We start from the raw sequence: 60948 nt of genomic DNA on the forward strand, positions 1-60948 counted from the left end.
CTGTGATGCCATAAAATTTGGATATGAAAGGACGCATCCTTCAGGTCTATCGACGCAAACCAATCTTGTAGGCGTATGTGCGATACAATCCGTTTCTGAGTAATCATTTTGAATGGCCGCTTTATGAGTGCGTGATTTAAATGTCTCAGATCCAGGATTGGCTGAAGTCCACTGTCTTTCTTTGGAACAAGAAAATAACGGCTGTAAAACCCTTTTTGTGCTTGACAGTTTGGCACAATCTCTATTGCGTTTTTCACGATGAGATTGTGTATTTCGGCTCGTAACACTGTGAAGCCGTGGAAGACAGAATGCCGTATAACGATCGTATAACCATGTTCGATCATTTTGTGCACCCATTCTGAAATAGCCGTTAGGGCTCGCCACGCATCCGCGTAATGGGACAGAGGGCAATTTTGTTTGCTCACTGTATGATGTGATGCGACGTTTACTATAGGGAAGCAGTTGCGCATAATGTGTGTGCTTTGAAAAGGAAAAGGGCTCTTTTTTGAGAATGTGTGAGCATCTTGTGCATTTGAAACGAATGCTGTATTCTTTTTTGCACTTATTGCATTTATTTGAGTGCAAGACACATTTTAAGCAATATTGTGAACAACAACATTCCTTTCCCAGCCGACAGTAGTGGGGAGATGGGGAACAGAGTTTTGTGTCTCCAATCGAGCCTTTTTTCCACTTTAAAGGGTTGTGCCCATCAAGAGCACTTTTGCTGCATGTTCTGATACGCAGGTGCCGGTGAGGCAGCAGGTATGGGGCTTTTAGTCAGGCTCTGACTCGAAACAGAGTGAAGCGAACCGGCTGTGATGTACTCTGTTTGGGCATAAAGTGTCTCATAGCCTCTGACTTCTGCTGAGTCGCGACGTAACGCTCAGCAAACTTATTCACAGAGCCACCAAAGAGGCCGGCTGGAGACACTGGAGCATCCAACAGAGTGTTTTTTTTCTTACAACCCATTTCTGTGAGGGTCAGCCATATATGTCGATCCAGAACTGCCAGGTTGCCCATAGACTTGCCGATGGGCTGCGCAGTGACTTTCGTGGCATGCGGCACTAAATCTGTAGTGGTGTGGAGCTCTTTGAAAGTCTCTGGATCGAAGCCATGCTCGTCCATTTGCCTGAGGAGCTTGGCTTGAAATACCATTGCGTGGTGTACTGATCCAGCTTGTCCTGCCACTGAGTAAGCTTTTCCCGCCAATGCGGACATTTGTCGACACGATTTGGAAGGATGTATAGGGCATGATTTCCATGGCCTGTTACTTACTGGGCAGAGGTGTGCCACTACTGCCTCCTCCACAGGGGGTAATTGGGTATGACTGTTTTCTTCCCTATGATCCACATTAAAGAGGATGGCATCACTGCGCAAGCATGCTGAGAAGGGCGTGCGCCAGGACTTAGATAGTTCGTTATGAACTTCGGGGAAGAATGGGTCAGATTTGCGGGACGCTGCCGTTTGACTGCGTCTGGACTGCAGGAACCATTCATCGAGGCGAGACTGTTCAGGTTCCTCTGGGGGAGACCACTCAAGGTGAAGCTCTTCGACCGCCCTTGTAAGGACATGGAGCATCTCCCTGTCAGTGGCACGTGCACATTCTTCTCCCTCCCCAGCATCAGAACCGCTGCACATGACGAGGCCGCCCACTCTTTCAGAAGGTCAGAGCTCGTCTCGCCGTCTGATAAGCGGCAGCTATCTGTGCCCATTATCCGCACCCACTCCCACGTTTCATGACCGCATGGTGCGCTTCCGGGCATCTCAGAGAAAAATCAACCCACACTCCATACAAAATGCTCCCGTCATATAAACGGCAGCTCCCCTCAACACGCATTACGCTGTCGTGTGGACTGTGTTACCGAGCATTTCTCAGTGTGTAAAAAAAAATGGTAGTGTGCGTTATACATTCCGGTTTGTGACGCGCCCGTCTCGCTCCAACAGCATTCTGTCCTCCATGTTACAGTGCAGGACACGCCCGTTCTGCACTCCGATGTAGTAAATCTCCTTGTGAGAGACGCAATAGGTGTTGTTCCCCATACGGTGCACAGAGAGAATGTCACAGCCATTATTTTCTCATCAAAATGCAAAAAGACAGTGGCCTCCGGCCTATCTGCATCTGTGACATTTTAATTGAGCCCTCTTTGGGTTCTGTTCATAATGATCACATACAAACAATTTTCTCTCTATGTTTGCATGCTCAAAAACCATACCTTAGTATATTTATTAACTTTGGCTCAGGCCATTCTTGAAAATTTGCCTTGCTTCTCCATTTCACACACTGTGCACAATCGCTTCCCAATGGGAATCGTTTCCAGAAATGATGGAGATATTAGGCGGCCCTCCATGGGAAATAAAGCAGAGGAGGGATCTGCTCTATCAAGCACAGGGCACAATTTGGCATCCCCAGCCAGAGCTGTGGAAGCTACACGTATGGCCCCTGAACGGAGCACAGCGAACAAGCCCGAACTGGCTCAGTCTGTAATGAAGATTATTTTGTAGGCTAGAGCACCTTCTACGAGATGCCTCTATGCACTAAAATGGCATGTTTGCAGATTGGTGCTCTTCACATAGCAAAGACCTAGTGAATTGCTCCATAACAGAGATCTTTACATTCCTTCAAAAGCGATTGGATGCAGGTCTTACTCCGTCAACACTTAAGGTCTATGTAGTGACCATATCAGCATTTCACGCCCCAGAGGCTAGTTCCTCTATAGGCAGACATGATCTGACCATAAAGTTCCTTAGGGGAGCAAGGCGCTTGAACTCCCCTCGCCTTGATACGGTTCCAAAATGGGACTTGAGTCTGGTGCTGAGGGTGCTCTCGAGCCCCCCGTTCAAACCATTGGAATCCGCTCAAACCACTGGAATCCGCTGAGTTACGTGTGCTCTCTTTGAAGACTGCTCTGCTGTTGGTTCTGGCTTCAGTCAAACGGGTTGGTGATATACAGGCGCTGTCGATTGAAAATTCATGTCTGGAATTCAGACCGGGGCTTTTATAAGCCACCATCAAACCCAAATTATGCCCCGTGTGGGCATTGCACATGTATGTGGAGTGCACTCGCTAGTTTAGACTGTCAGATCAGTTCTTTGTTTGTTATAGAGGATGCACAAAAGGCATGTCCGTCTCCAAACACAGGCTCTCTCACTGGATATTTGATGCGATTGCCCTCGCTTATGAGTCACAGGGCGTTAGATGACTTATTGGCGTAAAGGCGCATTCAGCTAGAGGTATGGCTTACTCATGGGCATGGACAAACTGTATCCCTACAGGATATATGCTTTGCAGCAGGATGGTCTTCGCAGAACTCGTTCACAAGGTTTTATATCCTAGATGTGGTGTCCATTGCTTCATGAGTCCTCTGTGTCTAGAGAGCTTACTATTCCATCACCCACTGGGTGAGCCCAAGCTCCTTATAACAGGTGGGCTGCCTGTTATAATTTTAATACAGCCGCCTGTGTAGGCCGCTAGCCAATTTACTCCCACTAGAAGTCACAAGCACTTCCAATAGAATAAAACCTCCCTCCCTATTTCTGGTCATGAATGGGTTAATTATTCTGTGTGTATTATATGACTCATATAGATCCTCAGATTAAAATTAACTTTGCATTTGGTTTTCACCATGTGGGGTTATTAATTTTCATACACACTTGAAGACATACAAGTCACCATCCGAAGGGCCCGTGGCCTCATATATATATTCTTCTATGTGTTTCTACCCTGGTACATCTTAGGGTATGACGCTACGTAGTGCAGCGTGATGGGACTCCATTCCCCATAACACTGATTGCAATGTCAAGTGAACTGAATCGACAGGGAACGTCTCCGGTTACTCATGTAACCTCGGTTCCCTGAGATGAAGGGAACATTGCAAAACTTGGCCGCACTACTACTTCAGAGTTTTGAGGAACGAGCGAAGCATTTGTGTAATTTATCTTTGAGCGCCCACTTATATAGCGCAAATGCACAGCTAAAGGGGCGGGGCTCAAACATCATTGCCAATCATAAGATTACCGTTATGGTCTTCATCTAGGTCGTGGACAAGGAATTTCCCATAGCGTTCATTGCAGTGTCTCGTTCCCTTCATCTCAGGGAACCGAGGTTACATGAGTAACCTGAGACGTTCTTAAATATGTAAACAATGCATCCAGTGAGGACGGATTGAGAGTAGCATGGCAAATTTCACAGAACCTTGGTTATGAAGTAATATAGTGATGTTAACATTGACTGTTTGAGACTAATTGCTGAATTATTTTAAAGAAAGGGTCAAATGATCTTGAACAAATATAATTAACTCGAAAAGAGTCCATCTAGGTAGTACAAGAATGCTTTTGAGGATAGATTATGTTATGCCTGTATATGTCTGCCTTCATACCACCTGTTACCTCCGGGTCTGAATAGATTTTCTTTTTTTTTTTATTTCCAGTTATATTAATTTCAGTCCTCAGGGACCAGGCTGCTCAGTGACGTGCCCAACTGAGTCACTGGACTTTTCGAAGCATAATGGGACCTGTCAAGAAAACTTTTATTTGCTTGGTAGCAGTGGCATTAAAATGACCTGAGTCCTGCTGAGCAGTTAAACATTCTCATTTACCCTGGACACTCTTATCAGTATTCTGACTCAGGCTCACAGCCGCTGCATAGTAGATGACAGACTGTCCATCATGTAAGCAATCTTACGTTAATTAATGACGTTGCTTTTGAATCATGGCATTACTGTGACCCTTGTGTTAAATGGCGGTTTATGGTTATTGTGATATGCGGGAATGACCCTAATTGCTTTAATAATGTTATATTTTTTCTGATTTTTTTCTTTCACGTTTTTGCCTTTTTTAATGTTTTCTATTTTTTGTTTTGGGGTGGTATTTTTTGACAAATAGGCTGCTAATTTTACAGCTTTTGCATTTGTCAAAAAAAAAAAAAAATAGGTATTGTAAACGTCTGATATAACCTTTCCAAGTCTAAGCAGTGTTTACTGAGCAGAAGGCATAATAGAACCTTGAGCTGAGAGTGAGAATTTCTGAAAACAGTGATTGTCAGACAACCTTTTCTTTTACAGAATCATTACACATACAACCCACGGTTGGTTGGCCTTTCAGAGCATCTACCACGAAGAAGAAAAATGCCAGCCTTCAAGGAAAAAGACTGATTGAAATCTCATTATCTTGTGAATTCCTGTTGACTTAATGAAAGGATATAAAGCAATCATGGAGTGATGATTTCTTTGACCAGGAAACCGTCAAGGAGTTACTCTGGATCATAGTTGGGTAGTAACATGCTACATTTACTCCGTTACATTTACTTGAGTAACTTTTTGGAAAAAAAAATTTACTTTTAGAGTAGGTTTAAAAGTGGGTACTTTTTTACTCTCACTCAAATACATTTCTAATGAAAACATTTTCTTTTACTTCTTTACAATGGGTGGCGTTGCTGTTGTTACATTACTGGGTTTAGTTTTAGTTAATGTGTAATTTATTGAGAGATTATTTAACTTTTACGACAGGAAGTTCACAGCTGCACGTGCTGTCACAGATTGTCACACAAGCCAAGTCTATCACTGCTGCAGCATCAAGCTCTTAAAACAAAGTGAAACACTTTCTTTGCTCCGCACAGTGAAAAAATAATAGTTTCATCATGCAATGCCTTCATTTAACAAGACAAGATTAAAATTGAAGCTCCAATTTAAGGCAGCACGTCAAGGTAAGTTGTGGCTCTAATGCTAATGCTGGCTTTTCTGTGTAATGTGATGGTTATTTTTAGGGTTATTCTGTAACTGGGCTCTTATGACATCAGTTATTAAGTGTGTATATTTAAATCAATGCAGCAATATATCAGTGCGCTTTGTCCCGAGTCCCGCATGTCATGAGCATATTTGCATTTACCCTGAGCCCTTGCGGGGATACTGGAAACTATGACAGCTACTTTGGGCTGATTAACTGAATAAATCCATGTAAACATCCAAGTTAAGTGTAAATGCCTTTGCTCTGCTGTTCACATGATTGACAACTGGAGCACGAACAGACAGCATTTCTGTGCGTGCACAGCGTAATCATTCACTTGTTGCTGTGTGTTGTATTGAAGAGACGGTAATAAAATCTGCTTCTTACTTTACCGAGATCATGACGACGCAGTGTTTCTTGTCTCCATGTAAACCTTCATTTATATGTACCTGTATAACCTCCAATGATGCCTTTATGTGTTTATTTTCAAAGGCGATGTTTCATAAGCCATGCTGAATGCGGGATCTGCGTGTCTGTTTACTATACACTGCTAAGAGAGTGAGAATGCTCTCTGACAAGAACAGAGAGTAAAATGCGTTTATTAATTTGCCAAGATGAAACAAGATGCAGTTTTGGTGCAAAGAAAGTTAAAGCAGCATTTGCCCAGCGGTTTTCTGCTCTCTGCTGATTGTGTAAAGTTTGTGGAGGCATGTCAGACGGTGCGGAGGAATGTCTGTGTCAGCACCTGATCTCTCATTCATTCTGATTGTGCAACAGTGTGATAAAATGATGGCAAAATGCGATAAACGGTAAAACTATATGCGTTCAAAACCAATGAGTTTATGAAAATCATAATTAATGATAATAATATGATGACATATACTGACAGCCTGTAATATAAAGCAGCATAATGTAGTATTTTTGTATTGTTAAAATAGTTGGAAGTGTCTGATACTGGAAGTGGTCCACATTCAAGGTTTATAATGGCGGTGCCCTAGTTTTGCTGAAAAGTAAGGTGGATATAGTGAATGGCAGGGAGTGCACTATATTTCAGCAGTGAGTGAACGAAATGAGTGAGTGAATTTGGACACTGATGTATACACCGAGCGTGAGTGTGAATCAAATGTACACTCGAAATTAGAGTGTATTGTGTGTAAGAGTGGGTAAGAGTGCATTGTGGGTAAGTGAACAAAAGTGGCTCACTCAGAATTCAGACACAAAATGCGGACACCCGAAATAGTGCACTATGTAGTGGATAGGGGGTGGTTTCAGACACAGAAAATGTTCCACGACCAGAGTTGAAATTTCTTTCGACACTGAAAACTGTAACTACACTGAAATAAGAATCCATGCAGGACATTAAAAGACATGAAATAGCAAAAGTAGGCATTAATAAAACATGATCTTGCTTTGGTTTATATTTCAGCATTATATATAATGTCCCTGTGGGACATTTTCATGTTTTCACCATAATAATTTCTAGAAAGGTTTCTGTAGAGCCGAGGAGGGTGGGGCCGGGCTGGAATGAGACACACCCGGTCCCCAATCAGCCTGATGGGGCGCGCGAGGGATAAAGGCGGCCGGGGACGACAGTTCGAGAGAGAGAGAATTACAGATAGCTGTACTGTGTGTTTATAGTTGTGTGTTTTGTTTAAGTTGTTTATTAAATTATTATTTAAGTTGTCAAGCCGGTTCTCGCCTCCTCCTTTCCACTGAACCCCTTTACAGTTTCCAAACCTCTCTTCTTATTGATAAATTAATCCAGATCTGACAAGAGCCCTTAAAGGGATAGTTCACCCAAAAATTTAAATTCTCATTATTTACTCACCCTCATGCCACCACAGATGTATATGACTTTCTTTCATCTGCTGAACTCAAATGAAGATTTTTAGAAGAATATCTCAGCTCTGTAGGTCCATATAATGCAAGTGAATGGGTGGCAACATTTTAAAGCTAAACGAAATCACATAAGTCAGCATAAAAGTAATCCATAAGACTCCAGTGGTTAAATCTATATTTTACGAAGCAATGTGATATGAGAATGTGTGGATGAGAAACACAGAAACAGATCACTTTCACATTCGTCTTCTTGTGTTTTTGGTGATTCACATTCTTCTCTGCAGGGAGAATAATATCTACCAAAAAATGGCAAATATTGATCTGTTTCTCACCTACACCTATCATTTCACTTCTGAAGATATGGATTTAACTACTGTAGCCTTGTGGATTACTTTTATGCTGCCTTTATGTGCTTTCTGGAGCATCAAAATTTTAGCACCCATTCACTTGCATTGTACTAACCTACAGAGCTAAAATATTCTTCTAAAAATGTTAATTTATGTTCTGCTGAAGAAAGAAAGACATACACATCTGGGATCGCATAATAGTGAGTAAATTATGAGGGAATTAAAAATTTTGGGTGAACTATCCCTTTAAAGTGATAACTCAGCCATAATTTAATATTCTGTCATCATATCCTCATGTTGTTCCATATTCTGTGGAACACAAAATATATTAGACAGAATGTTAGAGACTGACTGTCTTGGTCACCATTCACTTTCAAAATATGAAGAAAAAAACACATTCACTGAAAGTAAGTGGTGACTCAGGCAAACATTCTGTCTAATATCTCCTTATTGTGTTGCATGGAAGAAAGAAAGTCATACGGGTTTGGATCAACATGATGGTGAATAATGACAGAATTTCCATTAATAATAATAATAATAATAATAATAATTCTGTAATATATGTTAAATATGTATTATGTAATGGAATATAGGGGAGTTATTATGTCATTTGTGAGTACTCTTTTAATTGTATACTTTCTTACTCTTACTCAAGTAATTATTTATGTTAGTACTTTTACTTCAACTTGAGTATTATTTTTTTTTTAAGTAATTGTACTTTTACTTGAGGACAATTTTTGGCTACTCTACCCATCTGTGCACTGGATGCTATTTCAAGAAACTCCATTCGTGATGAGTGGTATAGACACAGACTATATGAGGATAAAGAATTTGTTATGGGAGTGATGATGGTCAGGGCCATTGCAAGGTATTCTGAGCCCCTGACTTTATATTGCTCTGGGCCCCTTACCTATTAAAAAAAATACAGTTTAGAATTTGATCTTCCTTCCTGTTTCAATCACCATGTGGGAAATGGGCAGCCATCCTCCCAGGGACCCCATCTACCCCCCTCTGTTTCTCTGTACAAGGATTTCTAAAACTTTTTAGTAATGTAATGAAAGAAATGTGTGCTAGTAATTCTTGTTAAATGAGCAGGCATTTTATTTACATAAGTCTGTTGTAAAATCCAAATAAACTGCATAAATCTCAAATCTTTGCAAAAAAATAAAATAATATTAATAATAATAATCAGCCAGTTCTATACAATCAAATTGAATTGTGTAATTTTTAACATAATTAAATTAACAAAACTTGAGAAAAAAAATAGTTTTTATTTTATTTTGTTAAAGATTACTCAATTCAATTTTATGTAATTTTATAATGAAATTGAAATTCGGAAATCTTAAAATGATTGTTTGAGGAGGTCGTTTCTATCTGCCACTAGATGGCGCCAAGTTTTAAAACGTATTTTTTTCTGGGCATCATTAGAGAATTAGACTTAATTTGACATGAATGACATCCAAAACACCTTGAGTCAGGGCACTGATATAAGCAAAGCTTTGGAGAGTTAAGCAGTCTAGGAATCTGGTCTGAAATTTATGTTATGAACCTAAATCACTTTATTATACACAGACTCAAAACAATATACAGTATACATTACATACCTCCATGAGCTGAAAGGCTAGAATTGTATTTTGTTAGATTTCTTTATTTTTTGGAGTTCTGTGAACTTCTCTGTATTAATGATACAAAAATTCTTACTGGAATACTGTAATAATAATGGTAACATCATCTGTCTGAGGAAAATTAGACTAGTCATCTATGGAATGGGGAAATATAAGAATACATTCTGCACCACAAAAAACCAAAGTAGCGTACAAACTTGAATAAAATAGATGAAAACAGATTATAGAGTTCCTTTTCATAAATGTCAAATCAAGTAAATGTTCTAAATCTGGCAGAATCATCTGTGAAAAACATTATCACTAAATGTCATATCATGACAGATAATAATTCAGATATCAGATACTTACCTTGCATTTCAAACATAATTCTGTTAATATAACACAAAAGAATAGGCCCTCTCTGAGAGTGTGGCTCAAAAAAAGTCTGAGCATAGGGCTCTGAAGACGGTGTAGGCTGATATTTTGTTTATTTTGTGTTTTATTTAGTATTTTTGGTTTGTTTTGTGTTGTGTACATATGCTTCCTACTGAAGCCTTCTATGAAGCTCGGCTCTCAGGTAATATAACGACTTAATAATTCATATATTTACTGTATGAAAAGTTTGTTTTACATGATCTCAAGTGAGGTGATCAATTTTTTTTTTAATCCAACGTGTTACGTCTCTAAAACTTTGCTCAGTTGAATCAAATAATTAAAAAATGTTTTGATAAATGGCACCTCAATTCTCTTTTATTTGGAATTAATAACCTGTTCAATATTTGTCAAGAATTCCATCTTTATTTGAACTCTGTCTGAGGAAAGTATGCACCATCAAAGCATTGGCTCAGTTGCAATATGAAGTGGGGAAATTAACAAAATCAGTGTGATTTATGGGTCTGGATCTGCAGTTACTTTTTTTTCTTCTCTGATGCATTCAACCAATTTAAGCTACTTACGATTTTTGCAACAAATTATATAAAGATAAATGATATGAAATGCAAATATTACTGGAGAGCTACTGTGGGTGAAAAAAAACAGTGAAACTCAGATATATTTGTTATTGTTTCAAAATCCCACTGTTGAAATCTTCAGTCATTCCCATTTCTGAAAGAGAAGAAAGATCGGTGAGAATAACTACAATTTTTTCCCCAGAAAATGAAAAGCGTGACTAGAAATAGAAGGAAACAAATCAATTAATCTATCATGTAATTCACCTTTTAATCGCAGGTATGCAAGATGGAATCATCTATGGAGTGGGAAAAGAAAATACATTTAAATTCATAAAAATACTAACAAGAGTATTTTATCAAGGAAAAAATGTATTAGAGTAAGGGACTGGATGACAAAAACACTGCACAGACAAAAATATAAATGTATTCATTTTTAAAATTGTGATTCCCAGAAAAATTATCTTTAAAAATCATGGAAAAATCATTTAATATTTTTTTCTGTGAAAATAGTTTTGCCTAGTTCTGCTTTTATTTTGTACTCTGCAATGAATATAAAAATTATTATTATTATTATTATTATTATTATTTAAATTCTAAATTATTAGAAAAATGAAATCACTATAAATGCTTTAAAGACTGACTGTATGCTCATTCCGCATGTCTCTTTTTCCCATTGTAGCTCTATGTCTTACATTAAGACTTCTGTGAGCATCTGTAAGAGATCCACTTGAATATTATGAATACAATTACAATAATAAAACTGCAATTAATTGTAGTTAAAATACATTTTTGCTACATATCATCCACCACAATGCACTTACAAGGTCCTAATAGGTACCCAGCACTGTTTAGAGTCCAGCCTTTTTTCTCTGGAATCTGTGGGACTGACAGAAAGACTCAAAAAAGAGATGAAGAAAAAACTGTCATCCATTTTGTATAGCTACATAGGAGGCAATAGAAGTTGTACCATAAGGGTCATTCCACGGGTGCTTGAGAGATGTGCAGTAAAGACACAGAGTACAGCATAGCTCATCTGCTGCATCTGTGAAAGCAGACGGGAGTAACATATTCCATATCTTCTCATTGTGAAGCAATCCATCTTATTTAAAAAGGATCATTGGAGAAACATGCAATTCCTGTTGTATTAATAATCTATGTCAGGTGTTTATTGGTATTATTAATATACAATATTAATAATAGACAGAAATGTTAATAGTAAAGAATCACCTATGTAGCATGGCAAGGTATGTATGATTAAATAATAGCAAAACTGACTAAACACAAAAGCTTGAGAAGAAAAAATTAAAATATGTACATTTCCTTTTATCTCTAGTGGACTGCTAACAGATTCAGTGAAATACCTCACATAGCTGTTACAATTACGTACATACAACACAATACAGACTGGTGTCATTTGGTCATTTAAAGGTTTAATCAATAATTTAGGCTCAAATTAAGATTTTAGTTGCATGGCAAACTTGTAAAATCAGTTAATCTAGTTTGCTTTGTTAGTTTGTTAGATTATTTCCTCCCCTAATTGTAATAATACATTTTGGAAGCATGTATAGTTTGTATAAATATACAACATATAATAAACATTTAATCTCATCAGCTGTGTCTTTTATACAACTTTTTTTTACAATAAAAAATAACAATAATAAAAAAATGAAAAAGATGCATGTTTCACCTCATTCTGTGGTGAATCCTGAAAATAGTAATATAGTAAATACAACATATAATGTGGTAGGTGTGAAGAGCATGAAACTTTTATCAAGTCAGTGACAGCGCATAACACAAACAATGCTTACCTTATTAGAATCGTTTTGTTTATAAATAACGACAAATCCCTGGAATCCAACATTTACTGTCTATAACCGTTTATTTCGCTCACTATACTGTATAACTGCAATACACTTCAAAATACAGTATCACTGCAGGTATATGTGTGTGTGTGTGTGTGTGTGTGTGTGTGATGTGTGTGTGTGTGTGTGTGTGTGTGTGTGTGTGTGTGTGTGTGTGTGTGTGTGTGTGTGTAAATGAGGGACTGTCTGTTTGTTTTTTACATAATGAAACTCTATTAGTATGAGGTTCATTTCCCATAATTACTGGTGCTTTTTTTGCATTGCACAGAGACAGGAGATCTATCTATCTATCTATCTATCTATCTATCTATCTATCTATCTATCTATCTACTTACCTACCTACCTACATACCTACCTACCTACAGTATATCTGTCTGCTGGTCACTCTTAAACCTGTTTCCACAGACTCCTATACCTCTAACGTCTTGAGGCATTATTGAAATCCATTTCAATTCATGATGCTTTCCTCCATTTAATAACTGCTCTTTGCCCAAGGTATAATTACCACACCTACTGCCCCTTACAATCCATTAACAAGGATGCTCTGAAACACTCCACCTAATTACCTACCACTAATTGTGCTGCACTGTGCAATAGCAGCATTCTGGGCGGGGGTGGGGGTAAAACAAGCAGACCAGGAAGCATGTTGAAAAGGGGAAGGAGAGCTGAAATTTCGGCCACTGTGTGAGGCATAATAATGACCTCGGATTAATTAACCCTGATCTCTGCCCCTTTGTTCCATATTTTGTCAAATCTCCACACTCAACCACTCCTATGAGCAGGAGTTGGCTCTTATATCTGAGGTCATTTCTTTAGTCCCTTCTCCAAACCCTTCATCGATATCCTGATAGCAGGAGCCTAGGGCACAAATTGAAATCCAGTGCATACAGAGAATAGATAAAAACAGATTATAGGGTTACTTTTCATAAATGTCTAATCTATTAAATGTTGTAAATCTGGCAGAATATGATGTAGTCTGAAAAAATGAAAACATCACAAAATACTGTATATGACAGATCATTTACTGTAAATGAAATGCCATTAACTCAGAAGAGTATCTGAGAGTATGCCTTTAAAAATGATTTAAGGGCTCTAAAGACAGTGGAGGCTGATCATTTATTTATAACGGTGTTGTTATGTACACCTGCTTTCTACTGAAGGTTTCTATGATGCTCAGCTCAGAGACTGGAGCTCTGAGGCAATAGAACAAATCAAAATGAAGTATTATAAGTATTTATGCAAAGTTTGTTTCGCATGATCTCAAATGAGTCAACCATATTTCCTTTATCCAATGTGTCACCTTTCTGACTTTGCCCAGTTTATTTAAGGTAAGTTTAAGTAATTTATTTCTTTGGTGAAAATTATATTATTCATGCTAGCATTTTTAGGAATGAATCAAATTATAAAATTATATGTTCACTTATTTGAAAAATAGATGATCATTATGTAGAAACATTGCATATTTGAGAGGCTTTTGCCAGGGGAAGCAGCTATTTACTGTGAATATAGATTTTATTGCGCAAATGCTTTATGTTATCATAGCATTTTCATGGCCACATTTGAATTATTGTGAAAAGGGGGAGAAATGTAAAAATCTCTGGCTGTCTAACTGCTAAAAAGGATGTAGCTGGTAAAAAATCTGAATTTATGTAACTGCCAAAGGACTCACATTCTCACATTTTCATCACAGCAAACAAATAACTTTTGTCCCATGTGCTAGCTAGTGCTTGAATAGTTAATGGAATGCCTGTGTAAAATGATAGCTTTGGTTTCGTTACCAAAGGCAAGGAAATACGAGAATATGAGAGACTTCCTGTATCTTGCTCTGCTTTTGTGTTTAGAAGAAGATCGAGGGGTTGTTCTGCAGTATCTATCTGTGTGCCAAAATAGTGTAAACATAAAAGAAAACAAATGTAGCACACTGGCTGTTTTCAAAAACCGAAGATTTAGGGGGAAAAAAACGAATTAACTGTCTCAAAAATTTGGAAGATATTACAAATGTTTTGCTCACAATCCGCTTATCTGAAAAAACGTACACAATTTTTATTTTTTAATAGTTCATTCAATACTTAACATTTATATATAGACATTTACATGTGTTTGTTTCTTTTTGTGCTCACAAATATGGCATCTGAGTGCTGTCTCAGTCTCACCAAGTACTTCCTCTTCCTCTTCAACTTGATATTCTTTATAAGTTGCTTACAGTATATTATGAGACATAAGACACAGTTAAATGATTGTCCAAAATGAAACAAAACATTGTTTAATATACATACTGAGAACATAAAACTCATTAATATATGTCCTTTGGTACATTTAATGTCACAGTGAAATCATTTGCTTGCTTTCAAACATCATATACGTACAGTATGTCGTTGCTTGCTATATCATTTCCTATTTTTTGGTCTTTTGTTTAACTGGTTGCCATTATCCAAAACCTTTACATTTCCCAGAGTGGCAAAGTAAAGTGTAATACATGATTTCTACAACGTACATGTCAGATTTCTGTTGGACTGTGATCTTTCAATAGAACCTATTCCTCTTAGCTTTTAGGATCACTACTCATATCTTTGGGACTATGGATTCAATTTTCAGAGACAAGCTTTTTCAGTAAGTTACATAGTGTTTTGGAAATAATCAATACATTTGTGCTGATCACTTTGTTTATTAATGATCTTATTTTCTGTATTGTGATCCATTAAAGCATTTTTTGCAGTGCCTCTCTAAATTTTCATCTCTCTCTTCTACATATTGCTGGTCATCAGTGGCTCTGTGACCATGTCATTAGGCTTTATGGGGTGTCTGGGTTCCCTGAAGACTGTCAAATGCCTGCTGGCAATTGTGAGTTTTCAGAGAAACAAAATTTTATTGGATTTTCTAGGTGTTAAAAAAAAAATGCTTATTTGTTTTGCACCAGGTTTATTATCTGGCTATTATTTAAAAAAAAAAAAAAAAAAAAAACACTGTATACACTGGCGGCAAAAAGTTTGGAATAATGTAAAGATTTTGCTGTTTAGGAAGGAAATTGGTACTTTAATTAACCAAAGTGGCATTCAGCTGATCACAAAGTATAATCAGGACATTACTGATGAAAAAAAAAAAAAACATTGTCTTTGTGTGTGTTTTTGAGTTGCCACAGTATGCAATAGACTGGCATGTCTTAAGGTCAATTTTAGGTCAAAAATGGCAAAAAAGAAACAGCTTTCTCTAGAAACCCGTCAGTCAATCATTGTTTTGAGGAATGAAGGCTATACAATGCTTGAAACTGCCAAAAAACTGAAGATTTCATACAAAGGTGTACACTACAGTCTTCAAAGACAAAGGACAACTGACTCTAACAAGGACAGAAAGAGATGTGGAAGGCCAGATGTACAACTAAACAAGAGGATAAGTACATCAGAGTCTCTAGTTTGAGAAATAGATGCCTCACATGTCCTCAGCTGACAGCTTCATTGAATTCTACCCGCTCAACATCAGTTTCATGTTCAACAGTAAAGAGAAGACTCAGGGGTGCAGGCCTTATGGGAAGAATTGCAAAGAAAAAGCCACTTTTGAAATAGGAAAAAAAAAGAAAAGGTTAGAGTGGGCAAAGAAACCCAGACATTGGACAGCAGATAATTGGAAAAGAGTGTTATGGATCTTAACCCCATTGAGCTTTTGTGGGATTAGCTAGACTGTAAGGTGCGTGAGAAATGCCCGACAAGACAGCCACATCTATGGCAAGTGCTACAGGAAGCGTGGGGTGAAATGTCACCTGAGTATCTGGACAAACTGACAGCTAAAATGCCAAGGATCTGCAAAGCTGTCATTGCTGCACATGGAGGATTTTTTGATGAGAACTCTTTTAAGTAGTTTAAGTAGAATTTTTTTTTTTCAAATTGTAATAGTAATTTTTCACGTTATTAATGTCCTGACTATACATTGTGATCAGCTGAATGCCACTTTGGTGAATAAAAGTTGCAATTTCTTTCCATAAGAGCAGAATCTGTACATTATTCCAAACTTTTGGCCACCTGTGTATAAATAAACGAGTTTTATTTCAGTTTTACTTTCAATTTAGTTTTCATTTTACTGTTAGTTTTGTTTTTTCAGTGTTTTCTATTTTGAGATTTTTAAATCTTTCAGTATATGCATTTGTAATTCATTTATACATTAATGATGATGTCATTTAAAAGAATAATCCGTGTTCAATATAAGTTAAGCTCAATCAATAGCATTTGTGACAAAATGCTGATTACCACAAAAAAATATTTCGACTCATCCCTCCTTTTCGTTAAAAAAATCAATAAAAACTGAGGATACAGCGAGGCACTTACAGTGGAAGTGAATGGGGTCAATTTTTGCAGGGTTTTAAGGCAGAAATGTGAAGCTTATAATTTTATAAAAGCACTTACATTATTTATGTTAAAACATGTTTAATTTGAGCTGTAAAGTTGTTTAAATCAACATTTCTTCGGTCTTTTGGGGGGTTTTAAAGTTTACTGCCTTACATCGCCTTACATCGTCATGATTTTAGTCTAATAAAACCGCTTTCTAATTTTACAAAGAAAAGGTTAGAAAGTGATTTTATTAGACTAAAATCATGTTAACACACATTGTTTATGTCTTGTTATCAACACTGTGCCACAAATGCTTTCATTTGACCTTAACTGAATATTCCTTTAAACATGTTTAACACCATTACATTTCTCTCTGTCTAGTACCATTTCATGATTAATGAAGACAGGTTGTAAAGGTCTCAAATATAACATATTGTAATATATTGTAATAGTATATTGTGGTTATTTATTTGATTTTAGTTTTTAGTTTTGAAGTCATGAAAATGTATTTTAGTTCAGTTTCAGATTTTCCTGTCACAGGTTTTATGTTTGTTTCAGAAAACAAATATTCTTTTCATATAGTTTTTCCTTTAGTTTTCATTAATGATAATAAAACCTAAAAACTCCCAGAATATTCTGAGTTTGGTAGCAGTTACCAGTACCTCTTGGGAGTTGTACGTGTTCTTGCTACAGGAACAGCTACACCCCTATTATTTATGTGACAACAGTGAGATAATCTGCTCCAGTGAGCTGTAAAATTATGTTAAAATTAACTTTGTGTATCTGCAGTATGGGTTTATGGTTCTTGCGGCTCAGATGGTGGGTGGGGTTCTTCTCTACACACAGAAGACTGAGGTAACTCAAGCATGATGATCAGAGCTCACACCCAGCTTTGGTGTTGGCCTTTTTGTAAAGATCCAGCATATGACTATAGATCTTCATTAATCCTCTCTGATGACAAGCAGTTGCTCTAATAGATTTCAGCTGGTAAACTGTCATATGGCTATGAAGCCAACCAGAATACAAGTAAACATGAGCACAAAATATTTGACTTGTTTTGTTCATTCTTTTAATCCGTTGGATGGTTCACTAAGGCAGCATACTCTTGAACTAATAAAGTCATTTGGAAGGAATTATTCCAGTCTTCAGAGTTTTGAGCAGAATCTTGAGTACATTCAGTGGGAGGTGAGACATGGCATAGTACACAGCAGTACATGTCAAAATATGTGTGTATACTTTGATATGGTGTGACCTTGAAAGATGTTTCTTTAACTATTTGGTCACATCCAGCATTATATTTCTGCAGAAGAAATGCTGTGGCTGGGATGGTAAAGAAGACTGGGGACCTATAGACTCTATACCCTGCTCTTGCTACTGTTAATGCCACTGTAAACGCAACATCTGAAGACCAGGCTTCAGAGATATGCCCCACATTTTTCAAACCACACATGCAGCATTTATAAGCAGGTACAGCTTCATGGACACTGCGTCCGGCCTGCAATTTGTAAATGATGTTTTAAAATAACTCGTATACATTGACCTCTTCTTTCTCTCACAAAGGGATGCAGTGAGGGAATACAAAAATGGCTGGATGAAAATCTTTTCTTCATTTTGGTGGACATTTTGACCATTGCTGTGGTGGAGGTAAAAGAGCAAGGTTGTCACTAAACACATTAGATCCAGTTTGCAAACAATTTGATCCTTTTCTCTGTCCAAACTTATAGCTGATGAAAATAAAGTATAATGGGAGGTATTGACAGTCTTTCTGAAGGTTTTGCCTAGTGCTTTGTGAAATCCTGGACTGGAAATCTCCAGTGTCTTCAGTGGATCTGCCTCATTTCTTACTGTTGCCTTAATCGCACCCACCGATGCTGCCCTAGAGAGTCACATGGCAGCCATGCTCAGCTATCCAGGTCTCTGCTTTTGAATAGTGTGGCGGAGTGGTTCAGTGTTGCATGAACAATTATGAAATATTAGTTTTTCTCAATCGCTTTGGCTCAATTTTCAAATGAGAATTATTTTTTTCAAAGTTCAAATCACTGAACAATTAGTTTCTTGTTCACACCAGAATTGATATTCTTACTAATTTAAGCAAATTGCACGTTTTTTTGCACATGTGTGCAAAAGAGTAAGTACAATTGTCTACAGTTTGCACAATAACTAAATGCACATGGCTTGCTGATCAAAACTGATGAGTTGATTCTCAGTGAAATTGTCATACTCTTCACAACTTCTAAACATTCTTTCATTGTTTGAGCCATCACATGCAAAATGATCCATTCAATTATCAAAATCTGTAAGACATACATGTATATTCCATAAATATATCTATAACATGGAATGTTTGTGATGTCTGCTAGATCTCTGGCCAGACCAACAATAGTGACAGGATGTCCACCAAGAAGATGGGAACTTGTAATGTTACGCACTGTGAGGAGGTACAATTTATTGTTTTTTTACAGAACTGCCGCAGGTTTCTTTTTTTTCTTTTTTTTCTTTTTTTTTTTTTTTGTGGCAATATTCTGTTCACTATATATGACTTTACATGTAAGAAATGTGTAAAAATGGACATGCAAATGTGAATTTTCTGTTTGCATGTAACATTGCTACAAAAATAAATGTACTGTATACATACAAATGTGCATATCCTTTTTCTGTGTAATACAGTATTGTACAGTATTGACTTTTCCCAGTAAACTTTTACCTACTGTTGAAATCGGTATCTAAAAAGCTCAGTGTGATACACAATATCATTCATCTAGACAAAAATGACATTCTTGTATAGTACAGTAAGCAGTCAGTGTCAACAAAAAAGTAGAACAAAAATGAAATTTGTATATAACAAACATTTACAGGGTTGACTGCCATGGTGAAAAAACTTTTAATTTTGGTGGCATTGGCCAATTTACTGACACAATAACTAGGTTTTGAAGCATGAATGAAATGTTTTGGGTGACTAACTACATATTGCAGACATTCAGTAGAGTTGTGATGTCCCATAAAACAGTTGTGAATTGCACTTACAGTTTAGAGAATGTTAAGACTCTTTCAAAAAATGAGCCAAAGCGACTGTAATACATGGTGCTTGCTGTGGTAAAGCCATAAGTTACAATCTAGCCTAATTAAAACAGTATTGGTTCTAGACATACATTGCTGTGAGCACAGATGTAGGCTTATGTGTATCTTTATTAGTGACAGCAGTAGCGGATCCTGGCAAAGGTGATATAGGCAGCCGCCTAGGGCGGCACAACAGGATACCTGAAATAAAAAAATAAAAATAACTAGACAATGAATATAAAAATGAAGTAACTATATATATATATGTATATATATATATATATATATATATATATATATATATAATATTATACATGTATATGTGTATATACATACACACATATATATGTGTGTGTGTGTGTGTGTGTGTATGTATACACATATACATGTATAATATTATATATATACTGTGTGTGTGTGTACATGTATATACTACATTGTGGGGACCAAATGTCTCCACAAGGATAGTAAAACCTGAGATCACCTACATTGTGGGGACCAGCCAGCGGTCCCCACGAGGGAAATGGCTTATTAAACATACTAAACGATGTTTTTTTGAAAATGTAAAAATGCAAAAAGGTTTCTGTGAGGGTCAGGTTTAGGGGTAGGGGTAGTTAGGGGATAGAAATTATCATTAGATCTGTATAAAATCCAAAAAATTCATGGAAGTCTATGGAGAGTCCCCACAATGATATAAAAACATAGTGTGTGTGTGTGTGTGTGTGTGTGTGTGTGTGTACACATATATATATATATATATATATATATATATATATATATATATATATATATATATATATATATAGTTACTTAATTTGTATATTTATTGTCTAGTTATTTTTATTTAAAGGGATAGTTTCCCAGGATTTTCAATAGTGTTCGGATTATTTTATGCTTTGTTTGTTTTTTGTTTTATTTTGTTTTGTGCTCAAAATTTGACTGCACAAAGGCCTCCATCGTTATTTTTCCCTCACAGAGATTTCAATGTGGAATACTGGCAAGGTATATTTTGTTTGTGCTGTTGAAGTTGTTTCCTCTGTACTCAATCACTGTGCTCAGTCTGATCTCCTAGTTAGATTGTGTGATTACTGTTTCCCTGGGTTCATCACAATAGTTCTGCAGTGTTTGACCTGGATTGTTAATTGAGTGCATTTACAGGTTGGATATTATATGATAAATGTATATTTCCATCCACTTTGCAGACATGTAGTATGACTTTTTCAATGTGTCTGTATAAAGAGAGTTCTGTGGATTACAACACAATTGTCCACTAAGATGACAAGGATCAAGAAGGGAAAAGCATCAAGTATCATGCTTCTTCATTTATACGTATGATGTTTTGTTAATGTGTCATTTTTTAAGAGACTATTATTTTTCTGTATGCAGTAGTATTTGACATTTTCAATCAGATTTTTTGTTTTGTTTTCTCCCAAAGGCAGTTTTAGAGCTATTGTTTTGGGTTTTCCTTGTTATGGTGTTTGTTATATGTTTATTTCTAGTAATTGTTTATGGAATAATAATAATAATAATAATAATAATAATAATAATAATAGCATTCTCCATTAATCTGTTTGCGTAATATTTAAAAGAGAAGAACTTATGCTTATACTGTATCTCGACTCCAAAATAGTTGCATGTGAATGAGATTGAACTGTGTTCCAGTTTCTGTGATTAGAAATGTTCTTATTTGGGTTTATAGGGTTTGCTTTAGCCGTTGGGTAAGAAACTGGGAGCATCAGGGTGGGACAGTGTTATGTTTCACCATTGTTGTTCACACAAAGCATATGACCTCAATATTGTGGCAAAGTGTGAGATGGTGCTCTCAAAACCATGTCTGTAAAATATCTTAAATATATCAATTTGTCCTAAACATATAGTGATTTTTGTTCAATGTGACTGGCTAAAATGTAGTAATTGGCTAAACAATATAATTTGCATATACTGGTATTTCAAAGTGGTTCGAAAAGCATATCAAATACTTGTAAAAAGAAAAATCCTACAATGTTATGCATAACATTTGTATTATTCTGTTCATACTGGAAATAAAAATAAATTATAATTTAAAGTTTGTTTTATGACAGTGTATTTATATAAACCAAGGATCTGAACCTTTTGGGGATTATCACAGAGGATATGTGATATACCTGAGCAAGTTTTTGTATTGTCAGTGCAGGGAGGAGGACACTTGTTATCAGGTGTTGAGTATAAATATGATACTCATATCTGTTGATCTCCTAGATTCATTTTTGGGCAACACTACAGTCTAAGAAGGTAAGAGAGATGTTATAATGTCAAGCCATTTGTTATGCTGTAATTGGATTTCTAGATAATAACTTACATTAATAATCTAGATATAACTGTAATAAGTTATTTAATAACTCATAAATAAATCTATCTATATATCTAAACTTTTATATTCACTGTAATGCTACTATGGTTTTCAGTCTGCATTTAATGACTCACTGCTATTCATTTCTATAAGCTTGATATAAAACAAAAAGATGGGATCCCGCACATTGGTTCTGGTTGTGTTTTTAGGTGTGCTCTGTGGTGAGTTGAAGACAATTTCCTCTTTTAATAAAATAAGTTCTCTGTAATACTATAACAGTAAACTAGCTATGCTTTTTATAGAAAATATAAAGTATCTTGGTCTGAATCATAGCATAAAATACAGAAAAGCACTATATCTTTAAGCTCAGAAGCCTTTACTATAAGTTTACTAAGTTTCTCTTTAAATTTGCTAATCAATATTACAACAGAAAGTACAGCTTTTTGAAACTGTGCATGCTGGCTCTCACTAGTTGCACAGGCACTGAAGTGTAACTACTGCCAGAAGATTGACAAAGATAATCCCACCTGTGATCAGCTAGAGGAGAGAGAATGCAGCGCTGGCCTCAGTAACTGCATTAAGATCACAATGCACGAGCCAGCCTGTGAGTTGACCATATTCTTTTCCTTAAATACCAAAACTTTATTTTTAATTATTGTTATTGCAGATTGCTCATTTGCACAAATCATCTGAGATACAGCCTAATGAATATTTGATATTGAAGTTTGAAAATAAATATAACCAAACTCATCAAGGCTAATGGTACAATTATGAATATTTTCCAAACCAATTTTGAGAGCCTTTTGTAAAGCCGTTGTGTGTTTCTTTTTGAAGATGGTGAGGTGCGCAGATGTGCCAGTGATAAGGAGTGCGACGCTATGGTGCCTGAACAGGTGGAGAAACACTGCTGCAGCACAGACCTCTGCAACTAATCTGCTCCATCAGCCACATTTATTTATCTCACAAAATGTTTGGTAATTAATTAATGCTCAAAACATACCATTATCCTAATTATTAATTATATGTAATATTAAGAGAGAGAGAGAGAGAGAGAGAGAGAGAGAGAGAGAGAGAGAGAGAGAGAGAGATTATGAAGAAATAAAGTCTGACCAGCAAAAGAAAGTAGTATTGATGGTACTTTGTAGTATATAAAACATTTTAGTCATCAATTTATCCATACAGTATGAGGACATAATGTCATTTTCACTACACTATGAGGTTTGAAAAGAACAACAGTTGAACACTGCAATAAAACAGCATTGTCAGCATTCACACAAAGTGATATGGACACACACAAAACGACTTACCCACCCAGCCCACAGAAAAATGCCTGACCCAGAAACACCATGAATACATAGTCAAAAATAGGATGACTTACTTCTCTTATCTACTTAACACATAAAACACATTTTTGTTTATGGTTTATTGCAAAGTATCATTCCAAATGACACAGAATCATTTTAATTATAAAATACAATAATTTAGTTAATCACAGTAAGCTACTATAAGGAAGCATTTTAGGCAAAAAGGTCATTATATACAGTTGCATTACAGGCAATTGTGGCACTTGCATTCAAGTCTTTTTTTAACCATTACAGAGATAGTGGCCTATGGAGTAGAGACAGAACAGACAGCTTGTAACAATGACCAGGGCAGATATAAACAGTAGCGCATAGACAGACATTCTCTTCTCTGCTGCTCCACGAACTACACATTGGTGTACTGCACATCTGTGAATATCTTGTGCATCACAACTTAAGCAGAACCCAGTAAAGCAAAATGTACACAAATGAAATCTCCACAGCAAGCCATAGAATCACACTGAACAGGTACACCAGCACACTGGCTTTGCCCTTGTGGAGGTCTATCATAATTCGCCCACCAACAGTCATGGTGGGATCAACGGCAACTCCCTGCTCACTCTGAGATGCCATTTCTCTCTCCTTCTTCTGGAATGACGATCGAATTTGGAAGGAGAAAAGCTCCATGAGAAGAACTGAGAGCACAAAAAGGATGAAGAGGAAATGCCAAGACATCACTAAAGCACTGTCAAAGTGTGTATTAAAACAGGCTTTGATGCAGATGGGTATGGTGCAGTTACAGTGGAAGTCTTCATTCACAGCTTTCCAGGGAAACTGGGCCAAAATTGATGGTCACTAGGCATATGCAGAGCAAGCCAAACCACATGGTGTGACCTTTATAGGTGGCGGTGGAGTCCAATGCAGTGAGGAGTATCAGAATGAGCCCAGTAACTATCGCTGCCATTGCTCTTGGGTGGTTTTGTAGTCCTCTGTCTAAGATATGGAAGAATGTACACTGGCTGCCAAACGTTTGGAATAATATACAGATTTTGCTGTTTTGGAAGAATCTTGGTACTTTATTTCACCAAAGAGTCATTCAGCTGATCACAGAGTATAGTCAGGACATTAGTGATGTAAAAAACAGCACCATCAATATTTGAAAAAAGTCATTTTTGATCAAATCTAGACAGGCTCCATTTCCAGCAGCCATCACTCCAACACCTTATCCTTGAGTAATCATGCTAAATTGATAATTTGGAGGTGTTGTAGTCAAGACCACCAAAACCGAGACTAAGTCAAGACCAAGACCAGAGTGTATCGAGATCAAGTCAAGACCAAGGCAGGGTGAGACAGAGTCAAGACCAAGACAAGACCAGTGCGAGTCCCACACTTCATGACACACTTACGATAAAATGTGGAACATGCACACTATAGGCACTCCTCAGATTGATCTATGTGTGTGTATGTATCAGTGTACCATGAGAAATGTCTTGATAAAATAATCAAAAGGCATTGCAGAGATGAATTTTATGTGTGTGAATTTTCCATTGTTTTCTATGAGCAAGCAAATACAAACAAACACTAAGGAGCTGAATTCAACTTAACCATCTTTATTCAACACTCCTTTTCCATGTTTTACCATCCACCTAAAACAATAACATTTTTGTGCAAGCATTGCATCAAGTTTTCTGGATGACTCTTCCCCTAGAAACCATCATTATGTACAGAATATATCAAACAATTATTCAATACTTAAGTCTTCACTTTTCTCTGTCTTTTCTTAAACAATATAGTAAGTTTTTTGTTGTTTCTGAAAACACAACAAGCCTTGTATAAGTATGTGCAATTTGCTAACCACATAGCTAAATCTGTAAATTAGAACAGAGAATGCCAAACATAAGCAAAGCAGCCTATTTAAAATGTAAATTTTTCATATAAGTGGAGGCGCATTACTCGGTCCACACTCTCTGCTGTCACATCTCTAGCTCTCTCACCCAAGTGAGGGAGCGTTACCGTGGCGTGTAGCATTTTTGTCTGAGCTGACATTAGCTAACGCTGATGTAATGTAACTTTATATACATTAGCTACATAGCTTTATGTGGCCTGTCTCGTCATTGTTTATCACAAGCAAAAACATAACTTGGGAACAACAATTTGTCACTACATACCCTGCCCCCTCAATCTCTCACAAATTTAACACTGCATTAGCAACTGTACATCCCTCAATATATGTTAACTAAATTAGGTAGCTTGCGCACCGAGCTAGGTGGCAAATAGCTGGCAAGCAACTGAAACTAGTGCCCTAAAAAACAGTAAATACATAGGTAGCTAATATGTAGGCCTATAGCTAATACTCGCTTAATTTCTTTCGGTGAGGGGTGAAGATGAGTTTAGGTACAGATGCTGCCTAGTCGGATGTGGGATATTCCACTTGATATCTCCGATCTCCGACTAAAGGCATTCCAATGGAAGATGCTTGGAAGATGACGTTAAAGGAAACTAAACTACAACGCTCCCGTTAGCTTAGCAGGTGTTTGACTGTCACCAGAGCAACCCAATTCATATACAATCTGCAATGCAAGCATTTGTGCTACAGGTGTACGATTATCAAAAGAGAGTATAATTTACCATGTTTTGAACACCTGCTACTCTGCTAACATTTGTTAAACAAGCTTTAATATCCTGTAATGTAGGAACTTGGACTAATTTATCAATATTATTTAATAAAAGTGAATGTTTATCACTTATTTTGTACATCTTCCTGGGTGCTGACAAGATTGTGTGAAGTCACGCACCTGCATCTCGGTGAAATCGGAGTTTAAAATTTCCGCACGACTTTCCAAGTTGTAATTACTACTTCAAGTGGCGTTCCACTGCACTTTTCCCAGTAGGAAGTTGGAAAATCTGACTTTCCAGGTTGAATGGAATGCAGCAAGAGGCAGATTGCTAATCTTAGCTAGCTAACTTTGCTAGCATCACTTACAATTAGCTTACCTTTCTTTATGCTTCCTCTCTAAGTGCCGATAAAACTTTGACGTGGTTCCAGCCGTCTCGGTAAGCATTGCATTACAGAATTTACATACTGCTGTATGTTTTCTTTTGTATGTTTTGCAGATGAACTCTTTGTGGTTTAGGTCTGTGTTTCCCAACCTTTTTTCTGCCACGGCACACTTTTTACGATTAAAAGAATCCCATGGCACACCACTATCCCACATAACCATTGTGGATAGTTTTTCTTTTCAAGAACTTGTCCATGTTTTCTGTCTGTCTTAGTAGTTTGAAATTCGGCTATGCAAAAAATGCAAATAACATAGGTACGCTGTATAATGAGGTCACAGGTGCCAAGAGCGCTAACTGGATAATGAAAAACCAACAAATTTTCCAATTTGTAGATTTGTTCTTGCAAATTAATTCTTGTAATGGCACAGCAAATACATTTTTTATTATTTATTTATTCACTGTATTTTCCTGACTATAAGTCGCAGCAGGTCAAAATCGCGTTGTTGATAGAGAGAGAGAGAAAAAAAAAAACACATAAGTCGCACTGACAGTGGTTGGATCCGTCAGGCACTAGGACCCGGGATCAGCCGGCCCAGCCTCCATTTACTGATTCAGATGTCAAACGTGCTCCGTGAAGATTACAGAGAATCTTCACATCGTATCATGGTGTTTTTAGCTTTTAGTAATCGTATGTAACAGTTTCTCATATTCTTTTTATGTTTCATGAGAGAAACGCGACAAGTAAGCCACATCTGTTCATATCATCTGTTAGTCAATGCTGTGCACAAATAAACAGCTTTTAGTCTGTGAGAAAAACAATACACTTCTTGTATTCTATTCATTCATTTGGTTGACTGACTTAAAGTTTATACTACAAGTGTGATGATGAAGCATCATTTTGTGGGCATGTGAGGAGTTGTGTTTGACAGCGGACTAGAGTTTGTTAGAACAATAATGTTATGATGGACAAAATATTTAAACTGGTTGCATAAAATACTTTGTAATTGAAAATAGACTGAATTGGCAACTTTAAAACTCTTCTACCTTCTCTATGCCCGGGGAAAAACAGTATTTAATTATTTTGAGGAATCTGATAATTTTCCATGGCACACCTGACAATCTTTCACGGCACACAAGTTGGGAAACACTGGTTTAGGTAGCCAAATTGTACTAAAGAAGATTTGGCTGACAGCCACAGTTTCCGGGGAGGGGTGACAGCTGTTAACAGTAGACTAACATACAATTCAAATTAGAAATGAATAAAGTTATTGCTTGCATTTGAAGCAGGAAGTTTTACATCCAATCACAGTAATGATGTTGACAAATAAATCAGACAATGCACAGGCAATTTAGTGATATCGCCACAGTTGTGGTCTTGAAATAAAATCCTGAGTCCTCTTTGTCTGAGACCGAGACAAGACCGAGTAAAAATGCGGCTGATTTCCGAGACGAGACCGAGACCTTCAAAAAGACCGATCTCGAGTACTACAGCATTGTAATTTGGTACTAGAAAATCACTTGCTATTATATCAAACACAGTTGAAAGCTATTTAGTTTGTTAAATGAAGCTTAACATTGTCTTTGTGTTTGTTTTTGAGTTGCCACAGTATGTAATAGACTGGCATGTCTTAAAGTCAATATTATGTCAAAAATGGCAAAAAAGAAACAGCTTTCTCTAGAAACTCATCAGTCAATCATTGTTTTGAGGAATGAAGGCTATACAATGCTCGAAATTGCCAAAAAACTGAAGATTTCATACAAAGGTGTACACTACAGTCTTCAAAGACAAAGGACAGCTGGCTCTAACAAGGACAGAAAGAGATGTGGAAGGCCCAGATGTACAACTAAACAAGAGGATAAGTACATCAGAGTCTCTAGTTTGGGAAATAGACACCTCACATGTCCTCAGCTGACAGCTTCATTGAATTCTACCCGCTCAACACCAGTTTCATGTACAACAGTAAAGAGAAGACTCAGGGGTGCAGGCCTTATGGGAAGAATTGCAAAGAAAAAGCCACTTTTGAAATAGAAAATCAAAAAGAAAAGGTTAGAGTGGGCAACGAAACCCAGACATTGGACAGCAGATAATAGGAAAAGAGTGTTATGGATCTTAAGCCCATTGAGCTTTTGTGGGATCAGCTAGACTGTAAGGAGCATGAGAAATGCCCTACAAGACAGCCACATCTATGGCAAGTGCTACAGGAAGCGTGGGGTGAAATGTCACCTGAGTATCTGGACAAACTGACAGCTAGAATGCCAAGGATCTGCAAAGCTGTCATTGCTGCACGTGGAGGATTTTTGATGAGAACTCTTTGAAGTAGTTTAAGAAGTTCTGAAATTTTTTTCAAATTGTAATAGTAATTTTTCATGTTATTAATGTCCTGACTTTACATTGTGATCAGTTGAATGCCACTTTGGTGAATAAAAGTACCAATTTCTTTCCATAAGAGCAAAATCTGTACATTATTCCAAACATACACCAGTGCAATTGAAACAAAGTTAAAGTCAAATTGAGAAATTTAGTGGAACTGTAAGCTTTGACTCACAGTTTTAAAAAAGTGCAACCTGCGGTAACCTGCAATTGTTACTTTAAGGATCTAATTCCCCCTGACCTAAGCCTTAAAATTAATTGTGTTGGTGTAACTTAATGTAAATTTGTTGTCTTCTGTCTCTGCAAACAATGAGAATTATAAGTTTAAAGAGAACTAAAGTTAAATTGAGAAATCTTGTTGAACTTTTCAAGCTTTGACACAATTTTACACTGTAAATGTGGTAACCTACTATTATTACTGTACGGAGCTATTTCTATCTGACCTAACCCTTAAAATGTATTTTGTTGGTGTAACCTAATGTAGTCAGGTTGATTCAGAACATATATGTAAAATAATATTTTGGACTTGAATCATACCAGTTAATTTAGGTGTTACCACATGAAGCACAATTTTTAGGTTTATATTGTTTTCAGTGTAAAATGTTTTGTCAGGTAATCTACAAATTTGCTTGATGGGGTAGCATCTAAATAACTGGTATTATTTAAGTAACAAATGTTGTTTAATCTGACTAAATAACCTAACAAATTAGGTTACACCAATAAAAGTATTTTTAAGTATACTTTTAAGTAAGTTCTTAAATCAAGAGATTGATCTTTGAGGTGACAAAGTGTATGTAAATGCTGTAATTTTCAATATCTGGTACATATTTTGATAAAACATTAATCCATGAATTTAAAATAACAGTGTGGCTTTTAAAAAAGATTATTAAAAAACAAACATACCTTGAATTTATGTTTTTTTGGGGAATGAAGGTCTGGTGTGTGTCCAACAATGATGTTGCTGTCATTGTTTCACTCATATTCTGCTAAACTGTAAGCATCATCAAAAATGGTTTCTCACACCTTTAGCCACTCCACTATGGATCTATTCCTTCAACCAGGTGAAGCACAAGCCCTCAAATGTAAGTTTTTGCCTAGAACCATAATATCTATATTTAATACACTTAGAGATGAAATGTCTGTTTTTAAATGTTTATTGCTCATCTCTCCTTAAGGTGATTTTCCTAACTCAGACCTAATTGAATTCAAATGGTTAGTGGAATGACATAAATTCAGTCTTCTTCAAATAACATAATATCTATACCAAATTGCCTAAATATAATTTACAATACAACTTAATTAATCATTGAGGGTATATTTTGTTTTAAGACATACACAATAAATCAAGGAAAAACGCAGACACTGGGGTACAAGTAAAGACACAAGTGGAGATTTGATTACTAGAGTTTACTGATATCCTGTTTAGCATTAAAGCAAAATAATATGTTCAGAAAGTAATCACTCTCATAATTTTTTACCACCACACATACAGTGACTTGGTACCCCAAAAAGCATTCAAATAAAAACACTGTTAACAATCTGGTTAAGAAATTGTCAGTACAAAATTTTGTGCAGTCAGCTGATGAAAAAAAAAAGACTAATAAAATTAGTCATGATTTCTAGTCTCTTGACTGAAATATTCATTGAGATATTACAATATATTAGCAAGTGTATAAACATATCAGATAACACCTGTGATTATGATACAGAAGTGCAACATGATACTGACATACCTTAAAAATAAATCTAATCTAAAGACAATGTGTGACTATAAAAGGAATAGTTTAGTTGATGACAAAATCATTTTCATTTTGGGTGAATTGTCCCTTTAATGCATTGAAAGATTTGGTCTCTTTTAAAAAATGAAATTAGTTGCATTTTTTAAAGATTTGCTTAGTTAAACACACAACAGCAATTATTATTATTATTATTATTATTATTTTTACATTATTCAGATTTTCAAAGCAGCAGACACAATCAGCAATCATTTCAGAGCCCCTCTTCTTTTACATACACATGGGATGACATTGAATGAAATGTCGACATAGGCACAGTCAACGGAACGGACAGTGAATGTGCAGTGGACTCAGATGCTGAAGGTGATGCGGCACTTGGTGGGGATGGTAGGGGTTGGGTGTGTGCTATGTCCGTCGGTTGCAGGGAGGATGAGGGTTCAGTTTTGCGATGAGTGCGCAAGTGTTTGCGAAGATAGGCAGCAAAGAGAAAAGCCTTTCCGCAAACAGCGCAGCAATGGGGCCGACTTGTCGAGTGGATGCGGTGATGTTTGCGAAGCCCGGCTTTGTTCAGAAAACCTTTGCCACAGTTGTCACAAATGTGGGGTCGTGGCTTAGGGTGCATTTTCTCATGTGCTTGTAGATCAGCCAGCTGCGCAAACTCTATCTGGCAGGTCACACAAACATACTGATTGTCAGGTAAAGCTGAAACCGTAGAATCAGTCGGGGGAGAGATCATGTGAAGGCTGGTATGGGCTTGCACTTCCTCCCAGGTCCCAAATATCATATCACAGTGAGAGCATGAGAACTGGGGGAGGGTGGGGGGAAACACTTGAGCAGGTTCAGGGGCAGGCTGGTCCTGCAAGGGCCTCTCTGTTAAGTGAGTCCTCTCATGTTTGCGCAAACTAGAGGACACCACAAAGGACTTGAAGCACTGCTGGCATTTGAAGGGACGCTCACCAGAATGCACCCTCCTGTGTTTGTTCAGACTGGAGCGTTCTGCGAAGGACTTGCCGCATTCGGTGCAGGAGAAGGGCCGCAGCCCGGTGTGAACCAGCATGTGTCGTCGCAAATCCCAAGAAGCAACAAAAGCCTTATCGCAGCTTTGGCATTTGTAGGGCCGCTGACCGGAATGCACACGCTGATGCACTGCAAGGTCGGCTGGCTGCCGAAACCTCTTGGTGCACTTGTCACAGGGGTACGGCTTGAAACCTTGATGTGCCCTCTGGTGTCGGCGGAAACTAGAGGGATCTGAAAACATCTTGCCACACTGTGGACAAAGGAATGGCTTTTCGCCTGAATGTGTGCGGAGGTGAGACTGGTATGAGGACAGCTGGGTAAAACCTTTGCCGCACTGCTCACACTGGTATGGCCTGCTCTTAGAGTGGATTCGCAAGTGGCACGCCAAAGAGGATGACCGGGAGAAGGCTTTACCACAGTCGGAGCACAGGTAAGGCTTCTCCCCCGTGTGCGATCGCTCATGGTTCTTCAAGTCCTTCAGCTCTGTGTACGTTTTACTGCATTGACCGCATTCATACGGGCGGTGGCCTTGGTGATTGCGCCGATGCTTGCGGTACACAGAGGGGTCGGCGAAACTCTTCCCGCACTCTGTGCAAAAGTAAGGCTTCTCCCCTGTGTGCGATCGTTGATGCACTTTGAGCTTAGATAATGTGGGATAGCTCTTAGAGCAATGAAGGCAGGAGTGAGGCCTCTCGCCGCTGTGCTGCGTCATGTGGATACGCAGACAAATGGCCTGCATAAATGCCTTGCCGCAGTCAGTGCAAACAAAAGGTTTCTCACCTGTGTGTGAACGGCTGTGATTGCGTAACTCCGTCTGAGTCTTATACGCCTTGTGGCACTGTAGGCACTGGAATGGACGCTGAGCAGAGTGCGAGCGCTGATGCTTGGAAAGCTGTGCCCGGCTGGAGAATGTCTTAGTGCACTGAGCACAGGTGTATTGCTGCTGTTTCTCTTTGCCATGTACTGAAAGCTTGTGGCTCTGAAGAGCTGAAGGGCTGGTAAAGGCCTCCAGACAGATTGAACACTTAAAAGTGTGCAGTGTTTTTGGTGGTCTCCCTTTGCCTCTTCTTCTTGTTGGTTGTTCTGATAAGTCATCTTTTTCTTTACCAGGCTCGGTCTCAGAAGGTGGTGGTGTATACTGCTCTGTGGTAGGTGGGCTACCTGGCTGGGGTGAGGCCATACTTATGATGCTGGGGAGAAAAAGGCCAACAGCGACCACAATAAGTGCATTCAGTTTAGATTTTAATTTAGAGTTCAGATCTGCATTCTGATTTAGTGTCATATTTATTTATATAAACATGCTTTCAATTGATTGTCACTTTGCTATTTGTTACTTTATGTTTCAAACTTGAGAAATGTACCCAAAGAGGGTGATTTGTTTTCATAAATTGAAAACATTGCAAATTTACCATGGTAGGCCTACCTAGTTTCTATATTTCTTTGATAAATAGTTTAGTTTCTGTTAAAATACCATAATTACTACAGTTAATTTAAGCTATTGTTAATACTGTAAACAAACTATTTATTAATATGTGATCTTAAAAGAGTGTGGTTTCTCTCAGAAACTTTTTCATTTTGTTTAATTTTTGTTTTAATGACAGTGTTGCCTAAAGGGATAATTCACCCAAAAATAAAAAGTCCTTTATGATTTACTGATCTTCAGTGAAGTTACTCAAAAAGTAATTCACTACAAAATACTAATTACTACTCTAAAATTGCAATGAGATTACTGATTTACTGGCTACATAATTACATTACTAATTACTTTTTTAATTACTTTCTAGAAGACTTTTCACAGAAAACCTTTTGTTTTTTCACTCAACGTATTCAAAATGATGCCTCAATTTCCTTCTTATTCATTGACTCGTTGGGGGGCACACGCCCTTCAGCAGTCACAAAATGCAAACAGATGTACATATTAACGGAATTCATGTTTAAAATGTATTCTACATATAATATTTTTTGAGAAATAAGTGTAACCAAGTAATTAAAGGTAATTAACTTAATTGAAAGTCAAGAACTGTTCTCTTTAAAAGAATTTGAAATGTAACACGCTACATTACTTTCTGTGCTACCAGACTGTATACTGTATGGTAGTGAGATTACAGTAATTAATTACTTTGTAATTAGATTACACCAAACACTGCTCATCTTCGTATTGTTCTATACTTGTATGACTTTCTTTTTTCTGTTGAACACATAAGGATATGTTAAAGTGATAGTTCACCCTACTCACCCTCATGCCATCCCAGATGTGTATTACTTTCTTTCTTCTGCAGAACACAAATGATGATATTTAGAATAATATTTCAGCTCTGTACGTCCATACAATGCAAGTGAATGGGTGCCAAAATTGTTATGCTCCAAAAAGCACATAAAGGCAGCATAAAAGTAATCCATACGACTCCAGTGTTTTAATCCATATCTTCAGAAGTGATATGATAGTTGTGGGTGAGAAATAGATCAATATTTAAGTTCTTTTTTTGCTAGAAATTCTTCTTCGTTTGTGTTCTGCAGACAAAAAGAAAGTCATACACATCTAGGATGGCATAAGTGTGAGTAAATGATGAGAGAATTTTCATTTTTGGGTGAACTATCATTATAAGAAGAATACTAGCCTCTGTCACCACTCACTTTTATTGCATATTTTTTCCATACCTTGAAAGTGAAAGCTGACCTATTCTATTATATGCCCTTTAAGTGGAGTCAGAAATATCGTAATTACGAGTTCCAAGCACATGAATGACCAAGCAAAGTCGTATTTACAAGTGGGAAACTCAGAATTCTAGATGATACCCGAGTTGCTAAACTACGGTGTTAGCTAGAAGGGGCATGTCGACATTTTGTAGTAATTTCAATTTCAGTGCTTTATTTCAATAGTATTCATTTCTTATATATGACAATCAACTAGTGACTTACACTTCATGGTTTGTTTTAAGCAAATTAATTAATCGGAGTGACTTTTTGCACTAGGTGTAAAAAGCGCCTACCACATAGTGTGGCTATTAACACTCCAGTGGTCTGATGGAAACAGAAATAGAAGAAAAACACCTCTCCCCCAAGTGTTGTTGCAGTGGTGTGTGGTGAGATGATGAGTGGATGTCTCAGGTTCAATTCCCACTTTTGTCCCACTTTTTCCCCATTCTATTTCCTGTCTCCACTCTTTATATTTCCTTTATTACTAATTATTATCATTTTCAAGGTTGACTGCCTCACAGTGATTTAGTCACAGTGAAGGGCGAGGAGTTCCGGGTAAAACTTTCCATGGTTTTACTAAAGTAATATTGAAGTAAACATGTTTTTTGGTGGAAGCCATAGTTTTAATGCAATTAACAATGATGTTACTACAGAAATATGATGATAAAAGTTTAATTTTGTGGTTACTATGATTTTTCTATAAAATACTTTTGTTTTACAATGGTTACTGTTGTAATACCATGGTTAATTTTTTGTAAGGAAAAGTTAGGTTTAGGTTTAGGGGTAGGGATTGGTGTAGGGCAGGGGTGTCCAAATTCATATTCTGGGCACTGGATATTGCTATTACGTGCAGCCGCTATCCACTAGTGCGTTCTGTGTCGTCACCAGCTTCATCCACTGGCAGAGTTCAACACGAGTTTGGAATACTCCTTATTTCCAAAGATAAATCGCCCAGCAGAAAGAATTATGCATTTATTAAAGGACTGACATCAGGTTAGATACTTTACTCATGTACTTGTTCTTGTAAAAATGTCCCTATACCTTGCATCATGCAACTGAGTAAAGCTGCTCTTGTACACGCGGCTGTAGTTTATTGAGCGTGCACATAGATGCGTGTACCGAGCATACTCTTCCAGAATGTCCTCTGTAGCACTGGGAAGTATCTTGTAATTAACTGGTTCGCTCTGATATTTCGTTGAAACAAGAAAAATGATTCACAGGCTTCCCAGCACCATTTGAGTGAGGACATACTGTACTGTTGAAGAGGCCGCTTAAAACACTTTCACATCTGTGCCTGATGCGTGCGCTCAGCTTGCACATGCACGTCTACAAAATAAAATGAAGCGCGATAATTTTGATCAAATTAAAATCGTATTTGTAACGCAAGTAACAACAGAAGCTATAATTATATATCTATAAAGAGTAATTCCTTGCATCACTTTATAAAGTAATAAAATGTCATCTGATTTTGATTACTGTGATGGGTCACACCCAACACTCAGTAGCAGATCTACAGTATATGTTCTTTGCAGTGCCACTGAATGGAAGTCAAAAAGATAAAAATGTGAATAAATGAGTATAATATTTTGTATAAGACGCATCACTGTTCCATTACAAGACTTCTTTGTGAGTGAAATAGCCTATCCTTTATTTACATGTAGGGCCTACACAAGCATACCATAGAGCACAAATTATTAAAACTTGCATAATATTAAGCGTACAATATAAAGATTATGCATAGTGGCAATCTAGTAGCTTCTAGACATTTTTTTAATAATTACAGCGATGCGGCCCATAGCGCATTATATTTTTCTGCATTTGGCCCCTGACCGAAAAAGTTTGGACACCCCTAGTGTAGGGTGTCTGAGGGACTCTAATTAAACACAATAAACACACTGTAGTAATGCCGCTATACTGTATGTTAGTATTTAATTAGGGGTGTAAATAGTATCTGCCACTATCTGCACTGAGGAGCAAATAGCATCTAACACTATTTGTACTTAGTGCGAAGAAGATGCTTTGTGTTGCTATTTACAATTTGTGCAAACAGCCTCTGCCATAATTAATACTTAGATACAATGCATTAATAAATATTAATAAACCAGGTCATATACAAGTGATGCAGTTGTATTCAGTGATGCTTATTCACCAGCAAAACAGAAAAAGGAGCTTTTACCACCGTTTATTGTGTATAAATTTGTTTGAGTTTGGCTTCTTCCGTATTTTGTGTACCTCTTGAATGTGTAACATGTCGTAATAAGGAACGCCCAGCTCGGAGCTTCCCAGGTCCACTTGAAGGTGAAGAAAGAAAGTCACAGGTTTGGAACAACATGAGGGTGAATAAATGATGATGTAATTTTCCTTTTTTGGGTGAACTATACCTCTAACACTGAAATTATAATAACAGTAGCAGCTATGTTTTTTTGTGGATTAGTTAATAACATGGTATATTTTGTAAGGGGATGATGTTGAAGGCGCTGTTATGGAGGAAACGGCACAAAATGGCCGGCATTAGGACCTCAGGGACAATTAGGGTGGAAAAACGCTCTTGTTGTCAAAGGAAGTTCGCATCTGGACAGCTGATCTGAAGTACAGTACAGAACTGCATTGCACTTTAGTGTAAACGGAGATTTATCATTCTGATACAGACCACATCGAAGCAGCTCTTATGCAATACAGTGACGATTCAGAAGGCTGATCAACAGACCCATACAACTCCTGTATCTGCATGCAGATTAACACAAAATGGCTGGCTTTAGGACCGTTGAACATGCGAAGCAATTTCGGACGCTTCTGTCACTCCAGCTTATTCGCTGCATTTTACCAATATGTGATCACTTGCACCTCATCAGTATTACTTATGATGCGTACCTTTTGTAGTCTCAGCCGGGACAGGTGCACGTTTGAAAATGAACTCCTAATCGTTAAATCTCAGAAGAAGAAGAAGGCTTTAGGACCATGACGAAATTATCTAGCGAGCGCGGAGATCTGAGCCTTCATGACTTCATTGCCACCTTGGGAATGTCTAAAAAATCTTCTGAAATCTTAATAAAAACGCAATCAAGCCACTGCTTTTTTGAGGTTTTTACTGAAGTGTTTCTACAGACTACAGTGCATGGTGAGTGGGATAGAATGGGTGGAGATAGAGAAAGTATGTGGGAGGGGAAATCGCGTTTGCCCACTTGAATGTTCGTGGATGTGTAGTTTTTGTGCATTTACAGTTATATACCAACGTTTTTGAATTGGATAGAGAGAATAATAGTGCTGTCAGGTTAATTGCTCCATCCAAATATCTAGTAATGCGCAACTATTTATACGTGTTAAAGATAACAGCTCGCATACAATCGTTTAGACAAGAAGAGACGGACTCTTTTCGCTGATGCACATTTCCTGTTTCCTAGCAACAAGAGCAGGAAGTGAGTCGTGTGGGATGGGGGCAAGACAATTGGTAGAAAATGGGCACGAACACGCCCGTCCTGTAACTACAATAAAGTGAACGGATGCCAACATCACAAGAACCAACCGCACACAGGGATTCTACAGCATTATGTATGTATTTTTCAAGTGTTATTTAGTGTAGCATCAGTGGATTAGATTTAGCCGCTGATGCTAGCCACCAAATGCTAACTAGCTCGCTCGCAGAGCGACTGGATGTTACCGCCTTTCCCCAAAATACTCGGCTAATCTAAATAAGGGTGTTTAGCGTGCTATTGCGTGCATCTAGATCGCGATTAGTGTACTATTAAATGGAATAATGTTTCTTAACTCGCTGTCAAGTTTGTGATATGTAGCTTGCCGTTAGGTTAATGTGCAGTGGAATTGCTTACTGTGTAAATAGAGCTCCATTGTGTGAGGCAGACTGTCATCTAGCTGCTGGAGCTCGTCATTGGACCATCCATGGAGTCAGACCCCGCCAGATTTACCGTGGCAGCTTTATTTTAACGGATGAAGTTATCTATAAGTTAAACATTGAGATGAAGAATAAAAAGTGGAACTCCCAGAACTATTCTTGTGTGAACTAACGGTTTCAGGATTGCAAATTGATTGGTAAATTGATTTTGTGTATAAACCCCTGCATGTACCCGTCTGATTACATAACGCCCCAAGTTGCTTGTGTAAAGAATTGAGTGTCTGTGGTTAGGTTTTTGGGCATTAATGCCGCATAGTTCTATATTTGCATTCATATTTATTTATTTTGCAGAAGCTTCTGTCTGAACCCACTTACAAATGAGTAATTGAACAAGGAGTCAGTAACATTTAGAAGTGCTGCAATATAAAGTCCAAAGATTTGATAAAAGTGTTCATACCTTGCGAAATTAGACATTTGGATTTCTGTGTTGTATTGAGCATGGTTGCAAATTCTGCCCTTTAAACTTGTCACCAAGGAAAACAATTATATAACTGGCTATAGATTAGGTTTTGTCGACAATATGAGAATGACTTATGTCTTGGAAGCATCAGTGCATTACAATCAGATTAGACTAAAAAGATTTTAAAAATATGAAACGCATTTTTACTAACGTAGCATATGCTAGTTATGTTAGAATGCATCCCTAAAAGTTTACTATTCCTTGTTTTATATGACGGCCTGAAATTAATTTCTGAAAATGGGGGAAAATTTCCCCCTTACACGGCTCATATGGGGTGATTTACACACTTTGGGGGGGAATAAAACTCCTAACACTAAAACATCTGAAATTTTACAACAAACTCATCTAAATCTCACGTGAGACTACTTTTTTTCAATTCATGTATACGTCAGATGAAACTAGGGTCAGAAATCTTTTTTTTTTTTTTCTCCAATCTATTCTAACCTTATAAAATGACCATGTCATCCTTTTATGTTATAATTAATTCAATTTGAAAAATGGCAATAGTTACAAAATTGCATGATCTGCACATTGCGTAAGTGCATTGTTACTGAAAACATTTTTTTCTCATTCACATATTTCTAAATATTTTGTCTATTAAATTAGCATATAGCCTGCAAATGCACCAACATAGAGGAGGAGATGACAGCATTTCTCCAGATTTGGAACGAGGAGCTTAAATAAAACTTAGCATCTTCTTCATGCCAATTGAATAAAAGAGATATTATTCATACCCGAGTGGTTAATGTAAAATTATTATTGTATCATTAATAAAGTTTTATTTAACATCAAGGCTATTTATCCAGATATTATTTTTGTTAATATTATTATTATTAACTACACTGAAGCATATGGTTACATTTATATTTTTTGTTCTCTCAGATCTGATTAATTTAATAAATGTATAACATCCATCCCTCCAGCACTTTTGGCTTGTAGCTGGTGAGGAGGCTTTTCCAACAGATAGATCCATAAGTGAAATGAGCCGATGGGCAGGAAAGTAGGCTAAAGCACAGGATAAAGAGATAAAATATTTTTTTATTTAGTACTGCTCTTCAGAATCTACATTACAGTTATTTACATAAAGTATAGTATGCATATAGTAGTGTGTTGTCTTCTTGAGCATCAGTGAATGTTTGCACCTTGTGTAATATTTGTGTATGAGTCCCTCAGTTGTAAGTGTCAAAAGACGATTTCAGTCACAACAGTAAATCCACCTGCCTAATATTGTGTTGGTCCCCCTCGTGCCGCCAAAACAGCGCCAACCTGCTTCTCAGAATAGCATTCTGAGATGCTATTCTTCTCACCACAATTGTACAGATCTGTTATCCGAGTTACCGCAGACTTTGTCAGTTTAGACCATAAATAAAATGAACTCTAGAGACTGTTGTGTGTGTGAAAATCCCAGGAAATCAACAGTTACAGAAATACTCAAACCAGCCCATCTGGCACCAACAATCATGCCACGGTCCAAATCACTGAGATCACATTTCTTCCCCATTCTGATGGTTGATGTGAACATTAACTGAAGCTCCTGACCCGTATCTGAATGATTTTATGCACTGCTCTGCTGCCACACAATTGGCTGATTAGATAATTACATGGATGATTGTTGGTGCCAGATGGGCTGGTTTGAGTATTTCTGTAACTGCTAATCTCCTGGGATTTTCACGCACAACAGTCTCTAGAATTTACTCCAAGTGGTGCCAAAAACAAAAAACATCCAGTGAGTGGCAGTTTTGTGGACAGAAATGCCTTGTTGATGAGGTCAACAGAGAATGGCCAGACTGGTTTGAACTGACAAAGTCTACGGTAACTCGGATAACAGCTCTACAATTGTGGTGAGAAGAATATAATCTCTGAATGCTATTCTGAGATGCGGGTTGGTGCAGTTTTGGCGGCACAAGGGGGACCTACACAATATTAGGCAGGTGGTTTTAATTTTGTGGCTGATCGGTGTGTATATGTTGTGTGTGTGTGTGTGTGTGTGTGTGTGTGTGTGTGTGTATGTGTGTATATGTATATATATATATATATATATATATATATATATATATATATATATATATATATATATATATATATAATTTAAATTTTTTCAAATATTGCCTTAGTCTTTCTTTACTGTTACCGGATGGCCCAGAGTGCAAATTGAATGAAATCCCAGATGCAGTTTATTGTGCTACTCAAATCCCAATCAATAATTACCAGAAGAAAAAAAGTGGTACACAGTATGGGACTTTTAATTATAAAGAAGCTCCAAATACTCATGGGACTCTTATTTTGAAATGTCTGCACTCCCAGTTGTGAGCTCACTGACGGCTAATTTGCTGAGAAAGTGACTCTTATTCAAACTGCTATCCTGAGCTTCTGAGTTCAAACTCTGTTCTTTTCGGGTAATTCATGAAAAAGATCCAGTTCAAAAGAGTAATATGTTTACGACTCTCTCGCACTGGGTTTGTTGTTGCGTACAGTGCGGCAAGCTCATCAGAAACAGAACGAGTGAAAAGCGGCTTGAGACACACTGGTGCGTGCTCAAAAGATGTATTCAGTTACTCACAAGATGATATCTGATGAAACCGCATATGAACGCACACAACCCTACTGTCGCCAATGGCGACTAGATTTTAAATTATTGTCACAATCAGTTATTTTTGGTCGCATTTGTGACCATTTTAGTCGCAGTCTGGAGCCCTGAGTTACTTTCTAAAATTTCAAAAGCTTCAGTTTTTCCGCTCAACCAATTTCAAATAAAGTCTATATTTCCTTCTTGTTCATTGACTTGCTAGGGGGTGTATGCCCTTCAGTTGCCTTTTAGTTGGATCCTTTTTTCCCCTTTGCTGGATCCATTAACTCAGAAGGGATTCTGTAAATGAAGCTCACACCTGAAAATCACTGGAAAAATTGGCTAGTTTGGGCAGTTTGAAATGCAATGCATTACACTGCTTTTTGTATTTAAAAGTAATTAGATTGCCACAGAAACGCAACAGATGTACATGTTAACATAATTAATGTTTTAAATGTATTCTACACAACAACAAAAAAAATACTAAGAAATATGTGTAACCCAAATAATGTTCATCAAAAGTCAGTAACTGTAATCTGATTAAGCCGGCTTCACACCAATAGACTTAAAACAAGAAATTACGTTTAATAAATACAGACTGTTGTTCCTCTACTTTCTGATTTCATTAGTCATTTTAGTGTTAGAAAGAAAGGCAGGAAAAACACTTGCTGACAGAATCACTATAGATTACAATCAGCATTAGTGATTATTTTCCGCTTAGTGTGATAAAATGTTAAAATCAGCTTGATGTCTTTTCAGTTCTTGGAAAGAAGCAGCTCATTGGCCACTTGAAGAGAACACAAGAGCCCGCCCTGCCAACAGGGCAGTTGTTTTTTTTTCCCCTGTCTTGTTGGATCCTTTTTTCCCCCTTTGCTGGATCCATTATCACAGCAGGGAGTCCTGTCGGTTATGTAAATGAAGCTCACACCTGAAAATCACTGGAAAAATTGGCTAGTTTGGGGCAGTTTGAAATGCAATGCACTACACTACGTTTTGTATTTAAAAGTAATTTGATTACACCAAACACTGCTTATGACTGTGTCTCACTTGAAAAAGTAATGTAAACTATTTTTTATGTTAGCTTTTTTGTGATTATTAAATGTCATGTTATGCTACTGCCCCTGTTTGAACTTTATGCTAAATAATGTATGGGTTTTTCCATTACAGATTTCATACGGTGCCTGGATGCTCATCATCAATGACATATTTCCAATGGAATGGAACAGAATGTATTCTCAGCTAATTTTTTAAATGTTGCCCATTTGATAATAATCAGGACAAGGACCTCACCTTTACTGAAAGGTGTGTCCCTCACACTCATACAAACTGGCTCTTATTGACATTTCTCATCATTATACTGTACCATTATGGCTATGCAAGAGTCAGGCCGGACCAAAGGCTTTTCGTGTAGACATTGTGGTGTAGTATTTGCAAGTATGCCCAGCCTTTTGGAGCATACAGACACTTATCATCAATCAGAGGAGGAAAGGAAGTTCAAATGTGAGGAATGTGGACGGGGCTACAGGCATGCTGGCAGTTTGGCAAACCACAGGAAAACGCATGAGGTTGGCTCATTTCAGTGTCATATATGCTCCAGGAAGCTCTTCAACGCATTGGCTCTCAAAAGCCACCTGCGTATCCACACATCTAGAAAGAAATATTCTTGCACAGAATGCGGAAAGGCTTTTCGTTTGGCAACCCAGTTGGCCACCCATCAAAAGGTCCATCGCAATAAAGAGTCTCAAGGGAAGATAAGGACGAGTGATTCTGCACGAAGTCATATCGAAAGTGGTTATGAAGATGATGATTTGCCACATCTAGATGAGGTAGATTTTGAAATCATGCCAGATCTGCAGCCAGACATCGCTCCTATGAGCAGCCTCAGTAATGGTGCAGTGTCAGAACATGTTCCAAGATCCACCCTGGATAGTGACATGGCAGCTGATGATGATGCTGGAGACAGGCCGTTTAAATGCAACTTGTGTGACAAGACATACAGACATCACGGCAGCCTGATAAATCATAAAAAAACTCACCAAATGGGAGTATTTGAGTGTCCGATCTGTTTCAGACAGTTCAACAACCTTGCTGCCCTTAATAGCCACCAGCGAATCCACAGTAAAACACGAGGGCGTCCCATTGTGCAGACCTCTTCCCTCACAGACTGTAAGCCAGAGCTAACTTCGCCACAGAATGGGGATGCTAACGTACATTTTTGTCACCTTTGTCAGGTTGTATTTCCAAATGATGATGAGTTTCAAAATCACATTCTGTTGCACAACTCCTCTTCCGTGTCATTTGAGCTCCCTACTAGCCTGTCAGAGGAGCCAAACTTCTCTTACAATGAAAGTGTTACTCGTTCCCCAGAGTCTAATCCCTATCCCCCCTCCAGTGACACTCCACCATTGCCTCCATTACTGGACAAAACTGTTGATTATGACCAGTCAGAGGGGCCAATTGAAAATGGTCATATATATGTACCTGACACTTTAGATAATTCAACTATTCATGCTCAGGGGCAGCCAATGGCCCTACCATCTGAGAACCTCAATTCTGATCAGTCATTACAGACTATTAGTTACGTCAAATTAGAAGATGCTGAAAGTTCAGATCGCCGCTTCAAGTGCCACATCTGTGGGAAAAGCTACAGGCATGCAGGTAGTCTCATAAATCACAAACGCTCCCATCAAACAGGGATCTTTCAGTGTTCCATCTGCCGCAAGAACTATCCAAATTTGGCAGCTCTGAGGAGCCACCTTCGGATCCATAAGGGAAGGCCCCCGTCCTTGCCAGTTAGTGCTGAGGGTGACTGGCTTTCCTCTGAGCCCTTGACGCATGAGAGCCAGCAGGGCTGTTTGCCGTCACGTGAGGGAGACGTAAGTGGAATGTTAGACGTTCCTCAGGATATGGTAGACTCTGTCCAACATAAATCTAATGAGGAGCAATTAAGCGAGGCGAATGCTACTGACTTTCATGAGCAGTTTGTCAATTCCTTTCAAGAGGAAAGACCAGTGCATCTACCTCAAGACGAACCCATTATTGAGAGGCACATGTGTGCAGACTGTGGTAAGACATTTACTGATATTGCAGGAATCAAGTCACACATGTGTCCTGTTCTGAATCAGCAGTATCAGACCATGATGAATGGCTCATCCGGTCACGTGGACTTTCACAACACAAAGCATCAGCATTTCTTAGGTGAGTCAGGGGAGCATATTGGTTTCGAGGAACATGATGGCAGTGCTGCTGAGGACTACTTTAGTGAGCAGACCTTTAATGACAACGTACATGGTCAGATGAGTGACAGTGATGATAAGGCTCAGTGTGAAGATGGTGATGAAGAGGATGATGGTGAGATGTATCAGTGTTCAGTATGTGGGAATCATTACTGTAGCATGCGTGCACTGCGAAGCCATCTCCGAGGTCACACTCAAACGCATGCCGCACCATCAGCATCTGGCCCTTCATCCTCGTCCTCTCTTGAGGTCAAGAGAGATGAACCTAGTGAAAATCAGCAGGGTGAATGCAGTCTGATTATCTGCAGCACTTGTGGAGAGAGCTTCGCAAAGAAACAGGATCTGCAAGCCCACCAGCTCTTGCATAGCAATACAGAAGTTAATCCTCCTGAACAATATGGAAGAGACAACCAGAATGAGCTCAAACCAAAAGTGGAAGTCGAGAGTATTATTTGTGGGAAATGTGGCATAAGCTGCATTGATCTTTACCACCTGAATAACCACAACTGCACAGGACAAAGAGATGGACAGGTGGAGGAGAAATGTGAGGAGAAACCAGATCTTGGATGTAAATTTCAACAAGAACTTGGACTTTTGCAGGAGAGTCCACATAATGGAGAGCGGCAGTACAGGTGCGACCAGTGTGGTCGTGCATACAGACATGCTGGATCTTTGCTCAATCATAAGAAGTCTCACAAAACCGGGGTGTTTCGCTGCTTTGTCTGCCAAAAGCGGTTTTATAATTTGCTGGCTCTCAAGAATCACCAGAGGACACACTTTGATGTTAAAAAGTACGTTTAAAATATTCTTAGTTGTTGTACCATATCAGACTTTATTAATGTGTTTTTTCTTGTTTATCTGATATTTGCTTGTTTCTCTACCAGGCACACTTGCACAGAATGTGGGAAAGCATTCAAAATCCATAAACAACTGTTGAACCACCAGAGGGTACATCAGGAAAACAAGGCTAAGATTGAAGAGCTCAACAAACAAATTCAGACACTCATGCAAATGAGTGGGAATGCCTCAGGGATTGGAATGCTGGCACTTAATTCTAGCAGAAAGAGAATCGGCAGGCGCCGTAAACACCAGCAGGCTTCTAGTAGTGATCAGTCCAGCCAAGAAAAGGAGGGCCCAATGGTAGATCCCAGTGACCCTCGCCCATTTGTCTGCGATCAGTGTGGAAGAAGCTATCGGCATGCGGGAAGCTTGGTCAACCACAAAAACTCGCACAAGACCGGTGAATATTACTGTGCTTTGTGCAACAACACTTATTCCAACCAGTTAGCAATGAAGAACCATTTACGGATACACTTTGCGATCAAAAGACACCGCTGCCAAGACTGCGGGAGGGCATTCAGGGGAAACAAACAGTTACTCAACCACACCTGTTCAAACAAAAGAAATGCAGCAGCAAGAGGAAAGTTTAGGGGTCGCAAACAAGAAAAGGATTTAATGTGCAAACATTGCCGCCTAGCATTTCCAGATTATGAACTACTTGCAGGACACACCTGTAGCAAAGGGACTGGCCCTGATCCTGAACCCCCAGGGAATGCAGGTCCTGAAAATGATAGTGCACCCCTAGAAAAAGAGGAACGGCCATTCAAGTGTAACATTTGCAGTCGCAGTTACCGTCATGCAGGTAGCTTGTTAAACCACAAGAATACTCACAAAACAGGCCATTTCACCTGTTCCTTCTGTGCCAAGCCTTTTTCCAATCCCATGGCTCTACGAAACCACACTCGCATTCACACACAGAAGAAAAAGTATGTCTGCCCCACTTGTGGTAAAGCTTTCCGTCTCTCTAGTATCCTTTATAACCATCAAAAAATCCATGCACGGGGAGTCACTCGTTACAGCTGTCAAACATGTGGCAAAAGCTTCCAGGGAAGGTCTGGACTAAAGAGACATCGCTGTTACCAAAACGGCAATCCAAATTCAGCTGTCAGTCCAGATGGTGTGGACAAATGCTACACGTGAGTAATTTTTGTTTTGTTTGTGTGAAAGGTATAGTTCACTCAAAAATGAACATTCTGTCTTTATTTATTCACCCTCATCGTTCCAAACCTGTATGATTTTGTTTTTTGCTTGGAACATAAAATAATTTACATGTATCTAGCAGAATGTCCAAACTGCTCTCTCCATATCTTTGAACATAGTCATTTTCATTTCATTTAAATTTCATTACATTTATGCTCTTGTAATACATTTTTTTGCCATTTTTTCACATGGGTAACAAGTTTAAATAACTTGCTTATCGCTGGGTTTAGGCAACACAGTGGTTATTAATTAAATATATGTATAATAGAGGTAAACCGATATTTCGGTTTTACTGATTAACCTGTGCCGATAGTTGCTTTTTGGAACTATTGATTATGGGCAATATCAAAGGCAGTAGTTGCCGGTAGTTTTTTTAATTTCTTTTTTATTCCTCCATGTTCGTTTACATCACTGTTTATGGACTAATGCACGATTATTAAAATGAGATGTTATTTAAAAAAAGACACATGAAACAGACATTAATGAATGTTCATTTATATAGGCTAACCTTCATTGATTTGTTGAGTGAATGTTGATTTTGAGTGACAGTGTCCCTGGAGAAATTGATTTTTATATATATACATATATATATATACATATATATAATACGGGATTACTGGAATACTGGATTATTATGACAAGCGTTTGTTGATATTGATGAATGATGATCTACTTTTGATGAGAATTACTGCTCATATAAGCAATTGCTGATATTGATGAATGATGGTCTACTGTTGATGAATAGCTGCTCATATAGTATTTATCAGCTTATATGACCATGAGTGTTTATTGTGTATTGTAATGCATTGTAGATGAATAAAAGAGTACATGTTTTGTTTCCCTTGTGTTTGTATGAGCTGTAAGCACAGATATTTCAAAATAAGAGTCCCTGGTGTATTTCGGGCTTGTACATAGTTAAAAGTCCAACGTTATGCACCAAATCATTTTTGGTTATTGGGTTTTTGGTTGCACAACAAACTGCACCTGGGATTTTATTCATTTTGGACTGTTGTAGCCTCTTTGTCTGTGGCCCTCACAAAAAGCAAAGACTAAGAAAAAAATGTAACATTATTTTTTTAATTTTATTGGAATTTTTAACATTCAGCCTGTTATTCAATTATCAGCTTTTTCCACCACCTTATTTATTGTATCGGCAAAATCCACTATCAGTCGACCTCTATTGGATAATATAGGGATGGAACAATATGTCAATTTTCAAAATACCATAAACCAAAATAAAACACAAACCATATGAAGGCAAAATTCAGTATTTCAAAATTTGCAACATTGTTTACTGCCCATGTGATCATAAATAAAATGAAACTTAAGTATGGGAATACCTGTTTTTGAAAAGTGCTTAAAAGGGCCTGAAATTTAAATGAACTTTTCTTCCTTGTAATATGTGTCCATCAAAGATGAGATCCACAAACTTCTCTTTTATTGAATGTTGTGTCTTAATATCCTGTCTGTTCTTCACACTCGGTTATTGATCATAAAGTAAAAGAAACATTAATTTTAAAAAAATTTCGACTCCTTTCTTGTTAATGTGCGCTTAGCCGAACCACTTCTATGACACTCGTTGAACTGCTGGCATTCTTAAAGTGTACCGTTTTAGCACTTGTTATACAAATAAATGTAAACTCAATGTAGATACTTAATCAGTGTAAACAGTGACAGCTCATATCATTATAATAAACATGCAGTTTCATGACAATATTGATTGAAAGAATATAGAATTTAAATTTTTTTAAAAAGCGTGATTATAATGATGATAAACAGAATTTATAAAAAGTATATACAAATTAAATTTTTATACAATTATTAAAAATAAATATACACTTACACATACATATATACAGTATAGTATCTCTACATATGTATATACTATCTATCTCTGTTTATGTATATACTATATATACACCGATCAGCCACAACATTAAAACTACCTGCCTACTATTGTGTAGGTCTTCCACATGCCGCCAAAACAGCGCATCTCAGAATAGCATTCTGACATGCTGTTCTTCTCACCACAGTTGTACAGAGCGGTTATATGAGTTTTTCAGTTCGAACCAGTCTGGCCATTTTCTGTTGACCTCTCAGCAACAAGGTGTTTCCAGCTGCAGAACTGCCGCTCACTGGATGTTTTTGGCACCATTCTGAGTAAATTCTAGAGACTGAAAAAAATGTGATTTCAGTGATTTCAAACATGGTGTGATTGTTGGTGCCAGACGGGCTGGTTTGAGTATTTCTGTAACTGCTTATCTCCTGGGGTTTTCATGCACAACAGTCTCTAGAGTTTAGTCAGAATGGTTCCAAAAACAAAAAACATCCAGTGAGCAGCAGTTCTGTGGATGGAAATGCCTTGTTGATGAGAGAGGTCAACAGAGAATGGCCAGACTGGTTTGAACTGACAAAGTCTACTGTAACTCAGATAACCACCCTGTACAATTGTGGTGAGAAGAATATCATCTCAGAATGCTATTCTGATATGCGGGTTGGCACTGTTTTGGCGGCATGAGGGGGACCAACACAATATTAGGCAGGTGTTTTTAATGTTGTGGCTGATCGGTGTGTATATATACACTTGTGGCCAAAAATATTGGTACTCTTGGTAAATATGAGCAAAGAAGGCTGTGAATAAAAACTGCATTGTTTATCCTTTTGATCTTTCATTAAAAAAATCACAAAAATCTAACCTTTAATTGAAGTAAAACAATTGAAATGGGAAATATCTCATTATTAAATAAATATTTTGCTCCAAAACGCATTAGCCATAATTATTGGCACCCTTTTATTCAATACTTTTTGCAACCTCCCTTTGCCAAGATAACAGCTCTGAGTCTTCCCTTATAATGCCTAATGAGGTTGGAGAACATCTTGCAAGGGATCTGAAACCATTCCTCCATACAGAATCTCTACAGATCCTTCAAATTTAGATGTCCATGGTGGTGTACTCCTCTTCAGTTCACCCTACAAATTTTCTATGGGGTTCAGGTCAGGGGACTGGGATGGCCATGGCAGAACCTTTATTTTGTGGTCAGTGAAGCATTTTTGTGTTGATTTTGATGTTTGTTTTGGATCATTGTCCTACTGGAAGATCCAACCAGGGCCCATAGTAAGCTTTCTGGCAGAGGCAGCCAGGTTTTTATTTTTTTATCTGTTGGTATTTAATAGAGTCCGTGATGCCATGTATCCGAACAAGATGTCCAGGACCCCTGGCAGAAAAACAGCCCCCAACATTAAAGATCCAGCACTACATTTAACCGTGGGCATTGGGTACTTCTACATCTGTGTGCGCCAAAACCATCTCTGGTGTTTGCTGCCAAAAAGCTTTTTTTTTGTTTGTTTTTTTTTTTGTTTTTTTTTCATCTGACCATAGAACCCGGTTGCATTTTAAGTTCCAGTAGTGTCTGGCAAACTGAAGATGCTTGAGTTTGTTGTTGGATGAGAGCAGAGGCTTTTTTTCTTGAAACCCTCCCAAACAACTTGTGGTGATGTCTGATATTTTTTTTAGACTTTCTGACCCCAAGACCCAACTAATTTCTACAATTCTCCAGCTATGATCCTTGGTGATTCTTTGGCCACTTGAACCATCCTCCTCACTGTGCATGGAGACAGTATAGACACACTTCCTTTTCCAGGCCGATTCTTAAGATCTCCAGTTGATTGGAACTTATTAATTATTGCCCTGATGGTGGAAATTGGCATTTTCAATGCTTTGGCTATTTTTTATAGCCACTTCCCATTTTGTGAAGCTCAACAACATTTTGCTGCACATCAGAACTATATTCTTTAGTCTAACCCACTGTGATTGATGATTAAGGGAATTTGGCCTGTGTCTTACCTCATATTTATACTCCTGTGAAACAGTAAGTAATGGCTGAACAATTTCATGTTCCTAGTCACCCAGGTGCAATAAAACATTTAAAATGGGAATGGGAATATACTTCAGATATATTTACTCATAAGAAGAATTGCCAATAATTGTGGCCAGCATGTTTTGGAGAAAAATATGTATTTAATAGAGAGAGATTTCCCCTCTTTCGATTGTTTTACGTCAATTAAAGGTTAGACTTTTGTGAATTTTTTTGAATGAAAGATCAAAAGGATAAACAATGCAGATTTCTTTTCACAGCTTTCTTTGCGCATATTTACCAAGGGTGCCAATATTTTGGGCCACAACTAATATATATATATATATATATATATATATATATATACATACACAGTTGAAGTCAGAAGTTTACATACACCTTAGCCAAATACATTTAAACTCGATTTTTTCAGAATTCCTGACATTTAATCATAGAAAATATTCCCTGTCTTAGGTCAGTTAGGATCACTACTTTATTTTAAGAATGTGAAATGTCAGAATAATAAACTCAGCAAAAAAAAAAACGTCCTCTCATTTTCAACTGCTTTTATTTTCAGCAAACTTAACATGTGTAAATATTTGTATGAACATGAAAAGATTCAACATCTAAGACATAAACTGAACAAGTTTCACATGGAATAATGTGTCCATGAACAAAGGGGGGGTCAAAATCAAAAGTAACAGTCAGTATCTGGTGTGGCCACCAGCTGCATTAAATACTGCAGTGCATCTCCTCCTCATGGACTGCACCAGATTTGCCAGTTCTTGCTGTGAGATGTTACCCCACTCTACCACCAAGGCACTTGCAAGTTCCTGGACGTTTCTGGGGGGAATGGCCCTGGCTCTAGCCCTCACCCTCCGATCAAACAGGTCTCATACATTCTCAATGGGATTGAGATCAGGGCTCTTCGCTGGCCATGGCAGAACACTGACATTCCTGTCTTGCAGGAAATCACGCACAGAACGAGCAGTATGGCTGGTGGCATTGTCATGCTGGAGGGTCATGTCAGGATGAGCCTGCAGGAAGGGTACCACATGAGGGAGGAGGATGTCTTCCCTGTAATGCACAGCGTTGAGATTACCTGCAATGACAACAAGCTCAGTCCGATGATGCTGTGACACACCGTCCCAGACCATGAAGGACCCTCCACCTCCAAATCGATCCTGCTCCAGAGTACAGGCCTCAGTGTAATGGTCATTCCTTTGATGGACTCGCGTTTATCAACCATCACCTCTGGTGAGACAAAACCACGACTCGTCAGTGAAGAGCACTTTTTGCCAGTCCTGTCTGGTCCAGCGAAGGTGAGTTTGTGCCCATAGGCGACGTTGTTTCTGGTGATGTCTGGTAAGGACCTGCCTTCAACAGGCCTACAAGCCCTCAGTCCAGCCTCTCTCAGCCTATTGCAGACAGTCCGAGCACTGATGGAGGGATTGTGCGTTCCTCTGGCAGTTGTTGTTGCCATCCTGTACTTGTCCCGCAGGTGTGATATTCGGATGTATCGATCCTGTACACGTGGTCTGCCACTGCGAGGATGATCATCTGTCCTTCCTGTCTCCCTGTAGTGCTGTCTTAGGCGTCTCACAGTACGGACATTGCAATTTATTGCCCTGGCCACATCTGCAGTCCTCATGCCTCCATGCAGCATGCCTAAGGCACGTTCATGCAGATGAGCAGGGACCCTGGGCATCTTTCTTTTGGTGTTTTTCCAGAGTCAGTAGAGAGGTCTCTTTAGTGTCCTAAGTTTTTATAACTGGGACCTTAATTACCTACTATCTGTAAGCTGTTAGTGTCTTAACGACCGTTCCACAGGTGCATGTTCTTTAATTGTATATGGTTCATTGAACATGCATGGAAAACATTGTTTAAACTCTTTACAATAAAGATCTGTAAAGTTATTTGGATTTTGACAAAATATATTTAAAATACAGTGTCCTGAAAAAGGGACGTTTCTTTTTTGCTGAGTTTGATTTATTTCAGCTTTTATTTCTTTCATCACATTCCCTGTGGGTCAAAAGTTTGCGTACACTTGGTTAGTATTTGGTAGCATTGCCTTTAAATTGTTTAACTTGGGTCAGACGTTTTGGGTAGCCTTCCAGAAGCTTCTCACAATAAGTTGCTGGAATTTTGGCCCATTCCTCCAGACAGAACTGGTGCAACTGAGTCAGGTTTGTAGACCTCCTTGCTTGCACACGCTTTTTCAGTTCTGCCCACAAATGTTCTATCGGATTGAGGTCAGGTCTTTGTGATAGCCACTCCAATACCTTGACTTTGCTGTCCTTAAGCCATTTTGCCACAACTTTGGTGGTATGCTTGGGGTCATTGTCCATTTGGAAGACCCATTTGTGACCGAGCTTTAACTTCCTGGCTGATGTCTTGAGATGTTGCTTCAATATATCCACATAATTTTCCTTCCTCATGATGCCATCTATTTTGTGAAGTGCACCAGTCCCTCCTGCATCAAAGCACACCCATGCTTCATGGTCGGAATGGTGATATTTGGCTTCCAAGCCTCACCCTTTTTCCTCCAAACATAACAGTGGTCATTATCAAATCAAATCACTTTTGTTGTCACACAACCATATACACAAGTGCAATAGTGTGTGAAATTCTTGGGTGCAGTTCCGAGCAACATAGTAGTCGTGACGGTGATGAGACATATACCAATTTAAAATAAACATCAGATTTACACAACACAATTTAAAATCTAATATACACATAATTACACAACACAATATACAAATAATAACATACAATGTACATTATACAATACACACAATATAGAATACACATTATACAATAAAAATAGTAGATATAGTGTATATATAAAATGTACAGTAGGTTGTATTGTACTGTACTGACATTCAGGCTGTCGGTTGATAGTAAGTTGCCAGTGTGTTGTTAAGAGAGAATATAATTTATGACAGTCCGGTGTGAGATATAAGAGTAATAAAGTGCAGTGCTGATGTATTTTGATCGTGAGAGATCAAGAGTTCAAAAGTCTGATTGCTTGGGGGAAGAAGCTGTCATGTAGTCGACTGGTGTGGGTCCTGATGCTGCGATACCGCCTGCCTGATGGTAGCAGTGATAGCAGCCCATGGCTTGGGTGGCTGGAGTCTCTGATGATCCTCCGAGCTTTTTTCACACACCGCCTGGTATATATGTCCTGGAGGGAGGGAAGCTCACCTCCGATGATGTGTCTGGCAGTTCACACCACACTTTGCAGGGCTTTGCGGTTGTGGGCTGTGCTATTGCTGTACCAGGCGGAGATGCAGCCAGTCAGGATGCTCTCAACAGTGCAGGTGTAGAACCATGTGAGGATGTGGCGGTTCATTCCAAACTTCATCAGCCGTCTCAGGAAGAAGAGGCGCTGATGAGCCTTCTTCATGACGGCCTCAGTGTGGACAGACCATGTGAGTTCCTCAATGATGTGGACACCCAGGAACTTGAAGCTGTTGACTCTCTCCACTGGTGCTCCATTGATGGTGATGGGGCTGTGTTCTCTATCTCTTCTCCTGAAGTCCACCACAAGCTCCTTTGTCTTACTGAAGTTGAGGGAGAGGTTGTGCTCCAGACACCAGTGTGTCAGAGTGTGCACATCCTCTCTGTAGGCTGTTTCATCATTGTCAGTGATCAGACCTACCACCATCGTATCATCAGCAAACTTAATGATGGCATTGGAGCTGTGTGTTGCCACACAGTCATGTGTGTACAGGGAATACAGGAGTGGGCTGAGAACACAGCCCTGCGGGGCTCCAGTGTTGAGGGTCAGTGATGAGGAAATGTTGCTGCCCATTCTAACCACCTGGCATCTGCTTGACAGGAAGTCCAGGATCCAGCTGCACAGTGAGCTGTTTAAGCCAAGAGCCCGGAGTTTCTCATCAAGCTTGGAGGGCACTATGGTGTTGAAGGCTGAGCTGTAGTCTACAAACAACATTCTCACGGAAGTGTCCTTTTTTTCCAGGTGGGAGAGAGCAGTGTGTATTGCAGATGCAATGGCATCATTAGTGGAGCGGTTGTTGCGGTAAGCAAACTGCAATGGGTCCAGTGATGGAGGCAGCACAGAGCAGAGGTAATCTCTGATTAGTCTCTAGCTGATTAGCATTTGCTGATGATGGGGGTCAGAGCAACAGGATGACAGTCATTTAAATAAGTGATTTTGGATTGCTTTGGAACAGGCACAATGTTTTAAAGCATGTGGGGACTACAGACAAAGAGAGGGAAAGGTTGAAAATGTCCGTAAAAACACCAGCCAGTTGGTTCACACACGCTCTGATGACGCGGCCTGGAATGCCGTCTGGACCCGCGGCTTTGCGGATATTCACCCGTCGGAAGGATCGGGTTACATCCACTACAGAGACGGAGAGTGAACTAACGTCTGTAGCTTTCACCGCGAGAGCTCTCTCCGCGAGGGCGGTGTTTCCCACGAAACGAGCATAAAAAGTATTTAGCTCATCCAGGAGAGAGACAGCGGTGTTCACGGCGGAGTTTTTATTCCCTTTAAAGTCCATGATGATGTTAATTCCCTGCCACATGCTTCTAGAGTTGGTGGTGTTAAACTGTCCTTCAATCTTGTCCCTGTACTGGCGTTTTGCTGGGCATAACTGGCTTGTTTATGCTCCTCCGCATTCCTGGAATTAAAAGGGGAGGTCCGCGCATCAAGTGCCGCGCAAACATCACTATTAATCCAAGGTTTCTGGTTTGCATAGATCTGTATTGTTTTGCTCGGAACGTCCTCTACGCACTTTCTGATGAAACACGTTACGCTATCAGCGTAAAGCTCGATGTTGTCATCAGAGGCGGACCGGAATATCTCCCAGTCCGCGTGATCAAAACAGTCTTGTAGCGTAGAGTCTGATTGGTCCGACAAACACTGGATCTGAGGGTGGGTGCTTCCGGTTTCAGTTTCTGCCTGTAAGCGGGCAGAAGCAGAATGGAAGAGTGGTCCGATTTGCCAAATGGTGGGCAGGGGAGGGATTTGTAGCCATCCCGGAAGGGAGAGTAGCAATGGTCCAAAACCCGATCCCCTCATGTGTTAAAACTAATGTGTTGGTGGTATTTTGGTGCGACTGATTTGAGATTGGCTTTGTTAAAGTCCCCGGTCACAATGAACGCGGCCTCAGGGTGCGCGGTTTCCTGCTTGCTTATAATCCTGTACAGTTCCTTGAGTGCCTGGTCTGTGTCGGCTTGTGGCAGGATTTACACAGCTGTGATAATGACCGCTGTGAATTCCCTTGGTAGCCAGAATGGTCAACACAGAAGCATGAGAAATTCCAGATTAGGAGAGCAGAAAGACTTGATAGAATGTACATTCCTCTGATCACACCATGATTTGTTGATCATAAAACATACACCACCACCTCTGCTTTTACCTGAGAGGTCTTTCGCTCTGTCCGCTCAGTGCACGGTGTCTGGAATCTCCGCAGACATCCAAGTTTCTGTAAATGCAGCAGTCTCGTTGGAAAGACATCCACGCTCTCAGCTCGCAGAGCTTGTTGTCCAGAGACTGAACATTTGCCAGTAGAATACTGGGTAGCGGGGGTCGATTTGCGCGACGTCTTACTCTGATGAGAATGCCGGCTCTGTTTCCCCTTTTCCTTCTGCGTTTCCGCGGCCGGGCTGCCCAGACAAAGAGCTCCGCTGGCGTGTTTGTAAACAGCGGGTTGGCATTGAGGAATTTGAAGTCCGGTTTACGGTGTGTAATTGCAGAACCAATGTCCAAAAGTGTTTGTCTGTCGTAGACAATAAGGCAGACAACATCCAAGAACAAAAAACATAAGAATTGTAAACAAAACAAACAAAACACTACAATGTTGTGTCGGAGCTCGCAACGCAGCAGCCATACTCGGTGCCACCTTGAGTCCTTTTTGGACTCCATTATGGACTCCATTATGGCCAAACAGTTCAAATTATGTCTCATCAGACCAGAGGACATTTCTCCAAAAAGTAAGATCTTTGTCCCCATGTGCACTTGCGAACTGTAGTCTGGCTTTTTTATGGCGGTTTTGGAGCAGTGGCTTATTCCGTGCTGAGCAGCCTTTCAGTTTATGTCGATATAGGGCTCGTTTTACTGTGAATATAGATACTTGTCTACCTGTTTCCTCCAGCATCTTCACAAGGTCCTTTGCTGTTGTTCTGGGATTGATTTGCACTTTTCGCACCAAACTACATTAATCTCTGGGAGACAAAATGTGTCTCCTTCCTGAGAGGTATGAGGGCTGCGTGGTCCCATGGTGTTTATACTTGCGTACTGTTGTTTGAACAGATGAATGTGGTACCTTCAGGCATTTGGAAATTGCTCCCAAGGATGAACCAGACTTGTGGAGGTTCACCAATTTTTTTTTTCTGAGGTCTTTGCTGATTTCTTTTGATTCTACCATGATGTCAAGCAAAGAGGCATTGAGTTTGAAGGTAGGCCTTAAAATACATCCACATGTACACCTGCAATTGACTCCAATTAACCTATCAGAAGCTAATTGGCTAATTGCCTAAAGGCTTGATATCATTTTCTGGAATTTTCCAAGCTGCTTAAAGGCACAGTTAACTTAGTGTAATTCAAATTCTGACCCACTGGAATTGTGATATAGTCAATTAAAAGTGAAGCAATCTGTCTGTAAGCGATTTTTGGAAAAATTACTTGTCATGCACAAAGCAGATGTCCTAAACGGCTTGCCAAAACTATAGTTTGCTAATATGAAATCTGTGGAGTGGTTAAAAAAATGAGTTTTAATGACTTCAACCTAATTGTATGTAAACTTCTGACTTCAAATGTATATATACACATATAAATACATGTATATGTATTCCTTGCAAACACAAAAAAATTTGAAACTCTTATTTATACTTTGAGCATTTATAATGTTAATTAGAGAACTTTATTCTGATGAGAAATAAATAAAAGTGCATTTGGCTCGAACATTTTCCTAAAAAATGAAAAGTGTTTTGTCATATGTTGTCATTTAAATGTTGTTATATCGAATCGAGATTTCATGAAATGGTAAACCTCAAATTGTACATCTACCAAAATTGTGAGAACCCAGTATTACTCCCTTTATGCAGTAATTTGCATTCCTCTCAAAAATTAATTTGTCTGTCTTTGCCTTTGTGCAGGTGTGATCAGTGTGGGCGCTCCTATAGACATGCTGGTTCCCTCCTCAACCACAAGAAGTCTCATTCTGCTAACCTCCTGCACTGCACTCTCTGCCTTAAAACATTCACCGGCCCTCTAGAATTAGAGAGCCACTCTCAAATGGCTCGCCACTGCTGCCCAGATTGCGGGAAAACCTTCTGTGAGTTCACACACCTGCAGAGTCACATGGAGGGGCACAGTAAGGGACTCCCCTACTACTGCAACTTGTGTCAGCAGAACTTCCCAAACCTGGCTAGTTTTCAGCAGCACCAGGAACTCCATGGCAGCTTGCAGGGCCAGTCGCACCATCAGCAGATGCAGATGCAGCAGGGTTTAGGCTGGGACTCAGCATTGGACCAGCAGATAGGAATTCAGAGCCTTCCAAAGATTGATTCAGCCTTCAGTCGAGTACATGAACCGCAAGACCAGCAAGAAAACAGCGAGGAATACGGTAGGGAGGAGAAGAGTCACGTCTGTGAGCACTGTGGGCGCACTTACCGGCACGCTGGTTCACTACTCAACCACAAGAACAGCCACAAGACCGGCTCCTTCTTCTGCTCGGTCTGCCAGAAAGAGTTCACCAATTTAATGGCGCTGAAGAATCACCGGCGTATTCACACAGAGCCCAAACGCTATCAGTGCCTGGAGTGTGGCAAGGCCTTCCGGGTCTCCACCCAGCTTATCTGCCACAGGCGCATCCACACCAAAGAGAAGCCTTTCTCATGCCTCCTCTGCAACAAGCGATTCTCTAGCAAGTCCAACCTTCGGCACCATCAAAAAATGCATCAGAACACCCAACAGACTTGCGAGTCTAACTTTAACATAGATGCTAATGCATTCATGGGACTGGGTGTGGACCCTTTCCTCTGAGGCTTCATCAATGCTCCAAGGGAAGATTTCAAAATCATATTCTATTACAAGACTTTTCCTCCACCCGAGGCTCAATGCCAATAATGGTAAAACGTCAGGTTTTCTGCTGTATATGTCAAGATAGTCGTGTGCAGATGCTGATCTTGGCAAGACTTGCCTCCTGTACCGTTGCGTTTTCAAATATTGTTCTGGTGATTGTCATATTTGGGGGTCCTTGGCATCAAAAAGTTTGAAAACCCCTGCTCTAAAGGATGCTTAAGACTTAAAGGGGTAGTTCACCCAAAAATACTTGCACTCATGCCATCCCGGATGTGTATGACTTTCTTTCTTCTGCAGAACACAAATGAAGATTTTTAGAAGAAAATCTCAGCTCTGTTGGTCCATAAAATGCAAGTGAATGGTGACCAGAACTTTGAATCTCCAAAAATCACAAAGTCAGCAATAAAATAATTCATATGACCAGTAGGTGGCGATATGCATGAAGAATGCTAATGGCCAAAAAACAAAAGAAGAGGAATGTGAAAGTGGACATTTACAGGGAAAAAGGACTTAAATATTGATTTGTTTCTCACCCACACCTATATTATGGCTTCAGAAGATATGGTTTTAACCACTGCAGTCTTATGGATTACTTTTATGCTGACTTTCTGGTCACCATTCATTTGCATTGTATAGGCCTACAGAGATGAGATATTCTTCTAAAGATCTTTATTTGTGTTCCGCAGATGGAAGAAAGTCATACACATCTGGGATGGCATGAGGGTGAGTAAATGATGAGAGAATTTTCATTTTTGAGTGAACTACACCTTTAAGGCATTGATAAGATACTACCTCTGGTAGGGACAGTAATACTGTAGAAATTTTAGAATAAGTGACGGTGCCTGTCAAGAGACCATTTTAGAGTTTTTTGTGTCTCCTTTTTAGAGATTTGTTTTGTGTCCCCACACAGTGTATAAAACCATCAAAGTTGCATGGTACTATGATAGGTCTCAGACTGAGAGCTTGGATGAGTATTTTTATCCAGACTCTTACCCAGCGCTGCCTTCAAGATTAGAGTCCGACCGATAAATTGGTTGATCTCAAACACAAGTTGGCAAGGTAAAAATGCTTTATGAGGATAAGAAGGATATGTACTATCCTTCTCATTACAATTGTGTTGAGTGCTTCCATATATTTTCAGGTAATTGTACTGCTCATGGTAGATGTGTCCTGAAATCACTTCATCATAGTCTCATTAAGACCAACCTACACATGATGTTCCCGTAGTTTCATCATGGATGACACTGGTAAGGCTGTTAAACAGCACGTGGACAGCCTTTCATTGAGGCCTGTCCTGTAGAAAATAATCAAAGATATTTATTTTAAAATAACTATTTATACCTTACATTAATATTTGAAAATTAAGCATATTTCTTGTCTTTTGTGGTACACAATATGCATGGTATTAAATGTGTAATAAATACTAGATTTGGTTGATTACTTCGGTATTCTAGATAACGGTTATGAACAGTTAAGAAATACCTCTATAAAAGCATTCACATCAGTGTATTTTAAAGAACAATACTGCATACTTTATAGTAAGTGTATTACGTAGTGGGAATATTTTCATCAAGACATGATTTCACAGCACAAAAATGAATGGACCCAAAAATCCATAATCGGTCGGGCTCTATTAGGGCAAGGATTCACAGACTAAACACTTTTCAATAGTTTTTAAAAATGCTCAGGTCTCACAACTTATTAAACACAATGTAAGATACAACACATTTAGCTTGATGCCTTGAGCGTTAAGTCGTCTTTGTCTTTGATGCCAGATTGAATTTAAATGTGCATTTCATATCATTGCTCTACATAGATTAAAATTATTGGTAGGATAGTTTCAATTTAAGCCTATAGATTAGTGCTTATGGATTATTTAAATTAGGAGTTGCAAACCTTCATGTATTAATTGCTTATTTGCATTTGACAGAAACCGTACAACTGACATCGGAATCTCTTGTTGAGACTCCCTGAATCAGTTGCATATATCTTACAGAATATTTATTTTTTCCTCATGATACTTTTTTTTTTTTTCTCAAGTAGGGACCTTGATAAGCAGATGCTGTTTATTTGTAGGTGTTGATGCCTTTCTTGAGCAAAATAAACAGTATAACTTTATTTGGCTTCTTTTTTTTCTTTTTTTTTTTCTTATCTTGGTTGTAGCACTTGAATCCCTTTGCATGCATATCAGAGTGATGGTGCATTACAAGATTATTTTAGAATATGCAAATTAGAAACATGTTGATATTTTTTTTTTAATTATTTTTTTATTTATTAATATTCTCTTTTCATATTATCTCTGAAGAATGAAATGGTGCCTGCAGATTCTTATAACAAATTTAGCAAAAAAAACAAAAATGTCAACAAAATTCAATTCACAATGAATTCATTACAATAGTTGTCTCTTTATTGCATTAAAATGCAGTCTGTGGAGTAATTGTAATTGAGTTAAGTCATGTATACACAACCATATACTTCATTTTGCTTCATCAAGGTTGTAGGCTTAAACTTTTTTTTCTTAGATTTCTAGACGAACACATGGCAGTGATTCTCAATGTTTGAGGTACATAGGGTCTTCCTGGTTTGCTCGTTATTTAATATCCTGTGAGAAATGTATTCTTTGGGTGAATATCATGTTAATCAAACATGTCCAGGTCACATTTCACCCTCTCTCTC

At 38.5% G+C, this 60948-nt stretch overlaps 3 protein-coding genes and 1 pseudogene across 5 annotated transcripts; 1 reads left to right on the forward strand and 3 right to left on the reverse strand.

The window, feature by feature from the left end:
* Positions 1-10478: 10478 nt before the first annotated feature.
* On the reverse strand, positions 10479-11545 carry LOC127426813 (galanin peptides-like). The gene is made up of 5 exons (XM_051673851.1): positions 11429-11545; positions 11283-11337; positions 11103-11173; positions 10726-10747; positions 10479-10615 (listed from the first exon to the last, which is right to left on the reverse strand). The coding sequence occupies exons 1-5, from the start codon at positions 11543-11545 to the stop codon at positions 10569-10571; spliced, it is 312 nt and encodes a 103-aa protein (XP_051529811.1). The 3' UTR covers positions 10479-10568.
* An 11546-nt stretch (positions 11546-23091) lies between these two features.
* LOC127427481 (gap junction beta-3 protein-like) lies at positions 23092-29777 on the reverse strand (annotated as a pseudogene).
* Positions 29778-29818: 41 nt separating this feature from the next.
* Positions 29819-37169, reverse strand: LOC127427476 (zinc finger protein 668-like). 2 transcript variants are annotated; one of them, XM_051675111.1, is made up of 2 exons: positions 37022-37169; positions 29819-32643 (listed from the first exon to the last, which is right to left on the reverse strand). In XM_051675111.1, the coding sequence occupies exon 2, from the start codon at positions 32631-32633 to the stop codon at positions 30690-30692; it is 1944 nt and encodes a 647-aa protein (XP_051531071.1). In that variant the 5' UTR covers positions 32634-32643; positions 37022-37169; the 3' UTR covers positions 29819-30689. The 2 variants fall into 2 exon arrangements, with proteins under 2 accessions (XP_051531071.1, XP_051531072.1); XM_051675112.1 differs by lacking the exon at positions 37022-37169 and adding an exon at positions 36383-36511.
* On the forward strand, positions 37132-60390 carry LOC127427471 (zinc finger protein 646-like). 2 transcript variants are annotated; one of them, XM_051675101.1, is made up of 5 exons: positions 37154-37268; positions 37552-37699; positions 42254-45113; positions 45207-46298; positions 57345-60390. In XM_051675101.1, the coding sequence occupies exons 3-5, from the start codon at positions 42454-42456 to the stop codon at positions 58231-58233; spliced, it is 4641 nt and encodes a 1546-aa protein (XP_051531061.1). In that variant the 5' UTR covers positions 37154-37268; positions 37552-37699; positions 42254-42453; the 3' UTR covers positions 58234-60390. The 2 variants fall into 2 exon arrangements, with proteins under 2 accessions (XP_051531062.1, XP_051531061.1); XM_051675102.1 differs by lacking the exon at positions 37552-37699 and having other exon boundaries at positions 37132-37268.
* The last annotated feature ends 558 nt before the right edge of the window (positions 60391-60948 follow it).

Source organism: Myxocyprinus asiaticus, chromosome 36 (genome assembly GCF_019703515.2).
Source record: "Myxocyprinus asiaticus isolate MX2 ecotype Aquarium Trade chromosome 36, UBuf_Myxa_2, whole genome shotgun sequence".
Classification (NCBI taxonomy): domain Eukaryota; kingdom Metazoa; phylum Chordata; class Actinopteri; order Cypriniformes; family Catostomidae; genus Myxocyprinus; species Myxocyprinus asiaticus.

What these genes read in the sequence shown, in the direction of transcription:
- LOC127426813 (XM_051673851.1), bottom strand. Translation starts at nt 11,545, where the DNA reads ATGAGAAGATATGGAATATGTTACTCCCGTCTGCTTTCACAGATGCAG. An exon ending in TGGGTACCTATTAGGACCTT is followed by an intron (nt 11,174 to 11,282) that starts GTAAGTGCATTG and finishes GATCTCTTACAG; the next exon opens with ATGCTCACAGAAGTCTTAAT. An exon ending in TGCATACCTGCGATTAAAAG is followed by an intron (nt 10,616 to 10,725) that starts GTGAATTACATG and finishes CTTCTCTTTCAG; the next exon opens with AAATGGGAATGACTGAAGAT.
- LOC127427476 (XM_051675111.1), bottom strand. Translation starts at nt 32,633, where the DNA reads ATGGCCTCACCCCAGCCAGGTAGCCCACCTACCACAGAGCAGTATACA.
- LOC127427471 (XM_051675102.1), top strand. Translation starts at nt 42,454, where the DNA reads ATGGCTATGCAAGAGTCAGGCCGGACCAAAGGCTTTTCGTGTAGACAT. An exon ending in ACACACTTTGATGTTAAAAA is followed by an intron (nt 45,114 to 45,206) that starts GTACGTTTAAAA and finishes TTTCTCTACCAG; the next exon opens with GCACACTTGCACAGAATGTG. An exon ending in GGTGTGGACAAATGCTACAC is followed by an intron (nt 46,299 to 57,344) that starts GTGAGTAATTTT and finishes GCCTTTGTGCAG; the next exon opens with GTGTGATCAGTGTGGGCGCT.